Consider the following 72,089-nt stretch of genomic DNA (forward strand, 5'->3'; position numbering starts at 1 on the left):
CCTTTTATCAAGGACAACTCTAAGCCAATTCCATTGGTAAAGGAGATTCTGAAACGACCTGCGTCGTATGCTGATGACACTCATATTATGTTCTCTAATGTGAATCCTTGAAAGGTTATTCATGTTAATGAGACACATGGTCAGGTTAAACCAAAGTTTGTCCCGCATGAGCCAATTTGTAGGAACACGAGTTCAAACATTGTTCAAGCAGCTTACTTAAGACTAAAGTCTAGGAAGCCGGTAACTTATTCACAAGTGGCTGAACAACATTTGAACTCTGTTAAAGTTAATGATCAAAGAGAAAACCAAAAGGTGCCCAAGACTGAGGCCCGGGCTGCCTTTTTGAACTAATCATCTTTATTTTGTGTGTAGGGTACATCCAGGACTGTGTCTGGTGAAAACTCGATAATGGATAGTGGATGTTCTCGTCATATCACTGGGAATCTCGACCTATTAACCAACGTGAGAAATATTCAAGGGGGTTATGTGGTATTTGCTGGGAATTTTGGGGGCATGATCACACAAGAGGGTGAAGTTTCAAATGGTCACATCACGTTTGAGAAAGTAAATTATTGTGATAAAGTGGATCATAACTTATTAAGTGTATCACAGATTTGTGATAAAAAGTACACAACAATATTTACTGACAAAGAATGACTTATCTTGAAACCGGGTTATGTTATTCCCGAGGACATGGTTATCATGCGATCACCACGATCGAATAATATTTATGTCTTAAACATGAGCTCTAAGATATCCACATCGATCGAAACATGTTTTGTCTCGAAAGCAACCGAGAAAGACTCGATTCTATGGCATCATAGAATGGGTCACATACATCTTAGAAAGATGAATTATTTGATGGCTAATGATTTAGTGGAAGGTGTCTCGTTAAAGAATTTTAAATTATCCGATCACTGTATTGCATGCAAAAAGGGCAAGCAGAAGAAGAAGACACATCCTTCTAAATTATTGAATTCCATTAATACTCCTCTTGAACGACTTCATATGGATTTATTTGGTCCTGTGAATCGTGCGAGTATTTCCGGGGATTGGTATTGTCTTGTGGTGACTGATGATTATTCAAGATACTCATGGGTGTTATTTATGAGTTCAAAATATCAAACACCGGTTTTGGTACAAAACCTTATCACCAAGATCGAATCACTGTACAAACAAAAGGTGAGGAGAATCCGAAGTGATAATGGTACAGAATTCAAAAACACTGTATTAGATTTCTTTTGTGTTCAAAAAGGAATTCATCGAGAATACAGTGCACCTTATGTACCTCAACAAAATGGTGTTGTTGAACGAAAGAATCGAACCTTGATTGAAGCTGCACGTACAATGTTCGCTGATTCTAAGCTTCCTGTCCAATTCTGGAATGAGGCTGTGAGTGCAGCTTGTTATACTCTTAATCGGGTTCTAACAGTTAAAAGACTCAAAAAGACAAGCTATGAGTTGTTGAATAATCGAAAACCTAACTTAAAGTACCTGGAACCTTTTGGGTGTCCGTGTAAAATGTTGAAGAAGGATGCAGGTAAATTTGAAGAAAAAGCTATCGAAGGGTATTTCTTGGGATATGCATCTCCAAAGAAAAGGGTATTTAACTTTACATCCGGTTGTGTTGAAGAATGATACCATGTGGACTGTCAAAAGTACACAACTCCTCCTCAAGGGAAAGGTCCCGGTTGGATGTATGACTACGATAGTTTATTTAATTCATTTACTCCATCAACCGAACACATTGACGAAGACCTGGTTCGTGCATACTTTGAAGATCATTTGGCAATTCCAAGATTTTCAAGTTCTAATGATGTTGCAGCTCAATTTGATGCTCCAACTAAGGAACCTCAAGTTGCTTCTCAAGTGGCTATCGATAATGTGTCCACTTGTTCTAATGATGATCAAGCTGAAGATCAAGTTATTAACCTTGACAGTGATAATGTTTCATCTCCTGAATTTGGTGAACATTACACTAACTTATTTGAAAATGTTGTTGTTCCTGAGAATCCCAATCTTCGGATTCATGGATATCATCCACAGGAAAACATCATTGGAGAACTTGATGTGGGCGTTCGTACACGTCATCAAGTTGCTTCGTCAAGTGATAATAACATATTGTGTGCTTATACTGATTTACATTCATCGGGAATTATAAATCTTGCTAAATTCACTTGCTTTCTATCTCAAGTTGAGCCAACGACAGCTTGTAAGGCACTTGAAGATCCTTCTTGGGTAGAAGCTATGCAAGAAGAATTACAACAATTTGCACGATTGGGTGTTTGGAATTTAATAGACAAGCCTGCTAGAGTCAAGAAAGCGATTCCAACTAAGTGGGTATTTAAGTGTAAAAAAGACGATCGAGGTGTGATTGTCAGAAACAAGGCACGTCTAGTGGTGCAAGGGTTTCATCAGCAAGAGGGTATTGATTACACAGAGGTATATGCTCCAGTTGCAAGATTAGAGTCGATTCGGATCTTCCTGGCATATGCAGCTTACAAGAATATCAAGGTCTATCAAATGGATATTAAAAGTGCTTTTCACAATGGTGAACTACACGAGGAAGTGTTTGTTTTACAGCCTCCTGGTTTTGAAGATCCTGATTATCCGGACCGAGTTTACCGATTAAATAAGGCCCTGCATGGTCTACATCAAGCCCCGAGAGCTTGGTATGACACGCTTGCCGACCATCTGACTGATAACGGCTTCAAACGAGGGACTGTCAACTGCACTTTGTTTCATAAAACTGTTGGTGACGATCTTCTCCTAGTTCAGATTTACGTCGACGACATTATTTTCGGATCAACAAACGATACATTGTGTAAGGAGTTCGAGAAGTCCATGCAAACAAAGTTCGAGATGAGTTCGATGGGAGAGATGAATTTATTTTTAGGGTTGCAGGTTCACCAGTCTACTAAAGGAATCTTTATTCACCAGACTAAATATGTGAACGACGTCTTGAGCCGATTCAAGATCTCTGCCGGAAAAATCCCTTCCATTCCTCTCCCAGTGGGTCACAATTTATCACCGGATGAATTGGAGGATACCGTTGATCCTACCCTCTATCGTGTCATGATCGGCTCTTTAATGTATCTAACGGCTTCTCGCCCTGATATTATGTTTGATGTTTGTCTTTGTGCTAGGTATCAAGCAAGTCCACGAGTGACTCACCTAGCTGCGGTCAAGAGAATTCTTCAGTATTTGAGGGGAAATCCAGACATCTGGTTGTGGTACTCTAAGGATGATACTTTTGATCTTACTGCTTATTCCGACTCAGACTATGGAGGTTGCAAGATCAACTTCAAATCAACGACTGTAGGATGTCAATTTTTAGGAAACCGGCTTGTTTCCTGGCAGTGTAAGAAGCAGACAACGGTCTCTACTTCAACCGCTGAAGCTGAGTATGTTGCAGCCTCGAGTTGTTGTTCCCAGGTTTTGTGGATACAACAACATCTTCGCGACTTCGGTTTGAAGTTTCTTACTACTCCTATTCTGACTGATAATTCTGCTGCAATTTCTATCACAAAGAATCCCGTACAACATTCGAAAACAAAACATATCGAAATTCGATATCACTTTATACGGGATTGCTTTGAGAAGAAATTGATTGACCTTGAGAAAGTACATACTGACTTTCAGAAAGCTGATCTGTTTACCAAAGCTTTTGACAAAACGCGTTTTAAATTTTTTGCTTGGTTTAAACGGATTGAAGACCCTAGCTGATATCCTTAAACAAGGATGACTTTCTTTATTTTATGTCATTTTTTTCTTTTAAAATTTATTTTGGTTTTAGGGGGTGATAAACTAGAAAATACAAAAAGATTGTGTCTTTCGTCTGTATAGATAAAACCCAAAAACATTAGAAAATTACGAAAAATCAAAAATATTGTGATTTCTTTTCTTTAATAAAAAAAAACCAAAAACATTTTAAAATTTGAAAAACCAAAAAGAATGTATCTTTTCAGTTTTGTACAAAAAAAATTGAAAAAGATAAAAATATTGTGTTTAAATATATGTATAGAAAAAACCAAAAAGATTTGTGCATGCGTTTGCTGAAAATTATGTCAATTATCTACATTTGAAGGGCATGTACGTGTATATGTTTGGTCCTGACATTTACTTGTAAATGTTCAGGTTAGCCATTTACCTGATAATGGAAAATATTTGGGGCATTCATTATGCGTTTTTAGATTATTTTCTCGCTAAAAATTATGTCGATTATTTAAATTTGTGAAGCATGCTTGCATGTCTTGGTTCTATTATTCACTTGTTGAATTGATAGAACAACCATTTATTAATACTTAAGTTAACTAGGGTGATTAAATTTATCTTTATTTTGTTTTATGCTCCTCAAAATTTTGAGTTTTTGAAGCAAAAAAGAGAAAATGATAGTACATTGATTATCTTGACTCCAAGTCCAACAAGAAGTAAGCTTAAAAGACTGTGTGCTTAATTGCATTGGTGCATTGGTAGGTCTTAAAACAACCAAGTAGAGTAAAGTATGTGATATAAACATAAAGGAACGCCAAATTGAAAGGGGTGTTAGTCTCTAGCAAAAGTCTCGGTGAGGATGGCATAAATGTAATAACCAGTCATACTCAAGCCTTATAGATGTTGATCTCCAAAAATATAATAAAGCAAATAACAAGCGTTAGGATTCTGGACACCGTGAGTCTTTATGCGGCTTAATCATCTGGGTATTTATAAGCATGAATATTTCACTCGCTTTCTAGAGCAAACCCAAAGTCATTAAACTTGATCATTGCTGTACTTAGTACAAACTTTTAAATTAATGACTTAATCAAAATCCGCTGTTAGTCATACATTTGTTCCTCCCTTGCGCGCATCTTAATACCATTAAGAAACGGACCCCAGGGGATACAATGTATGTAAGCCGACAGATGGACTCATGCATACTCACTCACAGTAAAGGAAACTTGATGCATTGCTCAACATTTCTACAATTGGTATCAAAAATTTTGATCAACACTATAATGGTTTAAGCCAAGTTGGGGTGATTTGGCAAAAATCAAATTAAGCTTGAACCGAGATTAGAGGCTGATAGTTTCTAATATTCTGTGCTATAATTGAACCAATTAATCATATCACAAAAACACTTGAAAATTTGTTATTAGATTTAAGTGGACAACAATAACAATGATCGACTTAACGCCAGTCATAATACCGCTGAAATATAAAACTGTGATGGAAGGGCAATTTGGTCAATATGATTCTCTGCTCAAACTTAACAAAAACACAAAAATATGTATTGCTTTTGTTAAAACATAGAAAAATACAAAAAGATTGTTCAATTTTTAAAAGGTTCGGATATTTCTTTGTACATACATTCTTTATAATTTTTTACAAAATACCAAAAATATTTTATCTTTCTTTCTTTACATATTATTTATATAATTAATTTATGTTTCGTAAAAGTGAAACGTTTTTAAAGTATTCAATTATCAGGATAAAAGGTTCTGGGTAATTCCTTTAAGTTAAAATTTTTTAATTTTAATTTTATTTATTGGTTTTTATTTAATTTATTTATGAAGATGAGGATGTTGAGATGGAAGACGTCACTGCTGAGGAGTATCCTGACTTGTATCAACACATGAACGTTGATCAAGGTGCTCCAGTTTTTAATGAATAGACTTTTAAAGCAGCTGAGGATGATTTGGAGAAGATGACTAAAGGAAAGAAGGTTGTGGATACTCGGTTTGACTCAATTGTGGACCCAAATGATGAGGATATTGCTAAATGGTTCAGATTTAAAGCTGCGGGTAAGATTATCAAGGCGTATCGATTTGTTGATCAAGAACGGAAAGACACAACAGCCGCATGGGTCAAAGAGAATCAAGTAACTACCTTCAAGACTGTACCCAAGGTCCATGGTGATATTTTCTCATGGCTATACGATTCCGAGCTTAAGGTATGTATAGTTAAATGGGAGAAGGGATTTCAGTACTACGAGAGGATAATGGATGTTCTTACACTACCGCGTTGGGATGTTCGTACCCTCGCGAGGCGTCAATTTATCAATCGTGGTGGCATCCGGAAGCTGAGTGGTTTCACCAACACTTGTTGTTTGAGGTAAATCACGGGTTCAAGTTCTTCAAGCCACAGGTTCCTAGACGTAAACGTATTGACGAAATCGATCCTAAGATTGGGTGGAAGAAACTTGTTCTTAATGTTAAACCACCGAAGAAGATGAAGAAAGTGCCGGTGAAGACGATGCCACAACAAATGCATCTCTTGTTCAACCGCTGGTACTATGACAATCGTACCGGCGAGGCCATCATTGTTCTTGGTAGAGGACTGGAGACTGAACTTATCAAGATAATCGACCCGGTTTGGTTGGTTAATTTATCTGAAACAGACAATGACGTGCTACACAGGAACCGGTTTTTTTCGAGCGCAATGAAGACTACGACCTGGCTATGCAATTCCAGTGTGTTGTGCGCGTTTGTCATGAAAATGGAATTCATAGTTGCAGAGACTGGCGGTCCATGCGCTTCAAGTAACTTAAAGACAAAGAGCTCAAGACAAGGGGGTGTCTGTTAGTGCACGGTTTTGCGTCTTGAGTCTTTGTATTTAACGTTAATGTATTTGTCATTTGTTTAATGTAATAAACAATTATTATAACATGTAATTCGTTAAGGTATTAGGCCAGTTCGCCAAGAATTTGTAGCGAAACTGGTCCTTAAGTTAAGTTTCCCCTGATTCGTTAGGGAATTTTAACGAATCAGGGGGTGTTTCGCCTTTTTAATGTATGTAACGAAGTAGGATCTGGTTCTCTAGGGGATGTTAGCAAACCAGGCCTATCTTCTATATATAGTGAACACTGTTCACTTGTTATTTAAGTTTTGAGAGTTTAATTAACAATACTTTGTCCAAATACTCTCTCAATCTTCAACCTTAATATTATTACATATACTGATAATATATAAACATACACAACACCTAATCATACGTAATTATAAGTTAGGTCTATTGTTAAAGTATTAATCGATTACGTTTAGATCTGAGATCTGTTATTGTTATTGTTACTGAGATTGATACACGTACGGGATTCAACAGTTTCTAATACAAATCGCATTTGCACAATGATCTTAGTAGTATATATACTAAAATAAATCATGTTACTGTAAGATTAAATATATAATTATATATGGCCATTATAATCATTTATATTATAATAGATCAAAATATTAACTATACCTTATTATATATTAGTTTGGTAATTGTTGATGGACCACATTACCTATAACTAACTAATAAAGGGTTTCCCCTTGGGTGTATATAAACAGAGATAAATATTAACATCATAACCTAATCACACACACATTATAATTTTGTGTGCCTTCTCTCTCCTAAACCGGGTTCCTCTCAAGAACCCTAACACCATCCTTAACTATACATCCTAAAGGGAAACTCGATCAAGATGAAAAACATGTCGACTACATCATACTCAGCTTCGGTTACTACTCTAAATGCTATAACAGGTTCATAGGTTTAATATTTATTATATTTTCTATTACTTACATGAAGAACTGATCAACATGTGGTATCAGAGTGATGTTGATTAATCAGTTCTTCATGTTTTCCCTAAATCTGGAATTGAATCAGAAGACATGGACTAAAACTAGATAAGCCCTAATTTTTTCGGGTTCTTTTTCATGTTCTATTACGAAACTGTTTAAATCACTAAAATTCATATTTAATAAACCCTAATATTTTCGAAATCTGTTAATATCATGTTTAAAGATTTCGATTCCAGTTTTTGTATATGTTTAATAATTAAAATTTTCAACGATGTTCTTCGTGTTCATCATAATTTTTTGAAAATTATAACATATTTTGGTTCAAATCTGGATTAAAATTTGTTAAAGTTAATTTAGGGATATAATTTTTCAAATCTTGAATTAATTAAAAGTTTTGGTATTTTCTTAAAAGATTTGAATCCCATTAAAATAGGAAATAGATATAATTGTTAATCATTAAAAGATTTGAACCAAATCTTATTATTATCCTTCTAGTTTTCGAAATCTGTTTAGGGATCAACTAGTTTACAGAATTATTTGTATGGGTTTTATTATTTTTTTGTGTTTTCAGTTTAATTAGGATAATATTAATTTTTGGATTTTAGAGTTCTCGGATTTTAAATTATATCGCCTTACATGGGATTTTTTGGGAATGGTTTTCCAATCTTCTTCCCGCAAACATGCTAATTTTCCAAAAACTCATTACTTTACCCAAAAACCCATAATACTTGAAAACATATTAACCATGAACCCATGTCATCCGAAAACTATAATTTAGCCAAAACGTTATTTCTCGAAATCCTTAATTTTACCCAGAAAGTTTTTACTATTAACTCATTAAGATGTTTTGTAGATACTTAAATATTATAAAATTTTACAAAACATCCAGGCTTAACTTGAATGAACTTTTGATGTATCACTTCTGCCCAAAGGTGATGAGTTACATTTACCATATCATTCAAGTCTAACTGAAATCTTTTGTTAGTTTTTGCCTAACATAATATAAATGTCTCACTTCTGCCCAAAGGTGATGTGTTACATTTTTATTCAGCAAAATTAGCATGTGCATAATTAAATAATTGTCTCATTTCTGCCAAAAGGTGATGTGTTACAATTATTTTGCACACATACTTAAATAAAATTTAATTCTGCCCAAAGGTGATTTATTTTTTGTTTAAGTAGAACTTTTAATTATAGTCTATTAGTTTGATGTTAATAATAAACATATCACATCTTCAATAAAATATAATGATTCTCACATTAATGATCCTTCATTAATCTAATGATCATAAATTTTAATATGTATTATCTTAATATCCCACAACATTAATAACTATAATTTTCTTCTATAAATAGTTATCTCATCCAAATCATCCACTCTAATCTCAAAACACAATTGAATTTTGTCTCATAAAGAGTTTTAATAACATTTAGCTCTTCACAATTTTAATTATCCATTAAGACATGATATGACTATCATACTGCTCTTTCTAATAACAATTATTCCATTAAAAACTAGAGCCTAACAAATGTAATGAGTCAATCATAATGTCTATTACGATAACGATAATCAAGAACTTATATAAATAAATGATATCACTAGAGTTATTCTAGATTTAGTTTTTCCTACGACTAATCAAAATAACTCCCAAGATTCATGCACTCCTTAAAAATTCTAACTATAAGGTTAGATGGTATTATTAAATATATCATAATGTACAATCATGACCCATAAAATTAAGAGCTCACACATGATATTAAGTACAATATTCTAGTACATTGCATACTCAAATTTTCAATAATACAATTTAGTGCCTTAAAAATCAACTATAATACTAAGAAGTACCAAAGGAAAATGAGTGCGTTGATCAGCAACATATGTATAAGAAAAGAAACGTCCGGTACTGGAAAATAAGATGTTATTCAACTAACTGCCACTAAAACCTAAATGAGGATAATTCTAAGGTTCATAGAAAAAATACAAGTATTACTTCCAGCTTTAAGTTCTCTAAAGAGAAGTCTCATTGCAAAAATATGTCATTAGATTAGGCATAAGCAACAAGACTATCCATAATTCAAAATAACAGTTGGCTAAAATTGATATTTGTCTGCTAATCCTAATATTCTTATTAACACATGAATGGTTGAGTCTACTTCTGTATATTTACCCGAAATCAACAAATAACTAACATGAGTGTTAGTGACAAATTTAAATGTTAAGGTTATTTGAACCATGATAAACTGTCTTTTGGTTATGCTTTATGATACCTTAAATATTCTAGAGATTAATCAAAATTTAGTATCAATACTTAAGCTACATTATGACAGTTGTGAGGTTTGCATAGCCGACATAAAGTCACTCTTACCTTAAAATCTCATATTATTTGTTATCAATATCTGGATTGAAACATTTATAAAATAGAATTAGATGATACTACATACTTTCACAACTTTTGTTACCATGCAAATAAGAATTTAACAAAAGACAAATGAGACTTAGAAAATTCATTCATTAAAACCAAATTTCGTGAGAAATCATGACATGGTTGATGGGGGTGAATTTCATCTAATATCATTCTTAGTGATTTTAATCATGTGTTAGATGCCCTAAACATTACTTGGCTTAAGGAATAAGTATGGGTCCACCTTAAGTTATATTCTACTGGCATTCGTGGAACTTACTCAAAATGGAATATTCAGACGTAATTCTTTTATCATTTAAAAAGCTATTTACTTGTATCTAATCTGACTTCTATGGTCCATGGTTTTAAAGATGCCCATTCATATATACATAATACGATTTCTTCTAAATATGTCCCTAAGTTTATTATGACATCTGAACGTGAATGAAATCAAATCAAGTCTAACATATAAATTCCCACATCACGTACATCATTGAAACTCCTTATGTAGTTTTTCTAGAGATATTAAAGATTAGTGGGAGCCTTAGGTGTCTCAATCATAACTTACAAGATTTGCAAGAGGTGGAGGAGTGAAAACTTGATATTATCTCAATTGCACCTCTTGTACATGACACTGCTCCATCACAACACTATTTTATCAAAACTTATCTCTTTAGAATTTACTACTACTACTACTCTTACGAAAGTTTCATTGTTGCTTAAATGTGGGCATATTCAGATTTCTTAATAAACTAATCCTCAACAAGAGAAACTACAACTTATATTATTAACTTGTTTCTCGATTAGAATCTATTGATCTTTAAATACAGACCATAAGCATGCTAATTTCCTAAAGGTTTAATGTCAGTTGGAGCATTAAAAGTCCTTATAATGACTTATCAGAAGTACAAGAGGCGGGGGGAAGAGAGTCGTTAAAATTTACTTCGAATTTCACTCTGATTACACCTCCTGTACATCATATTGCACCGACTCTTACACACTTAGAATCCTGAAAATGATAGCAACCTAACTAAGAGCTAATCCATAAAACCGAGACTTTTACAATTACCCAATAATCAACTTAGGATGCAACATACTAACATTGATGCTTATGTAACCTCCCTAAATAAAGTTGAAATGGATGTTGGAAAGTTTAATGATCCTACCACTTCTAATTAAACCATTAATATCAATCAATCTTCTGAATGGAATAAAGTTATTATTAGCAAATTAAACTAAACTCCATAAGTCAGGATAACGTTTGAGAATTCATTGAAACACCTAAGGGTGTTCATGACTAAACTAAATCCAAACACAAACGTTTAGACACTAAGAAGCATGATTGATTATTAAAGGTTATATTCAAGAGGGAATACATAATCAAAGAATATTCTTACCTATATTACAAAAGATTTCTTTAAGGATCATTATTGTTCTAGTAGCTTATAATAGTTAAGAGTTACATTAGATGAACATTAAAACAGCCTTCCCTAACAATCGGCTTACATATTTATATGTTTATAAAACAACCAAAAAGTTATAAACTGAAGGTCAAAGAACATTTAGTGTATAAGTCAATAAAATCCATATATGGGTTAATGCAAACATCAAAATATGATGAAATCTTTATACAATTATTTTCATCAAAAACGAAGTGGATTAATGTACCTACCTCAAGATGAGTGGGAGCAGCTTAAATACAAACTTGTCCTTATATAGATGGCATTCTCTTGACAAGTATATGTTACATAAGTCAAAGCATTGTTCACACACTTTGATATTATGGATCTCAGAGATATTTACTTACACATGTAACAAATAATACTGCTTTACTTTAGAGGATAATAGGAACACATAGATTATTTCCTTATGCTTCATTAAGTAGAAGCCTTATATAAATTCAAGTCTATACTCGTTTAGATATTACTCAAATTGCAACACACTAGATATGTCTAGATTAATGTGAAGCATCTAAAAGAGTACTAAGATATCTTTAAAAGAAACGAAAGACTTAATTTAAAAGAATAAGTGAGAATTCAAACCGGTAATTTACTCTAAATTTTGTCATATTCAGATATAAGAAAATGTAATTTTCGGGATATATTCTGTCATTAGACAAATCTATCTCATGGAGGAGTCATAATGAACTGATAACAACGACCTAAGTCATAACGACATAATATGTTGATTAATTACAACGCTTTGTCAACAAATGTTGTTGAACATTTATTAGTGGACTCATAAGTTTTATTAAACTCCATATAAATTATATATTGAAGACTTATTGTGATAAAGTTAGCTACCATATTTTCTCAAACAGTAACAGCTTGAGAGGTGTTGCATTAAATTTTGATATGAAATTAATTATTCGTTTATGAACGAATTGAGGAATCTAAATTTTCATATCGAATAAATTCATGATATGCTTAAGGATCCTATAACTAAAGGTCTATTACCCATAAGTATTATGAAAGTGCATATAATAATGAGGGGTTTATTGATGACCGCTTACAACTGCATATCGTAGTATGAATGATTAACTATTAAATTTCCTCATCAGTTTTGATTTTGTACGTCTCTTAATATGTTTAGCATGCATAATGACATATAGATGAATTAATATATAAATCAAACGTTCTGAAGGGCTTACTTGAAAATTTTGATGATAACTACTTAGGTTTTAAATAAGGACTGCAGTATGATTAATGGGGGTCTTGAGCTGATGTTCAATTCAATGACTGTATTTATCTACTCCAGTTTAAGTTTAAAGCTAAAATGAGTGTTAACTCCTGATCAGGCTTATCTAATACTCATAATAAATAATTACTCGACCAAGTGGGAGAATGTAAGATTAAATATATAATTATATATAGCCATTATAATCATTTATATTATAATAGATCAAAATATTAACTATACCTTATTATATATTAGTTTGGTAATTGTTGATGGGCCATATTACCTATAACTAACTAATAAAGGGTTTCCCCTTGGGTGTATATAAACAGAGATAAATATTAACATCATAACCTAATCACACACACATTATAATTTTGTGTGCCTTCTCTCTCCTAAACCGGGTTCCTCTCAAGAACCCTAACACCATCCTTAACTATACATCCTAAAGGGGAACTCGATCAAGATGACAAACATGTCGACTACATCATACTCAGCTTCGGTTACTACTCTACATGCTGTAACATGTTCATAGGTTTAATATTTATTATGTTTTCTATTACTTACATGAAGAACTGATCAACAGTTACACCATAATGAATGAAACAAAATATAATAAGACATAACAAGTTAAGTTAAATACCTCGAATATTAGCTACGTTTTTAAAAAGAGTTCAGCAGGTCATGCACAGTAACTCAACGACGCTGAAGAACGATAACTATGTTTTCAGTAGGATTGGTTTTGCCATTCAAAAGGGGGTGGTGGCGCAGCTTGTTTCCAGCTTACCTGCCTCTCTGTTGTAACTGAATTCGTTTGGTATTTGACAGCTTATAATGATTGTTTTTATATCGAGTATTGATAGCATTCCATCCAAAAAAAAACTTTTAATGACTTTTTCGATTCTTCACACTGATGTCTACAAACTCTCACACAAACAATATAATATGACACAATAACACAATAGCCTAACCGCACATTGGCACAATAACGTCAACAAACTCTTACACAAATAATCTAATATGACACAATAACACAACAGTCTAACCGCACAATGGCACAATAAAATCAACAAACTCTCACACAAATAATCTAATATGACACAATAACACAACAACCTAACTACACATTGACACAATAATGTCAACAAATTCTCACACAAATAATCTAATATGACAAAATAACTGTAACATCCTACTTTTGGTTATAATAATAAAATAAATTTCATCTAATTTATAGTGGGTCATTGTCGGTTTAGATAAATAGAATATGAGTTGGGCTAGTGTTGGGTAAATGGGTATGGGTTATGGACTTGGGTTATGAAAGAAAGAAGGAAAGACCATGAGCTTAAGCCCATGATCCATAATTATATAAACCATTAATCACCCATTTAATTCATTTCTACACATATCCCTTACACCACCAAAACACACACTTAAGCCTTCTCTCTAGTTCTCTCCCTATCTAAACCGAAACCAAGAAGGAAACCGAGCACCGACCTGAGGTAATGATAGTATGATGTTGTTTTAGCTTAAACCTGTTAGATATGGTCACGAAACGACGAGTCGACACCGTTAAACCGTTTAAGTCACGAGATCCGGGTGGAATCGGATATAAACCGAACCTATGATGAGCTTAGAGGTCACCCTAGCTCAGATCTGGATCGAACGGGACGAAAAACGGTGAAAAACGAGTTAAAACTCGTTTTCCAGCGTGTTCACGGAAAGACGGCGCCGGAAAGGCGGCTGAGTATTTTAAGGATGTCAGAGAATGTTTCTGACATTCTCTGACAAACCCTAACCCTGATTAGTTAACGAACCAGGGGTGATTCAGCAAGTGATTTGCTAAAGAAAGCATAGCGAACTAGCCTTAGTTCGCGTCCAGATTCGTTAAAGGAAAAGAACAACGAACTAGTCCATTTCGCTAAGGTCTAGTTCGTATAAGGATCAATTCGCTATATGGACCAGTTCATGAAAGGGTCCAATTCGTCATAAGGACCAGTTCGTTATAATGCTTTATTCGTTACAAAGCCAGATTCGTTATAATGGTTAATTCGCTATGAACTCCCATTCGTTAAGGACTGAATAGCGAATTAGAACTTTTAAAGAATGACAGAACAGTCCCTTGACTTAGAAAAGAATGAATTAATTACAAATAAGCCCTTGAACTTTGAGTAGCAAAAAAAATAATGATCCAAAATTCTAATGGAAAATGTGTTAAGGCAGTTAATGCAAATAAAATTTTTCCAAGCTGATCTGGTAGATCGACCCCAGCCAGGGGCTCTGTTCCTTGGGCCCTGCTAGGGGCTGCCGCCCCTAGAACCCCGCTGCCAGGGGCGCTGCCCCGGACCCCGTTCGTTGAGGGTATTAATTAAAATAGAAAGACGATATGTGTAGTGATAGTTTATTGATACGTAGTGCACAGCTCAAGGGGAATAACTGTAAACGGTGAACGCAACCGCATTGAGGTGAGTTTCTAGCCCCACTTCCTTGTTATGTTTTCGGGGCTGTGTGCATACTCGATGTGATAGTTAATACAATTACCTTAAGTGGTGAGTGTATGCCTTGTATGATTTATGTATGATGATTGCTTGACAGCGCGTGAACGATCTTCGGATATTGCATGTACCGTTAGGTGGTAGTTAAAGATATGATTGATGTGTACGATGTAAGATATGATGTATGAATGAATATATATGATGTATGCATAATGTATGTATGATATGTTGATGGTACATGAACGCTCTTCGGAGATTGCATGTATTGTCAAGGAAAGTATGTAAGAACATGTATGGTACTGTTGCATGAAACAAAGGGACCAGACCCTAATAATATCCGTGACGGTAGGGGCCATACCCTAATAATATCTGTGATGTTGGGGACCAGACCCTTTATAACATCTGTGATGTTGGGGACCAGACCCTTTATAATATCTGTGATGTTAGGGATCAGACCCTTATAATATCTGTGAGGTTATAGGGCGGAAGGCTCTTTAAATATGATGAATAGTTATATATAAAGAGTAAGTATGATTAATTCACACCCCTTCGGGCACGTGTGCAAGTATGAGAACAGATTGTATGTTGTAATATTAACTAGAACTCACTCAGTGTAGCTGACTTTTAGTATGCACGCATGTGAGTAGATTGAGGCAGCTTGCATAAGAGGAAGCAAATGGCATGGACTTGAAGAAGCTTGCATCTCAAGGAAATGTTATGTTATTTTAAAGACAATGTTTAAGTTTAAATAATTTGAATGCTTGTTAAGACAAGAAAGGATGGTTATGTAGCACAATGGTTTGAATGTTTTAATATTCCGCGAATGTTTTTAGTTAACTCTGATATTATGAACTGTGTTTATGAGTAAATCCAACGTCCAAAGTAGGGCACCGGTAACGGGGCCTTACAAGTTGGTATCAGAGCAAAGTTCGAGAGATTTAAGCATCCTACATGCTTAGACTAAAACAGAGAATGGGATTAAAGTAAGAAAAGAAAGAAGATGCCAGTACGAGAATGCCATGTGTCACTCAAGCAAGCTAAGTAAAGGTAAAGTATGTGATTAAATTCACATGTAAAGTAGAATAATGAATAAATGTTTTGCGTAGTAGCTAAATAAAGAATGTATGAATGCTAGCCTAATTGCTAGGGATAGGGTATGTGATGATATGAACTGTTTGATTGTCTAACTGTTAGAAATAGAACTAGCACAAATAGACTCATAAGAGGAAGTGTATAGGACACGGAAAGTAACGTGATCAGATAATCACAGCTGGCCACTGTTATTACCTGTTAGCCTTACTATCCTTGTACTAAATGGTTCCTTAAGTGATGACGTTTGTGTTTCCTTATAGAATACGAATGGCTGGAGCTAAGAAAACTGCTGGAAAAGGAGGGCGTACAGGACGTCGTGGTAGGCCCCGCGGTTGTTCGAGAACCGTCAGTGGAAGCAGCTACTAACAATAAGGGAGAAGGAAGTGCAGCTGGTCGAAATCCGAGTAACAAAAAGGGTTATCAAATTGAACCCGCTGTTCAAGCTGCCATTGCTCAAGCGGTAGCAGCTTCTATGAAGGACATGAATCCTGAAGGGCCTGCTGGAGGCCGTGAAAGAACCGCTGAAAGGGTGGAAGGAGATGGTAAGAAAAATGATGAAGAGAAGGGGGAAGAATCAAGCGTGGTTAAGTCAGTGAAGGTGGATGACAAGAAAAGGGGCCGAGGTGGGTGCAACTATAAGTCCTTCAAGGGTTGTGGCTCGCCGGAGCTAACTGGCTTGGGAGACGCAATCGCTACTCTTCAATGGATAACCGCCATGGATAAAATTATCCGAATTAGCGAATGCCGTCCCGACCAAGCTGTGGGGTATGCTACCCAATCATTCGGTGAGGAGGCGATGTACTGGTGGGAGACAGTTGAGCAAAGGAAGAGTCGAGAAGAGATCAAGGCCTTGAGGTGGGACGATCTAAAGTATTTAGTGATGAAGCGATTTTGTGCTGATGAAGAGGTAGAGAAGGTTGAGATGAAGTTCTTGAGTTTGAAGGCGGGTAAGATGACACACCGCGAATACCTCACTGAATTCAACCGTCTGTCGAGGTTGGTGCCCGACATGGTGAACACCGAGGCCAAGCGGATCAAATGCTACCTCAGGGGACTGCCATAGAATGTTCGTGTCTTGGTCACGGCTGGTAGACCAGGTACTTTTGATTCTGCTCTGGGGCTCGCGGAAACGGTTTATGAGGACTTGACAGATGAGGTGGCTATGGAAGAGAAGATTGAGAAGAAGTGGGTCGCTCCTACCAAACGACCCGGTACTCAGTTATGGAACCCCAAGAACAAGCAGCCAAGAGTTTGGAAAAAGAGGTCATGTAAGACCTGCGGAAAGATGCACGGTGGTGAGTGCAAGTGGGGTAGAAGTTCTGATGTTTGTCCCAAATTTGGAAAGACTCATGGTGGTGAATGCAGGATGGGGTCTAACGCGTGTTACAAGTGTGGGAAGGTAGGGCATTATGCCAATGAGTGCAGTGCGAAGCCAGCATGTTACAAATGTGGCAAGACAGGCCATATGGCAAGGGAGTGCACTGATGGTGATGCTGGAGGTAGTGGAAAGAAAGATGCTGATCAAGCGAGGCCGAGAACTTGAGCCTACATGCTGACCCAGGAACAAGCTAGGCAGATCCCTGATGTTGTGACCGGTACGTTCTTAGTAAACGGTATTTCTGCTTCAGTATTATTTGATTCGGGGGCAAATAGAAGTTTTGTAGCTACGGCATTTAGTAAATTAGCTAAAATGAAATGTTGCTGTAGGTCCCCCCGGGGCGTCGGCGATCGATACGAGATCCGCACGAGGTCTAGGAGTGCGGAATCCTCCTAGACTCGTTAATGGTGTACAAGACGAATAACACAAACACGTACACGATCAAATACACAAACAAATACTAGAACGGGATAAACAAATCTGCAGATTCATATATAAAATAATCACGTTACATACCGTAACAAAAACAGAAAAACACGACTGACCCGAGGTGAGCTCTACCTCGGGTCGTCTCACACGACTCTAGTCTCTTACTCTCTCTCAATAAACAAGCTGCTCAAACACACACTGATTTCTAGATACCTAAAACTAAAGAAGACACAACTATATATAGACAAACATTCACGGGCCTGGGCTTCAGTAGGCGAAGTTGTGCTAACTTCGCCTATGGCGAAGTTGTGATAACTTCGCCTAAGGCAGAAGTTGTTACAACTTCGCCGTTGGCGAAGTTGCTCTAACTTCGCCTAAGGCGAAGTTGTGCTAACTTCGCCTGTGGCGTTCCGCTGGTCAGAATTGCATAGCGACGGTCACAAAATGCACCAACAGTCTCCCCTTTGACCGTTGCTCTCAATTCTAACAAACACGAAAGATCATCTGTTACAAAACATGCACCAACAGACTCCCTCTTAACTGATGATCTTCTGTTTGCAGTAAACCAGCCGTGTCAGAAACTGTCCTGTAGCTTCACAAATCTACCAATCACCCAGCGTCTTCCATATCAGATCTCCCCTTCAGTGTAAGCTTCTCCGACTATAACGATTGAGGTCTTTGTAATGCATGCATCCTCGTGCCAATAGATCATCTTAACCAATCACGTGAGTCCATCTGACTTCACCACCACATGAAGTTGGGCTTCCTCCACAACTTCACCAACTCGTCGGCATACGATAAGGTTTAATCTTCAACTACTCAACATCAAGTGATCAATTTCATCACAAAACCATCCTGACAGAATCTAACACACGACCATTAAAAAATCTGAAGCATCTTCAATCACCAGGGATAACGATCAGGAACATAAACACTTTAATTCCCGGTTAAATCCAACTTGTTCCAGAATCTTCACTCTAATAAATAAGCATCACGTTTCAGGATCCAATTCTCGAACGCCTTGAAAATAACATAAAAAATATGCTCTGACCGCAATCCAGTAATGACGAAAAACCTTCAGTTCAATTTGACTTTCTTCGGTTGGTCACCACGAACAACAACAATTTTCTTTCCCACAAACACCCGAATATGTGTCACTATCCAGTTTCAAACAATAACCCATTCACAACCTCAACTCCAAATCAGAGTTGACACGTATTTGTTCACACGTAAGATCAAGAGATAACAAGATCACTCGTTGACGGAACAACATCTTCGGTCTCACAATAATCGTGTACACCTGGCCATACAGACGAAAACTCCAAACAATTTTTTTTTTTTTTTTTTTTTTTTTTTTTTTTTTTTTTTAACTTCACCTGGCTGCTAACTTCACCTGGCCATAACTTCGCCTGGCTGCTAACTTCGCCTGGCCATAACTTCGCCTGGCCATAACTTCGCCTGGCCTGTTCATAACTTCGCCTGGCCTGTTCATAACTTCGCCTGTTCATAACTTCGCCTGGCCTGTTCATAACTTCGCCTGGCCTGTTCATAACTTCGCCTGTTCATAACTTCGCCTGGCTATAACTTCGCCGAGAAGTCAACTTCGCCTAAAGTCAACTTCGCCTGTTCATAACTTCGCCAGACCTTATATCTTCGCTGAAACCCTACGAACAGTGACGGCAACTTCGCCTGATGAACAATAACTTCGCCTGAAGAACTGTTCGGCCAGAAACGCACAGAAACGTGCCAGAAACACCAAAACGCAGATCTCGAACCATAGCGTAAGAGCCTAAGGCTCTGATACCACTTGTAGGTCCCCCCGGGGCGTCGGCGATCGATACGAGATCCGCACGAGGTCTAGGAGTGCGGAATCCTCCTAGACTCGTTAATGGTGTACAAGACGAATAACACAAACACGTACACGATCAAATACACAAACAAATACTAGAACGGGATAAACAAATCTGCAGATTCATATATAAAATAATCACGTTACATACCGTAACAAAAACAGAAAAACACGACTGACCCGAGGTGAGCTCTACCTCGGGTCGTCTCACACGACTCTAGTCTCTTACTCTCTCTCAATAAACAAGCTGCTCAAACACACACTGATTTCTAGATACCTAAAACTAAACAAGACACAACTATATATAGACAAACATTCACGGGCCTGGGCTTCAGTAGGCGAAGTTGTGCTAACTTCGCCTATGGCGAAGTTGTGATAACTTCGCCTAAGGCAGAAGTTGTTACAACTTCGCCGTTGGCGAAGTTGCTCTAACTTCGCCTAAGGCGAAGTTGTGCTAACTTCGCCTGTGGCGTTCCGCTGGTCAGAATTGCATAGCGACGGTCACAAAATGCACCAACAGTCTCCCCTTTGACCGTTGCTCTCAATTCTAACAAACACGAAAGATCATCTGTTACAAAACATGCACCAACAGTTGCCGAGTGTCTGAAACCTTCATAGTAGAAACCGCTAGTGACACCTCGGTGAAAGTAATGAAAATGGTTAAGAATTGTAAGATAGAATTAGATGGACATAAGTTCCCTATTACTTTGTATGTTATAACCTTAGGAGGGTTCGATGTAGTTTTGGGAATGGATTGGTTGTCTGAATATGAAGCTCAGATAGTGTGTAAGTGTAGGATAATAAAGCTAAAGTCATTGGATGGTAGTGCGGTGACGGTTTATGGCGATAAGGAAAGTTCAGGGCTTAACGTCATTTCGATGATAAAGGCCGAAGGGTTATTACGACGAGGGTGTGGTGCCTACCTGGCGTATGTTGTAAACGCTACGGCCGAGACGAAAGAAATGAAATATGTTCCTATCGTGTGTGACTACCCAGAAGTATTCCCTGAGGATCTTCCGGGGTTGCCACCGGAGCGTAAGATAGAATTCCAGATACACTTAGTACCAGGAGCCCAGCCCATTGCGAAAGCGCCTTACCGTCTAGCGCCGTCCGAGATGAGAGAATTGATGTCCCAACTGCAAGAACTCCTCGACAAAGGTTTCATAAGACCAAGTGTTTCTCCTTGGGGCGCGCCAGTGTTGTTCGTGAAGAAGAAAGATGGAAGTATGAGAATGTGCATAGACTATCGCGAGTTGAACAAGCTTACGATAAAGAATAGATATCCTTTGCTAAGGATTGACGATCTGTTTGACCAACTGCAAGGGTCAAGTTGGTTCTCACGAATAGATCTCAGATCAGGCTATCATCAGTTGAAAGTGAAAGAGGCAGACATCCCTAACACAGCGTTTCGGACGCGGTATGGACACTACGAGTTCCTGGTAATGTCATTCGGTCTAACGAATGCCCCCGCAGCATTTATGGATAAGATGAATAGGGTGTGTCGGCCAATGTTGGATAAGTCGGTTATCGTCTTCATCGACGATATATTGATTTATTCCAAAAGCGAGTCTGATCATGCTGAGCATCTGTGAGAAGTATTGGAGACCCTGAAGAAAGAGAAGTTGTATGCTAAATTTTCGAAATGCGCGTTCTGTTTGCGAGAAGTGCAATTTCTAGGTCACGTGATCTATCCTGAAGGGATTACCGTGAACCCAGCTAAGATTGAGGCGATAACCAATCGGAAGACTCTGCAGAACCCGACTAATATACGAAGCTTCTTAGGGTTAGCTGGCTACTATAGGAGATTCATCGATGGTTTCTCCAAGATAGTCGTGCCTTTGACCGGTATGACCCGAAAGTCGATAGTATTCAGTTGGGGTAAGTTTCAGGAAGAGGCTTTCCAGGAGTTAAAGAAGAGACTCACGCAAGCTCCAATCCTTGCTTTACACGATGGTGACGAGGATTTGGTTGTTTGTACTGATGCTTCGCATCGTGGGTTAGGTTGCGTGTTGATGCAACGAGGAAAGGTGATAGCTTACGCGTCTAGACAGTTGAAAGTCCATGAGAGTACTTATCCGACGCATGATTTAGAGCTAGCGGAAGTAGTGCACGCTCTTAAGATATGGAGGCATTACCTGTATGGTACTAAGTGTACCATTTACACAGATCATAAGAGTTTAAAGTACTTCTTCGAACAGAAAGAGCTGAACATGAGGCAGAGAAGATGGTTAGAATTGATAAAGGATTACGACTGCGATATTAAGTACTACCCGGGTAAAGCTAACGTGGTCGCTGATGCGCTAAGCCGTAAGAATGAGGAAGTTATTGCAACAGTAAAGTCATATCAGCTAATTATGAACTCAAGCTTATTTGAAGAAATCATCAAGGTGCAGTCTGAAGTGCTGGTAGATGAAGGGCTAGTAAAGAAAGAAAGGATTTTTGGTCAGCAAGACGATTTGATGGAAAACACGCATGGTGTTAAGACTAGGTTTGACCGCATGTGGATTCCACGCCATGGAGATCTCAGAGGTCGAATCTTAGATGAAGCTCATAAGAAAAGATATTCGATTCATCCAGGAGCTACGAAGATGTACCAAGATTTGAAAAGAGACTATTGGTGGCCAGGAATGATGAATGGTGTGGTAGGTTATGTCAGTAGGTGCTTAACTTGTTTACAATTCAAGGAAGAGCATCAGAAGCCTTATGGGAAGGTGCAACCTTTAGAGATACCAGAATGGAAATGGGAACACATCACCATGGATTTCATAACTAAGCTACCTCGTACAGCTAAGAATCGTGATACCATCTGGGTGGTTGTGGACCGTTTGACCAAGAGCGCTCTCTTTCTGCCTATACGAGAGGCTATCTCGTTAGAGACGTTAGCAAGCTTGTTCATTAAAGAGGTTGTATCTAAGCATGGAGTGCCATTATCGATCGTGTCTGATAGAGATACTCGTTTTACTTCGAGGTTTTGGAAGAAGTTCCATGAAGCTATGGGAACAAGATTAAACATCAGTATGGCGTATCATCCTCAAACAGATGGACAGTCTGAAAGGACGATCCAAACCCTTGAGGATATGCTACGTGCTTGTGTTTTGGACTTTGGAGGGAGTTGGGACGATCATCTGCATCTGGCAGAGTTCTCTTACAACAACTGCTACCATTCAAGTATTGGGATGCCACCGATCGAGATGTTGTATGGAAGACGCTGTAGAACTCCAGTATGCTGTGGAGAGATTGGTCAGAAGGAGATGGGAAGCCTAGAAGTTGTGTAAGATACTTCCTCAAGGTTCAACCAGATCAAAGCAAGAATGAAAGCTGCTCAAGACAGACAGAATTCGTATGCCGATAAGCGGCGACGACCGATTGAGTTTAAAGTTGGTGACAATGTGATGCTCAAGGTCTCGCCTTGGAAAGGAATTATTCGTTTTAGGAAGAGAGGCAAGTTGAGTCCGAGGTACATTGGACCGTTTAAGGTTTTAGATCATGTGGGTGAAGTAGCTTATAAGCTGGATTTACCTGGTGAGTTAGAGGGAATTCATTCAACCTTCCATGTTTCTCATCTGAGAAAATGTCTAGCTGATGACACGTCTCACGTGCCATTAATGGACATTGAGGTTGATGAACAGTTAAATTACATTGAGCAACCGATCGAGATAGTTGACCGCAAGGAGAAGCAACTTCGTCACAAGGTTATACCTTTAGTGAAAGTGATATGGAAGCATCGCAAGGGTTCAGATGTTACTTGGGAAGCTTAGGATGAGATGCGCAAGTTTTACCCGAATTTGTTTATGTAATAGTTAGGTTTCGGGGACGAAACTTCTTTAAGGGGGGAAGACTTGTAACATCCTACTTTTGGTTATAATAATAAAATAAATTTCATCTAATTTATAGTGGGTCATTTTCGGTTTAGATAAATAGAATATGAGTTGGGCTAGTGTTGGGTAAATGGGTATGGGTTATGTACTTGGGTTAGGAAAGAAAGAAGGAAAGACCATGGGCTTAAGCCCATGATCCATAATTATATAAACCATTAATCACCCATTTAATTCATTTCTACACATATCCCTTACACCACCAAAACACACACTTAAGCCTTCTCTCTAGTTCTCTCCCTATCTAAACCGAAACCAAGAAGGAAACCGAGCACCGACCTGAGGTAATGATAGTATGATGTTGTTTTAGCTTAAACCCGTTAGATATGGTCACGAAACGACGAGTCGACACCGTTAAACCGTTTAAGTCACGAGATCCGGGTGGAATCGGATATAAACCGAACCTATGATGAGCTTAGAGGCCACCCTAGCTCAGATCTGGATCGAACGGGACGAAAAACGGTGAAAAACGAGTTAAAACTCGTTTTTCCGGCGTGTTCGTGGTTTTCCGGCGGCGGCGCCGGAAAGGCGGCTGAGTATTTTAAGGATGTCAGAGAATGTTTCTGACATTCTCTGACAAACCCTAACCCTGATTAGTTAACGAACCAGGGGTGATTCGCCAAGTGATTTGCTAAAGAAAGCATAGCGAACTAGCCTTAGTTCCCGTCCAGATTCGTTAAAGGAAAAGAACAACGAACTAGTCCATTTCGCTAAGGTCTGGTTCGTATAAGGATCAATTCGCTATATGGACCAGTTCATGAAAGGGTCCAATTCGTCATAAGGACCAGTTCGTTATAATGCTTTATTCGTTACAAAGCCAGATTTGTTATAATGGTTAATTCGCTATGAACTCCCATTCGTTAAGGACTGAATAGCGAATTAGAACTTTGAAAGAATGACAGAACAGTCCCTTGACATAGAAAAGAATGAATTAATTACAAATAAGCCCTTGAACTTTGAGTAGCAAATAAAATAATGATCCAAAATTCTAATGGAAAATGTGTTAAGGTAGTTAATGCAAATAAAATTTTTCCAAGCTGACCTGGTAGATCGACCCCAGTCAGGGGCTCTGCTCCTTGGGCCCTGCTAGGGGCTGCCGCCCCTAGAACCCCGCTGCCAGGGGCGCTGCCCCGGACCCCGTTCGTTGAGGGTATTAATTAAACTAGAAAGACGATATGTGTAGTGATAGTTTATTGATACGTATAATTATACAGTTAGTCGTGCACAGCTCAAGAAGGGAATAACTGTAAACGGTGAACGCAACCGCATTGAGGTGAGTTTCTAGCCCCACTTCCTTGTTATGTTTTCGGGGCTGTGTGCATACTCGATGTGATAGTTAATACAATTACCTTAAGTGGTGAGTGTATGCCTTGTATGATTTATGTATGATGATTGCTTGACAGCGCGTGAACGATCTTCGGATATTGCATGTACCGTTAGGTGGTAGTTAAAGATATGATTGATGTGTACGATGTAAGATATGATGTATGTATGAATATATATGATGTATGCATAATGTATGTATGATATGTTGATGGTACATGAACGCTCTTCGGAGATTGCACGTATTGTCAAGGAAAGTATGTAACTGTTGCATGAAACAAAGGGACCAGACCCTAATAATATCCGTGACGGTAGGGGCCATACCTTAATAATATCTGTGATGTTGGGGACCAGACCCTTTATAACTTTTGTGATGTTGGGACCAGACCCTTTATAATATCTGTGATGTTAAGGACCAGACCCTTATAATATCTGTGAGGTTATAGGGCGGAAGGCTCTTTAAATAGGATGAATAGTTATATATAAAGATTAAGTATGATTAATTCACACCCCTTCGGGCACGTGTGCAAGTATGAGAACAGATTGTATGTTGTAACAGCGTAGCTGACTTTTAGTATGCACGCATGTGAGTAGATTGAGGCAGCTTGCATAAGAGGAAGCAAATGGCATGGACTTGAAGAAGCTTGCATCTCAAGGAAATGTTATGTTATTTTAAAGACAATGTTTTAAGTTTAAATAATTTGAATGCTTGTTAAGACAAGAAAGGATGGTTATGTAGCACAATGGTTTGAATGTTTTAATATTCCGCGAATGTTTTTAGTTAACTCTGATATTATGAACTGTGTTTATGAGTAAATCCAACGTCCAAAGTAGGGCACCGGTAACGGGGCCTTACAATTACACACATTAGACACAATGAAAATTAAAACCTAAATGTACCGTCGTTTGAGGGTGCTTTTCGCTTCTTCGGAACGTTTTTGCCTGTTGCCTTTCTCTTTTTAGCATCAATAGGTTGTTCTTCAAGTAACAAAATCTGAAGTGTCGCCTCCGACGACAGTGGTTCAGTCGGAGATACGATTGCCGTTGACGGATATGACGCCATTGATTCACGATGGAGGTTATTTGAGATTCCAATAGCAGAATGGAGATGGAAGGGTTTGTGTTCAGAGGAAAATATGAAGAATAATGGTAGAAGAGAAGTGAATAAGACGATTGAAGAACGGTTTGTATTCTGATTTTGAGATTTAAGAGTTTACCCTTGATTGTCTCTGATATTACAAATTTGCCACCCTTTTTAAACCATTGATTTTGTTTGAGATTTGATCCAATGGGTGATAATCATTCTCACCCTTCTCATTTTTTACCCCCTTTGTAAAATAACTTGACACTAATAGTTGAAGTTGAAACAAAACAAAAGGAATACAAAATCAATTTCGTGCCATACCAAATAATATGATTTTAATTATCTATTATTAAACATTACTAGCTTTTGAACCCGTGTATTACACGGGATTTGTCAAATGATAAAAATAAATAAGTTATGTTATTTTAAAAAATAAACAAAATGAAAGGTAAAAATAAATTTAAAAATCAGGTATGATATTTTAATTGTGATTTTTAAAATACTTTTCATGATTGAAATTGCGTGTAGCTTAACATACCATATAATAATCTAAAGATTCATTGATGATAATAAACCGAGTTGCTATAAATGCAAAGCCTACACAAGCCTTTGAGGCTATATTAGTTTTTATTGAAGTTGTTTTGAAATGAACCAAAGTCACCATTTTTTAAAATGATCCATACGTATTCGATGATTGCCTCATGTCAAAATAGAGCAAAACATGTGATACAATTGTAGTCCGAAATGCGACAAACACAATTTGGTAATAGGATTGCATGTCCAAAAGGTGTCTTCACACTAAGCGCAACATGTGATACAAAATTTGTATACAAAGAAGTATTTTCAATTTTGTAAACACCATTTTAAGGTCTCATTTACCTTGTAAATTAATGTATTAGACAAAGTAAACGATTTATGAATTATAAATTTTTCACGTTTCACGACTTATAAAATGTATCTTCTTCATGTTTCACTATGTGTACTACACATGGTGGATAATATGAACTTAATGTAATTTTTCGTGTAACAATGTTTAAAAGATGATGATCAATGTGCTTATAGACAATAATCTATAGTATAATGTCATCAGATTACAAATATGCACACCTAAATATATACTTTACGCAATGTTGAAAATCCACAACCAACCCAATAATTGATTATATTTAGCATCAATTCTTCTTGAATGGTGATTATAAACATGGCATTTATACACCTTTAAATAGTTAATAAAATCCATCTAACGATGCTATAACCCAATTAATAAAATGGTTTTGACTAATGGATAGTTAGGATGAATGAGATGAGATATTAGAAATTATGATGAAAAATTAGGCTATAAGTGAATGTAGGCTTGACACCTAAGCATCAACACTTTGTTTTATTAGTAGAGTAACATAATATTTGTTTTGTTGAAATTGATTATGTAATAAATGTTTATGAAATAAATAAACGAAATTTTACAGTTTACAAAAAACAAAGAATTCGGTTTTATAACTTTTTAAAAAATATCTAAGTTACAGGACTCCAAATTTCTTTAGGTATAACTAATCATTGTTTCAATGGTTAAAAGTTTTTTTTAGAATGACTATAATTTTAAATTAAAGATACAAAATTAATAATCACATTAATTGAAAATTTAAATTAAATAGCATAATTAAACATTTATATATACGAAGTGAGAAGTCTCGCATAATTCAAACTGAATTCATGAGTTTTTATTGTTCAAACATGTGTTGACATCTTTAATAAAAAGTAATGTATACATTGAGCAAAATTATGTTTTAGGTTTTATATTATTGTAAATAGTCATTAATTTATGCATTATATCTTAAGATGTAACTCATGGGTCAAACCATTTTCACCAATAACTCATGGATAGCATAGATTAAGGAGAAGAGAGATTAGAAGAGTAACATAGAATTTTAATCTAGGAATTAATATGGTTAGAACACCTAGGCATCATTATTTTTGTTTATTAGTATTGTAAGATTAGGCCTACTAAGATAAATCCTTAAGTATTACGAATATATAAACCGTGCATGCATATCGACAATTAACAACCACCAAACCCTAGTCATGTTTTCCCGACGGTAGAAGCTGACGTCTTATCTGAAAATATCATCATGGAGGTTATATCAAGACTTCCCGTCAAAACAATCATCAACTGCAAGTGCGTGTGCAAAACGTGATCCTTACTTTATTTTGGTGAAGCTCTCATTCGTTTCCCCATAATTCAAGTGGGTTCGGTCAATGGTGTTATCTGCGTGCGACGTCTATTCTTACGTATTTAATCCTGTTGTTGAAGAATGTTTGATGGTTCCCGATGAACCACCAAGGTTGAGGAATATTGAGTCGTTAAGTTATGGTTTCGGAGTTTCAATGGCAGGAGAATACCAAGTGATACAAATTTATAATAAATCTATATGTGGTTAATTTACGAAGTTGCAATCGAGGCTTACACCCTTGGCACCGGTCAATGGATAGTTTTGGCTTGGGACAAACCCCGTGATTAATAGTCATTTCTACTGGGTTGTTAATCATGGTCAAATCTATGATAGATATTGATTTGAATATGGAGAGTTGGAGACATTTGAGTTACTTCCATCCCCTAGCTCCGGGGCCGGGGGATAACTAAGACTCTATGCACATGTTGGGAGTCTTGAAAGGTAGTTTAAGTCAGATTTCTTCGTGTTCGTTAGGATTAGAGCTTTGGGTGATGTCGTGGTATAAAGAGTAACTATCCAAGGAAATATAACCCCTATGTTTAAATTATAAGAGTGGGAACCCTTGTGTCTCATTGATGGTTCGGAATGCACTAGTATTTTGATCATCCGTAATAAGCATAGTGTGGAAAAACCGATGGCGTGTTATTGTCTCAACACGAATAAGATTCTACTTCTAGATTTGCCACCCATCTACCCTATGAGTCCGATAATGGCTTATCGTCCTAGCCTTCTTAAACTCCAAAACTTTGGATCATTCATTCATTGTTCAAAGCGAGTGACAACCCCTTCCGGAATATGAGGTCATGCGGTGATATTATGGGATTAGTGGGTATTGGATAGTTTAGCAGAGCACCCTTATCCCCCTTTATATTGTTTTACAAAGTGAGAGTAGAATTAGGGAAGATCATTTAGATTGGAGGTTGAAGATAAATACCATGAATGAATATATTATTATTATTATTATTGTTGTTGTCTTTCTTTGGAAGGAATTTTGATATAGATCTTAACCTGATCGTTTTTTTAATGTAATTATTAGTTTGAAGTTGGACGAGAGGATACTTAATGTGGCCGAGAAGCCCTTGGTAGCGAAAAAAATTGCAGATATATTATCAAACAATAAGTCAAAGAGAGGAAGATTCAAAATCGTCGGCGATGGTTAAGGAGGGAGGGAGGGAGGGAGGGAGAGAGAGAGAGAGAGAGAGAGAGAGAGAGGGTCTTTGGTGTAATCTTATGTTTACAAAAGTACCGAATTTGCAAAGAGATGCGGTGGTTAAGGAGAGAGCGTGAGGGGGTCTTTGGTGTAATCTTATGTTTACAAAAGTACAAAAGTTGCAAAGAGAGGCACATGTAAAGTATTATGGAAACGTGGAGCAAGTTGAACTCGTCATAAAATGTACAACAGCAGGTACTACAAACTCAAGCATAGAAATAAAGAAACAGTAGAATTGTGTGTAATCTGAAACTTGTAAAATAATATATATAATAATTGTAGGAGGGTTGCGGTTATCCAGTGGAGACTCAAGTTTTAATCTCACTTGTGTCACATTTTGGAGGATATTGGCAATGAAGGTTTTGAGCTAGACATTGTGTAAAGTTTGTCAGTTCAAACCCTGTCTGAGCCCACCCGAGTTTTCATCTCACCTATGTGTTACGCCGGATAGTTCTGCTCTTGTGGTGGCACAACGATTGTCAAGTGGCAGTCGGTGGTATGGTTTCCCCGGGAAACGCCCAAGCCAACTCTGAAACCAGTACGGGCCCGGTAAAGATAACATAATATGTCAATAGTGGGGCACCGGGTCATTATATCAAGCTCAACTCTTTTATAAACCAAGTTAGTTTGACTCAACTATTTTATAAAAGAACTGATTTTAAACCATTTTTTTTGTTTTATATGTAAAAGAATAAAAGTATATAAAAGTTGGTCAATTATGATTTGGGAAAATTAAAAGAACGTACGGAATGCCGGAAATAAGAACAAAAGCAGCGGCCGTACAATACGAAACCGATACGTGACGCCAAAGGAAACATTCTGTCTAAAACACGATCTGCAGTTACCGTCTACTCGTATTCAGCCTGATCGCCGCTGGTTTAATTTTATCATTTTATGTTAGGCTGTATTGTACGGCCTAACATAAAATGATAAGACTGATTCATGAGTTATTCAAAGAAAACCGATAACCAATTTTCGGCTAATTTTGGATATTTATTTGGTTTCGATTAACAGTTCGGTTATTGCTCACTCTTAATATTTTCTGCTAATTATGTTAGACCATGCGTATTTTTTTTGTTACTGTAGAGGTGTTAATCATGTATATTTTCTGTTGTATGAGTTGTTGAAACATTATGTGAAGCAAATTCAACTTACTTTATTAATATTGTTCTGGTTAACACTGTAGGTAACACTAGGATTGTAAATCAGAAAGAGCTTGAATTCTTTCGTGAAGAATTGCAAAATCGGCTATCGAGCAATTATAAGGAGAGAAAGCTGCCTATTCCCCTTTTGAATGATCATCAGAAAGTAAGATAGATATTTGCTGTTTAGGATGTGATCGTGTAATTTTGATGTTTTTTTTATGTAACTTGAAGCAAGCAAGAGTTCATCTTCTTGATACTGAGCCATTTTCTGACGCATTTAGGCCAAAAGGGAAGAGGAAACGTCCAAAACTAATGGTGTCTGATTACGAATCATTAGTCAAGAGGGCTGATGGCTCTCAAGGTAATTTAGTTTTATCTAGTTTTGAGAATTCAATTGTAGTTTTTTTTGTAACTTTCTCTAGTGAATTGCTAATTGATTAAATCATGCTAACTTTGTAGATGCATTTGAAGAGAAATGTGGTGGTGTTGATCCAACGGATGCAAATGTCGATGGATTTAGGGATCTTGTTCGCCACACAATGTTTGAAAAGGGTCAAAGTAAACGTATATGAGGTGAGCTTTACAAACAAAGTCATCGACTCTTCAGATGTTGTTATCCAGGTTAGTGGTGTGCTAACTCATAATATATATGTTATAGTCAAATGTTTATGAAATTATCTTTGATTCTCTTCTCTTTATGCATAATGTTTTTGAGGGAATGAATTGATTAAATGGTACACATGTTTCTGATTACAGGTGTTGGATGCTATGTTATCATCTCGAGAAGCATTTAAAAGAGCATTGCAAACACAAACACATTATTTTACTGTTAAACAAGTTAACAAGGTAACTGTGATCTATTTCTGTAACTAAGGTCTGTTAAACAAGGTAACCATGATCATTCGCATTTGTGCAGTGTTATTTGACCCCACAAAAGGATGGCTTAGGGTACTGTCTAAAGAATACCCTACTCTCACGTTTCATGCCAGCATTGCTAAGCCTTATGGCAAGGTATGCTAATTGTTATTAGTTATATATGTATATGCATGATTTCTGCAATTTTAATTTCTGTTTGATGATCCTTTGTTAAATTGCTTATTCTATAGGTGGTGAGACAATTTTCATGCTTAAATAGTGACAAGCAAGCCCTATCGGTTGGATTTGTTGGGTATCCAAATGTTGGAAAGTCGTCAGTAATTAACACGCTGCGTACGAAAAATGTAAGTTCGTTATTTCTTTTTCTTTCTTTTTTTAACCATGTGGAGGCCTTAAGCGAACTTGATTATATTTTAACCATGTGGAGGCCTTAACCGAACTTGATTATATTTTTTGTTTTCGTTTATGAAGTTCTGTAAGGTTGCTCCAATTCCTGGAGAGACGAAAGTTTGGCAATATATAGCACTTACGAAAAATATATTTTTGATCGGTTGTCCTGGTGTTGTTTATGGAAGCAATGATACTGAAATTGATATTGTTTTAAAGGGCGTTGTACGTGAATTTTAACTTTTAACATAATAACAGTTTACTTTCATTTCAAAGATTTTGTCTACGGTTAGTATATTATTTTTGCAGGTTCGAGTCACGAATTTGCATGATGCCACATAACACATAGGTGAAGTGTGGAACCGTGTCAAGAAAGAACACCTTGAAAGAGCATACAAGATAAAAGAGTGGTATGCCTTATTTTTCTGATATATTTGTCTCATAAAGAAGTATTAGTATTTTTAGAACACTGCAAATTGAATTTAAATTGTAATTGATTTTATGGACCTGAAGATACTGACGTGGCGGAAAAAAATGCAGTTGTTGATGAGAACGAAGATTTGGCAGCAATAAGAAGCATTGAAAACATTGTTTCATCACAGTAGCTAAAAGATGTTTACTGAGAATGAGCTAAAGGGGGATGCTTCAAATGAAGAGTGATCATAGGTTATTGTTTTCTTGCATAGGTTTTTTGTGGAATTAAGAGGCAGTGCTATAAGTACATCACTGAAAGGGGTATTCATTTAATGTACATGTTTTTCCTGCCACATAAGTCGTTTCACTTGTATACGGGCGTTTAAAGTCGAGTATTTCTATGCAAATGGGCGTGATGATTCATCTGTAAACGAGTGTTCGTCCTTGCATGCCCTGGTAATAATAAAGTTAGTGCCTTCTAGCCTCACCATATAGAATAAATGTATGAAAACGTAGTCTCACTACATTACCCGGTCCACTATTGTCCATATAAATTTGAAACGGCTACCTAACTTAACAGAATCAAGATACCTCAAGATTCCATGTGGAGGGGCTGCTATTCCTTTCTAGAAAAACAATCGCTCATTCGCTCTTCATTCATAGTTTATTTGAAAGTCAAGTCATGGGTATTATGAGCTTTTGTCTGCTGAATTGGTTCTGGAGTTGGTTATCTATTAAGCCATCACATGTGCTTGTTATGCTGATAGATCGACGAATGTTCTTGAATCTTAGAGAGCACATAACTTGTTAGATTAAATGTCTTCAGAGGATGCCAAAGACGAATCAGAATTTCCTTTATTCGGTCCGACTTCGCACATGTTTTCCATTAAAAATATTTTCTTTATTAATTTTAGACTTTCGGGTCTTACATCTCACATAACCCAGTCTAATCATGTCATAATCATGGCTATAGAGCATTATAATACATTTTATTTTTATTTTACCAGTTATCAGAAAAAAAAGAGTAGATCTAGGTTATGCATGTTTAAACTCCAACGCTTCAAATGGGTCAAAGTTAAAAGCTTTGCTAAAGTTTTAAAAATGAAATGTGTGAAACACAAATTTGCAAATCTAATCATCTTTTGTGGTAGAGTTTTGTTGTAGGAAGATTACCCGGGTGATAATGTTACTATGAAGTCAACTATTGGGAGTGCGTATATGCAATTTTTAAGGCACGTACATTTCATGTTAATCGAATTGTTTTAGGAGTTTCCCTTCTCTGTATGCTTCAAAGATTGAATGTTAATTTGGGTAATAATTTTTTTGTTGTATATACTGTAAACTAATGTCAAAAGACACCTTAACCGCGCAGCCCGACTTTTGACAGCCTAGCACGATTTTTGACCCACTTTTGACCGAGTTTTAACAGACTTTTTGAGAATCCTAGCCCGAGTTGCCGAGCCTGAGTTTTGACTGACTTTGACCGCCGCCGACTAATCCGGGATGACTTGAAGAAAGTCTCCAAGGTAGGGGTCGGCCTTGAAATACAACACTGCATATCGGCAATCACCGCTTGAAGCTGCAACGAAACAAAGAAAAAGTAAATGAATGAAGAATCCGTTACTGAGCGGAGTAATGAAGAGATGCTAACTCTAACTATTTGACTGCGCAAAAAGTAATCACCCTATAAACTTAAAAGACAGATTGAAGTCTGTCCAAGTCCAACAACCATTACAGGAGAGATGCCAAGACGTGTAACTCGTCAAAACGAGTTGTAACACGCCATATTAATATCAAAGTTTTGGGGAAAAAGTACAATCAGAAGATTGTATGTAATTATAATAAATCGAGGTTATTTAACCCATTTTCTTTGGAAATAAAACCCAAATCAACCAAACATAGAACAGATTCACTCCTGACCAACATATAAAAAAACTCACAAAACCAACACTAATGCCAATTCATTACTACATTTGAGCAAAAGATTCGTACCGGGTCGTGATTTACAAGTGACTCAGAGACAAAGGGTCCGAAAGATGCGGCATATGGAGTTGGAAGCTCATAACAAACAAGTCCATCCTGAACAATATGTAAAAAAAATATCAAAAAACCTTGAGTATTGCCATTTTATTTGAACAAAAGAATCGTACCTTGTCGAACTTTTGATGCGGGTCACAAAAATTTGGTGCAAAGGGTGTGCTAAATGGGGGCCATGTATATGACAGAAGCTCCCGATAAAGGGCAGCATCATTATGTGTTTGCATTCTCCACAACTTTTCACCATATTTTTCCATCAGATGAGAGTAGACATTTTCGTCAACAAGTTCGTGTTGAGGATAAAGTGAGAGGCAGATTGCCAGAAGAGTATACATCTGTTCAATTTTGGTTAGTATTTGTAGTGATTCCTGTTGAGGCTGCTTAAAAATGTAGGCAAGAATTTTGTTGAATCCGCGTATGGCGTCTACATACCTGCCAATGCGACTGATAACTGATGATGCACTCTGTTTGAATATAATAAAGAATAAAAATAAAAAAAAGTACCTCCCCAACATAAGATTAGCAAAGCCATAATGATAGATGGTTGTGATCTGAGTGGCAATAAGAGTGGGGTGAAATTCTTGCTGAATTATGTCAATATAACGCACGCAGTCGAGTCCATCTTGATAACTTCCCAATAAACAATGGACTCTTAATAAACCAACCAAGCTGAAGTAGCCCAAGGCAGTCAGCACATTATGCTGATCTTCTGTTGCTGTCAACAATTGAAGCAACCCATCTTTGTCCAGCTCTAATTTCTGAATAATCTTAGACTCTCTCACCAATCTGTGCAAAGTGTATAAAACAGCATGCACACTAAAAGCCTGCCAAAAAACCATTATCACAAACTATTATTATTTACTTGGAATGCAACGTACACTCCTGAGTATTAATGGCTGACTGACTGACCATGGTACGTCGTGTTAGCAGATAAACATCCATCTGGGTTTTGTTTTCCGAGGGCCGATACTGACAGAAGTGTTGGATTTAATGGTCGGTTCGGGTCAAGTCAACGCGAACGACCCGAATGTGACCCGGTATGAGTTACACCGGGGGTAACGAAATATAAACCCACTTAAATGTTAATTGGGCCCGACACAATTGATTAGCAAGATTGGTTAATGGACTAGGCTTTGGTTTAGTGATTGGGCTTAAGCCCATCGGGTTTAAATTGGTTTAAACCCTAAATGTTTACTATATGTATATATATATATAATATGATTATATTATAATATGGTGAATGAACTCAACAACAAAAAACCCTAGCCTCCATATAACCACCAACAGCCGCCGGCCGTTTTTCCGGCCACCGGAAAAACGCCGCCACCTCTCGTCGGCCACAACAACTCACCGGAACACCACCACAGCCTTCTGTTACTGTTGTTTCTGTTATTGTTGCAGTTTGCCACTGCCGAGAGCCGCTAACCCCACACCAGCCGTCGCCACCATTGTCCGGCGCCGCCCTCCGGCCACCGCCGCCTCCGGTGCCGCAATCCACCAACTGCTGGTCTTTCTCCGGCGGTTTGTTGCTGTTTTCAGCTGCTGTTCGTGGCTGTCCTCCGCTGTCCGACATCTCCTTCCGCCGCTGCCGCCGTCGCAAGCTGCTGCGCCGCCGCCAGCCGCCACCACCGTGTCACCGGAGTTCTTGTATTTTGATTGTGTCACTTCTAGCACGTTTCGTTAAGCCCTCGGTGTCTTCTCGGTTTCTATAACTGAGGTATATCGATAAACTAGATCTATGGTTGTTTGTTATTTATGTTTATCGTGCTCGTATTGTTGTAATCGGATCCAGGTTCGGGTTTCGGTTTTTGGTTCGTTTAAATCGTTCATATTCCGCTGCGTTTTTATAGTTCGTTTAAGTTTGTTTATTAATATTGATTAATAACTATTGAAACGAAATAATTACTAAAACGGGTTAAAATAGTTTATCCGTTTTCGTTCCGAACCACCGTTGAAACCCAACAGTGGTATCAGAGCCGCGGTTACAACGTACGAGTCGATACCGGTTCGTTTAAAACCGGATCTACATCTTAAACTTTAAATCGTTTAAAGTTTTGATCTAGAATTTTTTTCCGGTGATTTTAGATTTGGTCAAAGTTTTGTTTATTTTATTTGACCAAGTCAAAACGACCCGAAATTTTATTTATTTTGAATATGTAAATCCGGCCCCGACCTATGTTTGTTTGGTTGTGTTTGGTGTTTGAGCTTGTTTTGGCCATATGGTTGGTTCAAAAGTTGTAAAAAGGTTATTATTTAATTTTCGGTTTTCTTTTGGCCATAAAGATGGTTCAAATTTGTAATAGGACATATTATTGTTAGTTTATATTTTGTAATTAAGAAGACGCGAAGATAACAGAGGACGAGCTCGAGGACTTCTTGGAGTTAGTGGGAGTTCGGACAAGATGACCAGATGCACGAAGAAGTCCATCCTTGTGGTTGTGTGTGTTGTGATCCCCTTGACCCGATCGGTCTCCCTAATTGGCTCTAGCGAGACCGATCACATTTTGGCCATAAGGATTTACATATTATTTGCTATTGTGGTTGCTTGGATTGTTTATAATAGGATTATAATATCACCGACCTAATACCAAATAAATTTGAAAATAAACATTTTATTAACCAAGTAAGTTTTGCAAATTCAAAGCGTTTTGATTTCCAAAACTAATAACTTAATAGATTTCTATTAACTTAAAATTGGTTAGTCGTATCGCGACAAACTTAGTTTTTAATAGGTTATTTAAAACTAAGTGTCCTGAGAGATGAAAGGGTTCATCAATTCGTCCCGATAATAAATACAGTAAAATTTGACTTTTACTCTATTTGGTAATTTTAAAATTAATCCCAATTTAAAAACCAATAGTTTATGCCAATCCTACTACACGTCACACTTGAGGCATAATGCCAAAATTTTGAGTGTTTGGAGCTACAACATCGCACTTGTTTTCTAGCCTATCCCATCAAGGTGAAAGCGTTTCGTTGACACATCCGGCGCTTTCACAAGTCACGGTACTAGGACAACTATTACTTTACTCTCCTGTTACGTGCTAAAGCTGTCTGGAGACTTAAAGTGGGCAAAGATGAGGCTAAACGTATCTATACAGACAATCGTTTTCTCTATAGGCCTCATAACCGAGAGTTGTACTCTATTCACAATTGGCAATCGTTGTCAGTCTGCCTAACCACTTATTAATGTTGTGTGCTACTGCTTCCTTTAATAACTGGAAGCCAGATTCTCATACTTCTAATTAATTAATGTTATTGGGTCATTAATAATAGGACTACAACATCGAATATACTAAATAAATTTACTTTTGCTTAATTAATCAGATGTCGTCAAACGAAATCTCACCCTACGCCCTTAAGACTACCCTTGAGAAGGATAAACTGAACGGTACCAACTTCATCGAATGGCACCGCAACTTGAGACTTTTTCTCACCATGGCAAAGTGCCTGTATGTTCTCGATGGACCTGTTCCAACTGAGCCTGAAAACAACACAACACTGAACGAAAAGTTCTTGACAAGCATAAGGATGACTCGGCTGAGGTCTCCTGTATTATGCTAGCCACCATGACTTATGAGCTTGCTAAAGGCTTGGAAGACTTTGGTGCCTATGAGATGCTTGAACAACTCAAGGGCATGTTCCAGAAACAAGCCCGTCAAGAACGTTTCGACACCATGAAACAACTTATCAGTTGCAAGATGGCAGAAGGGTCTCCCGTCAGTGCGCATGTTCTTAAGATGAAGGGGCACATCGATCAGCTTAAGAAACTTGATTATCCCATGCCTGATGAGATGACATCTGATTTCATCCTCAACTCTCTCCCCAACTCATACGACCAGTTCGTAATGAATTTCAACATGAATGGCTGGGTGAAGACAGGGCCGGAGCTTCATAACATGTTCAAGACGGCTGAGATGAACATTCCTTCAAGGACCAATCAAGTTATGATGATTCGATCTGCTGGTGTCAAGAAGCCTAATCCCAAGAACCGGGGTTATAAGGGTAAAGGCAAGAAGAATGTTACCATTGCTGCCCCTCGTGCCACCAATGCTAACAAAGGGGTTCCAAAGATACCACCGCCGCCCCCTGAGGAGCGCCAGTGCCACAGATGCAACCAAATGGGACACTGGATGCGAAACTGTCCCAAGTACCTTGCTGAGATCAAAATGAAGAGAGCCAATGGTGAAGGCTCTTCTCGAGGTATTTCAATATACGTTATTGAACTTTTCACTATTTCTAGCAACACATTGGTATTTGATACTTGATGTGGTTTCCACATCATTAATGTCTTGCAGGAGCCTTAGAAGTGGAGGAAACTGAATAAAGGCAGCATGGAACTCATCGTTGGAGATGAGAAGAGAGTACCAGTTCTGGCAACTGGAGTATTTCATTTTACTTGTCCATCTAGCCTAGTTTTTCTTTTGAATAATTATTTGTATGCTCCTGGTTGGACCAGCAACATCGTTTCAGTTTCTTTACTGTTTGAACAAGGTTTTAAGTACGTGTTTTAATGGCATAGCTATTTCTGCTTACTTAAACGACATCTTTTATTTCGAGGCTAAGCCTTGAAATGATATGTATAAGATTAATGTTCAAACTATTAATAACGTATATATAATCTTTCAAAACGTATCAGATCTGGCATCAACGATACATTTCTGGCATTGCCGACTTGGCCACATAAGCATAGTAAGAGTTAAAGACTCCAATCCGAGGGGATTCTTGAATCCACAGGACCGGACTCTTTTGACGATTGTGAATCTTGATTAGCTGGCAAACTCGCCAAAGACTCCTTCACTCATAAAAGTGAACGAGCAAGAGATCTGTTGTGACTCATACACACTGATGTATGTGTACCTTTCAGAACCGTGTCTAGAAACCATGAAAGATACTTTGTTTTTTTATCGACGACTATAGTCGATATGCTTATGTGTATCTTATGAAACACAAGCATGAAACTTTTGAAATGTTCAAAGAGTTTCAAAACGAAGTGGAAAACCAACTTGGTAAAACCATTAAGATACTTCGATCAGATCGAGGTGGAAACTATCTCAGCTAAGAGTTTATCAATCATCTAAAAGAGTGTGGAATTGTTTCACAGCTCACTCCACCTGGCACACCCCAACATAATGGCGTGAGCGAGAGGAGGAATCAAACTTTGCTAAAAATGGTTTGATCGATGATGTGTAGAACTAACTTGCCTCACTCCCTTTGGAGTTTCACCATTATGACCGCCTCCCGCATTCGTCAAATACTACAACCAAAGCGATTATTACTTCTTTCATCCTGATACATATATGATTTCTATCAAAAGGAAAGACCATTTCCTCGAGAAAGAATTTCTCGATCGAGGAACTGGAGATTACATTGTCGATCTTGAAGATATTCAAGAACCACAAACAACCGCTGAGGAAGTTGGAGTGTCTGATCAACAAGTTGTTGTTGCTGATACATCAGACATGAACACGAGCGTTCGCAGAAGTAGTAGGACTCTCGCACCCATTCCTAGATACCTATGGCATCTGGATGGTCCAGAAGTCTTATTAGTAGCCGAGTCTGGCGACGAAGCTACTAAATACATATCTGCAATCTTGGATCCAGAATCTGAGAAACGGCGAGATGCCATGAACGCCGAGATGCAATCTATTCATGACAATCAAGTCTAGAACTTGATTGAGCTACCCCCCGAAGGTCGGGCAATAGGGAGCAAGTGAATTTTAAGCAAGTATCTCGAAGCTGGAATCTTCACTTGATGAGAAAATCAAAGAGTTTGATTTTATCAACAATGAAGATGAGCCTTGTGTTTACAGAAAGGCCAGTGGGAGCACTATATCAATCCTCATCTTGTATGTGTATGATATACTGATAATTGGAAACAACATTCCTATGCTTAAGGGAGTTAAGCACTGGTTGGAATCTTGTTTTACAATGAAAGATCTTGGAGAAGCTGCTTATATTCTGGGAATCAAGATCTACCGAGATAGATCTAAGCGGCTTCTAGGGCTAAGTCAAAGTACGTACATAAGCAAGGTCATGACACGTTTCTTAATGGACAACTCCAAGATAGGAGCTGTTCCATTTCTAAAGGAATCGTTTTAGCAAATCGCAATCTCTGGCAATGGACATTGAGACAAAGCACATGCAAGCAATTCCATATGCTTCAACGATTGGCTTTGTCATGTATGCTATATTATGCACTAGACTTGACGTCTCGTAAGCGTGTTTGGAGGAGTGGAAGAGGAGCTCATTGTAAGATGTTACACTGACGCTAACTTCCAAAATGACCGAGATGCTTCTCGCTCATAATCTGCTTGGATGAAGAAATTCATAGCCAACCTTGATCTAATTCCAAGTTTAGGAAAATGATCGACGTGATATGTGATAACACAGGTGCTATTGCTCAAGCCAAAGAGCCCAATTATCATCACATGGCCAAGCACATTTTTAGTTCCACTATGTACGAGTAATACTGGAACGAGGTGACATCATGATAAGCAAAGTAGACACAGATCAAAATCTAGCTGACCCGTTCAGTAAGCCGATGACTCAGGACAAGCATAGAGATGCTATCGGGCTTAGACTTGCTAGTGATTCATTTTGATTTAGTATTTGGATGTATGAACATTCAAACAGTTGTACTTTTTAGTTCACCTTTGATTTAATGGTTAAATGCAAACGTTGAATGATACAACCGTGTTCTTTTTAATACGTTTAATCCATGAATATTATATTCTAAACTATCCGTAGTCAGTCAGACTCGTGGGAACGATTCTGAATTAAGACTATTCTGAATTTGGACTCAAGCAGTTGACTTCCAAACTCACAGACCTCATTATGAATGACGTTGGATGTAACTCGCATCAAATCATCTTCATGGATCTTGATCATAAGATGTTTTGATAATAGTATGCTCATTTAGTATCCTTAGACCTGAGATGTATATTAGAACTTTCGTCTACCGAGGAATATTCTTTGATCATGTCAACCGCTGTAGCGTAACTGCCAGCCATAAAGGCATTGGTTGGGAATGTTCTGGAGTTCAGTGGGAGTTGTATGTAGTCAAGATGGGATTCTGTACTCTTACATTAAAATGTAACAGTTAGACATGTTGGCGCCCTCGTTGATTCAAACTGGTAAAGTGTGAGGCCTCACCCAAACTTACTGTGTGTTTGAATGGACCACTTTGAGTCTATATCGAGAACTACAATAATTGAACACTATATGAGATTGATTTGATCCATGTCTCATTGTTCAATTAATGTCTTATACAGAAAGGATAGATGACAACGATTACTATAAATTCATCATCTTGCAATAAGGTATTCCAAGATACTTTGGTTATGGATTTAAAATGTCATATTTGGTTGGGGACAGCTACGTGTAGCTAGAACGCCTCTGGCTGTTAGCGTTGTGATACTTGACCCAAATCCGTCCAAGTGGGAGACTGTTGGATTTAATGGTCGGTCCGGATCAAGTCAACGCGACCGACCCGAATGTGACCCGGTATGAGTTACACCGGGGGTAACGAAATATAAACCCACTTAAATGTTAATTGGGCCCGACACAATTGATTAGCAAGATGGTTAATGGACTAGGCTTTGGTTTAGTGATTGGGCTTAAGCCCATCGGGTTTAAATTGGTTTAAACCCTAAATGTTTACTATATGTATATATATAATATGATTATATTATAATATGGTGAATGAACTCAACAACAAAAAACCCTAGCCTCCATATAACCACCAAAAGCCGCCGGCCGTTTTTCCGGCCACCGGAAAAACGCCGCCACCTCTCGTCGGCCACAACAACTCACCGGAACACCACCACAGCCTTCTGTTACTGTTGTTTCTGTTATTGTTGCAGTTTGCCACTGCCGAGAGCCGCTAACCCCACACCAGCCGTCGCCACCATTGTCCGGCGCCGCCCTCAAGCCGCCGCCGCCTCCGGTGCCGCAATCCACCAACTGCCGGTCTTTCTCCAGCCGTTTGTTGTTGTTTTCAGCTGCTGTCCGCAGCTCCTGCTGCTGTTCGTGGCTGTCCTCCGCTGTCCAACATCTCCTGCCGTCGCTGCCACCGTCGTAAGCTGCTGCGCCGCCGCCAGCCACCACCACCACCGTGTCACCGGAGTTCTTGTATTTTGATTGTGTCACTTCTAGCACGTTTCGTTAAGCCCTCGGTGTCTTCCCGGTTTCTATAACCGAGGTATATCGATAAACTAGATCTATGGTTGTTTGTTATTTATGTTTATCGTGCTCGTATTGTTGTAATCGGATCCAGGTTCAGGTTTTGGTTTTTGGTTCGTTTAAATCGTTCATATTCCGCTGCGTTTTTATAGTTCGTTTAAGTTTGTTTATTAATATTGATTAATAACTATTGAAACGAAATAATTACTAAAACGGGTTAAAATTGTTTATCCGTTTTCGTTCCGAACCACCGTTGAAACCCAACAAGAAGGACTGAAACTGGTTCACATACCCATCCATCATGTCCCACAACCACTGGTAAGGAAAATTCAATGTTTCCGTGGCACCAAGTAACATAAACTGTAAAAAACAAAATCCCTCCTTCCATATTAACAACATATATAATTTGCAGATAGAGTCCATACAGATGCAACAACAACAACAACAATATATATAATTAGCAGATAGAATCTATACAGATGCTGCAACAACAACAACAACAGCAACAACAACAACAACAACTAAGCAGCTCAATTTTTGTTTGACATAAAAAGTAAGTAATTACCAACAAACAAACAAACATCTAATAATAATAATTAGGAAGAGATCGAAAAGAGATTCCCTGAAAGAAAGATACGGGTGTAGTTAAAGCAAGAATATATTCTCTGCTGAGCAGTTGGGGATGATGATCCTCCAGCGAAGAGTTGGCGAAACCAAATCTCTTCGTACAGCGAGAATAAGACATAATCGTTCACGTACTCCGAAACCTCATCAACACGAGGCAACATCATTCTGTTCGCCTCCTTATACCACTTACAGATCTCATACGCCTTCTTTCCTTCAATGATACTGCGGTAAAGGTTCACCACCACCGCGTTCGGGTCGGTAGATGTCATCGATTGGCAGGCAGACACACAGATTAGGGTTTCTTCAACGTAAGAGAAATTATAAAGTGGATGAGTAAAGTTTTTCTTTTCTTTTTTTTTCTATTAAGTTGAAAGGGTTCCTTTGAAAATAAATTGCTTCATTTGGCGGCTGTTACTTGATTGCATCTCGACTAAACGGGCGTTGTCAGCTGAATTGGTTCTGGATTACAGTGGGTGTACTGGACTGGAGTCAGTTCATCTATTAAGCCATCGTATGTGCTTGCAGGGGCGTAGGTAGCTTTAGGGGAACGGGTTCGGCCGAACCCGTATAAAGTTTTGTTTTAGTGTTATATATTAGTGTATTTTAACATCGAACCCGTAGAAATTTCAACATCGAACCCGTAGAAAAACCCAAATCTAAGTGATAAACAATCTGTCGTCTATCCCTCGAAATTTTCTGAACCCGTAAGAAAAATTTCTAGCTACACCATTGTGTGCTTGTTATGCAGATAGATCGATGAATGTACTGGATTATACAATGGGTGAATTGGATCGGAGACAGTTTTAGTTGTTGTCTATTTTATAGTGGAGCGATCAATTCATCGACTAATCAATGTAAGTCCGCTTATCAATCATCATGTTTTCTTTCTCCTCAAATGAAATCATCTTCATCTTCGTGACCTTATATATTCTTCTGCATACCAGTGGTTTAAGAAAGTGAACCGCAAACCATTGTTCACTACTGTTGAGAAAATGAAAGAAGGTATCTCGTATATAAAACATGTTAACAATAATTAGTAGGATGATCATTGATGGTTGATTGTTTGCAGAGTTGATGCTTCTTGGCTTCATATCACTCCTTCTTACCGCCACTTCTAATGGTATATCCAACATTTGCATCCTTTCAAAGTTCTATAATGGCGGTTTTTCATCCATGCAGCAAGCCTGATAAGAATCAACATATTAATGATAGTAATCGTAGACTTATAAACGAATTTGATAAAAAAAAATCTGCAAAAAAGCGCGCCAGTTATTTGTATAATCACTACGGTTTTTCAAGCTTCCACCTTATAATTTTATGTTCTGAACTTTAAATATGCATAACTATGAGCCATTTATATAGTACGAAGGACTCGAGCAACTGCATTGTTTTTTTTTTTTTATCGCAGTCACACATATAAGGTATAGTTTGTAGGTCACGTGACCGGACAAACAACACAACAAACTAAGTACTAGTCGTCTTGGATCAATCTCTCAACTAGTTGGCCGAAACAACTAGCTAGGACCGAGATCTCGGATCTTGTGGTGTGGTATATAGGGCCAAAACTTAGATGGGGTGAGAGAGAGTTTTTGTGTTTGAACAGTAATATGGAAAAAGGTTCATTGGTGTATGCTATACACACACTTTATATAGTGTGTGTATTATCATACATTCTTCCATTAATAAAGGCCCAATGGGCTCCAATTACACAAGGCCTCGGGCCCAATACATATAAATGTAAACAAACTAGAATTGTAAACTAACACGATACAAATACGAAAAACTAATAACAAAAAGGGTCTTACAATCTCCTCTAGTCTTTGGTATTTGCTTTATTTTCTTCTCACCACTCGCATTCGGACTCATAGTCGAAAACACCGTCTGGATCATCTTCAAAAGGTTGCTTTACATATATCTCCTCTTTGACTTTCCCATACAAGAAGTCCGTCTTCACGTCCATTTGATAGACCTTGAAATTCATGTACAAGGCATAGGCTAGAAAAAGACGAATTGCCTCCAACCTAGCCACCGGTGCATAAGTTTCATCGTAATCAAGGCCTTCACGCTGAGAGAAACCTTGTACCACCAATCTTGCCTTATTTCTTGTAATAACCCCTTTATCATCCTTCTTGTTTCTAAACACCCACTTGGTTCCAATCGGTTTCTTGCTCGGCAACATCTTAACCAATCTCCAAACTTGAAGTTTCTTGAATTGTAACAGTTCTTCCTACATCGCTTCAACCCACGAGTTTTCCTTTAGGGCCATCTTGTAGTCCTTTGGTTCTACCTGTGAAATAAAACAAGAAAATAGACATATGTTAATTGTACTGGTTTTACTTCTCATTTGGATGTTGGCAGATGGCGAACCGATGATGTTCTCTGATGGATGACGTCGATGAATGAGCGACTGAGGAATGCCTTCAACAATGGTTACTGGTTCGGCTTGAAGATTTACAGTGAGACAATCAATGGGATGGAAGATACGAGGAGAACCTTTAAGAACATCAGCAGTTGATAGAATAGAGTCATGTTCATCAACTCTATTCTCTTGATTGATCGGTTCTTCCCAAAGATCCTCACCATAAGGAACAAAAATGGTATTGATTGGAGTCGAAGCAGTATTATCAGAATCACTAGTAGCAGGTTCTTCAACATGAGTAGCTATTTGAACGGTTTCATTTGCAGAGGGAGGTGTGGCAACAGATTCCACCACACTAGGAGCTACTTGAAGATCAGCAATTGGTTCAGTCTGATACGGTTCTACGTTGTCAGCAGACTGGAAGGAATCATCTTAATCTGAATCAGATCCATATTCAACTTCCACCATCTCAGTTGAAACAACATCTTGAGGTGCAGCTTGAGGAGCGGCTGGAGGAGCGGCTGGAGGAGCAGGATTGATTACAACTTAATTATTGACTTGAGGAGGTGGTGGAATAACGGGTGGAGCAGGCATTGTAGGCATAACAGACAGATCCACTTCAGACAAACTTTTAATCAGTGTGTGCATTAACAAAGGTTCTTGTGATGAAAATAGAACTTGAGTACTAGCAGGTTGTGGAATAGACATGCCTCGAAACTGATTGATCAAACTATCATAGTCAAACAGCCTAGTCCCGTGCGAGCGTCAGTAGGATTTAGCTCTTGCCAGTCAACGTTGTAGGATTCCAAATCAACTTGGTTTTCTTGTTGTAGACTCGATGAGCAGTTTTATTGGATGCATACCCAACGAAATAACACTCATCAGCCTTTTCAGCAGATTTAGGATCATGCTGAGCACCAATATGGAGTAAGGTGCAAGGACATCCAAAGGTTTTGAAATAGTTGACTAGCGGCTTCGTTTTGTAGTAGACTTCATATGGATTCTTCTTCAGGCGCTTGTTGATCAGCACACGGTTTTGAATGAAGCAGGCCGCATTGATGGCTTCACCCCAAAAGAACAGAGGTAGTTTGGAATCTGATAACATTGTTCTCGCAGCTTCAATCAGTGTTCTGTTTCATTTTTCAGCAACTCCATTATGTTGAGGAGTATAAGGGGAACTGAAATGACGTTCTATTCCATTTGAACTGCAAAATTCATCTACAGATCGATTGCAGAACCTCAGTTCCGTTGTCGCTTCGAATACACTTGACCTTTTTGTCTGTCTGTCTCTCCACAAGAGTGATAAACTTGATCAAAACTGTGCGGTTTCATCCTTATGCCCTAAAAGGAATGTCCACCTGAAACGGGAAAAGTCATCAGTAATCACAAGACAATGGGCTTTTCGGCCGATTGCCATAGGAGTAATAGGACCAAAAAAATCCATGTGTCACAGCAGAAGAATGGAATCTATGGAATTGACCGTATCTGGTTTGTGAGGGAGCTTATGTTGCTTGCATTTAGAGCATGAAAGAAATTTTTCAATGCAAGAGCAAGATTTAACAGGCAATCCCCTCACATGTTCCCCTTTAACCAATTTATTTAGATTCTTAAAATTAACATGACCGAGACGTCGATGCCATAGAGATAGTCGTTCCTCGAGGCCTTAGATAAAAAACATGTAGCGATCTTACGTGAATAAGAACTATTCATGTCTATTATGTAAGCATCATTATGCCTCGAAGTACGCATCCAAATCCATTCTTCTGGGACTTTAAAACCTGGTTTGAGAATCAAGCATTCATTCTCAGTGAACAGTGTGGAGTACTGTTTGTTGCAGATTTGAGAGATGTTGAGCAGATTGTGGTTCAGTTGTTCCACCAAGTTGACGTCATCAAAAGTCAGGATTCCATTCGACACTCTACATTGTTTAGTAATATTCCCACCCATATATATCTCCAGCAAAAGAAACGTATCCGCCATCAAACGGTTTAATGTCAAACAACAAGGATTCATCTCTTGTCATGTGTCGGGTACAACCACTATCCAAATACCATATACTATTACAGAACGCCTTGGCTGACCCTACACGCATTCATAGTTTAGTTAGATAAGGGTTCCCGAGACTTAGTTGTCTCGGGAGTGTGACATTTGTCAATTTTTATTTGTATTCGTATTTGTATTTGTATTCGTTAAACCGACCCGTTGTGTCGTTTCAATAAATTCGTGTTTGTCGTTTATCATTTAATATTATTTCGGACGATTTATAAGTATTACCCGTTCATTGTCTATTCGTTTAAGTCAATTAACGATCTCCGAGCTATTAAAAGTTTATAAAATAATCAAGGTTTAAAACTATTCGAGCATAAAACGTAAACAATCCCAAGATAATAAGATATACCATGTTTCGTTTAAGTTACATATGGTTATAAAGTTGAAGGGTTAAAGATTAATAAAGTAAAAACAGTTTATATATATAGGAAGTTCAAGGGCTTAATATGTAAATTATTTAAAACATAATAAAATATTCATAAACAACCCCACCCAGCCTGTCTTCCCCCCCTGACCCACGTTTTTCCGGCAACACAGGTCCGGCCGGCGACGACGGACTTCCGGCGATCTTTAAACACTCCAAAACGCCATTTTAATCAACTTTTAATGTTATAAACTCGTTTCTCCATCATATTAATACTTAATCAAGACCCAATAACGCGTATTAACACCCCAACGTTCGGATCTTAAACCTTAAACCGTCGGATTATAATTACAATATCAATAATGCGAGTTAATCATCCAACCGGCAAATTACAACTAAAAATAGCACCCTAGTCTCTTCCTAAACGTGCTAAAGACATAAAATCCCACAAACAAACTCGTTAGTATCTCTGAATTGTTCGTCCAAGTTTATTCCGGCTAACTCATCGTTCTTTCACTTTCCGGCACCATCGAAGGTATTTAATACATGGTTTTGATTCGTTTAAACCCGACAAAAAAAACCCCTAACTCAAATTAATCAAACCTGGAACGATTATGGTGAATTGAATCTAGGGTTTTTAAGGTGAAGAAGATGAAGTTGAGTTGTTTATAATTTTTAGTTTCCATCTTTTAACAATAATAATGGTTTGCTCCAGTGGTTATGTATGTGTTGTGTGGTCATGGAGACCCGAGTTCGAACCCGGGTCACAGTAAAGCCATTTTATATTTTTTTGAAAACCATATTTACTAGTTATAATGAATTGTATATATATTTATAAATTATACAAAATAAACAAAATTAGTTTTATAATTAAGTAAAAGTTGTTTTAACTTCCGTTAGCAGTTTCGCTCAAGTATCAACTTTTACAAACCCAAACCGCTCGTTTAAAACTCGTTGAATAATTATATAAATAATATATATAATAAATCCTAAACCGAAAAATGCTTATACTAATAAAACAATACCGGCAACGCTAAATTTCCGTAAATATTATTATAATCAATATTCACCTTTTAGGTAATATTATAACTTATTAGCATCCGTTAGACTGAAGTATCAAAAATACTTTAAAATGAGTAAAAGTATATATAAATAATAACGCATGTACCTTCAAACCAACCCTTTATTTTTCATAAAATTTGTTAGTAATTATTGTGTTTTCTTATTATTTCTAGCTCATGAGATTCGATCGTTTGGTTTCATATGACGCGCTTTCGTTTCATTTTCAAGTTTGTCAACCCAATTCAAAGGTGAGTTTCTCACACCCCATTTTTACCCTTTTTGCTCTTTTGGGGGTAGCATATATATATCCTATCAACAATTAAATTTCGTTTAATTATTATTACAAACTACAATTCGTTACATGGACTTGTGTGCTTATTTGCTTACTTGCTCAAAGACTATTTGCTCATGGTTTTCTCAATAAGTATGATCATACGCCCCCCCCCCCCCCTATGCACTCAGGACCTCGATGTTATGAGTGGAATGGGGACCCCCGATCCGAGTACATTTGGTTGTTACCGAATGGAAAAGACATTGCTTGCGCTGTTATTACACCAAGTTTCATGGAATTGTATGGTTTTATGTACTTGTATCAAACTTGTGTGAACTCACCAACTATTCAATTAGTTGACTTTATTTTATATATATGCTACATGTACTTACATTAGAGGATGAAATGGCGAAAGACACTAGAAGTTAGGTTATTTAAAGAATAAACAAGAAGATGTGTTTTATTGTTTTTCCTTTATATTTGTCTTATTGAACAACTTGTGTACTTGGGATTTGAATGAATTAATGATACTATTGTCACTTAATAGTGTCACATGTGCTTTGGGTAATCTGTACGTCACACCCGGGCGTATTCCGCTAAAGTCGGGGTGTTACATATTGGTATCAGAGCCGTGACTATAAGATAGGACATTAGACGTAGTGTTCTAGTTAGTTATAGTTTATTTGCTTAATTATTTAGGTTGCATGATTAGAAAATTATGTGGGCCTTATGTGATTGTTCAATGCACTTACTTAATATTTTATTGTCAATTCATTTACGCCTCATGTACACAAAGCACACACAAGTTCATGGCTTATGCCTAAAAGATAAGATTTTTCAAACATTTTCAATGATCGATTTTTATTGTAGTGTTCCGATATTTCTTCTTCTTAAAGATGGTTCGTTATGGCGGGTATGTAGTAACTGGAAGGGGGACATGCTTGTTTTCCGAAACTCTTGACACCAAGGTTATTGAAACCTAAGAATAAGCAATGCGCATAAATCCCAATCAGACGCGGGACCCGGTTGCTTACCTGGAGAGTTAGGAAAGGGCATGAATCCTGTTAGGCCAAAGCATACCACTTTCAACGCCATATTAATCACAACTTTAAGTTTTCACCGCAATCGTGTTATCTTTGTGAAAAGAATATGGTTGCACTCCTCTATGTTTTACAATGTGTTTTAACTGGAAGTCTGTACACGTATACCCAGCTTTCGGTTCGATTTGATTTCGAGTTTCTTTGAATTTTGGAAAATAAGAGTCCATTGTGGTTCATGAAAACTCTAAAGTTCCACACAAGATTTATCACCATTGTTATGATTTTCATTTATTTATTTATTTATGTTTATTTATTTATTCTTTTTTTTAAAGCAAACTTTAACAAGGATTTTTATACCACACCCTATTCCGAGTCTCACGAATTTCGTTACTATTGTTCGCATAATGTCTATCCGTTTCAACAAGCGCTGTTCTTCCAAAATCTCTAGCCGCAAGTTAACTGCTCAAATCACCAAACAACTAGCCGCGGTCATTCCCGATATGATGACCCAAATTCACCAGAACATTTCTGCTAGTATCGCCTCTGCTTCAAGCGAGCCTTAACCATCTCACTGTTCGTATAAGACTTTCACCAACACAAAACCCCCAGAGTTTTACGAGACTGAAGGTGCCACTGCCCTACTTCAGTGGTACGAACAAATGGAAAGCAAGTTCCTCCACATTGAGTGTCCCGATGATAAGCGAACCCGTATTGCTACAAGTGTCTTTGAAAAATGGGCACTTATCTGGTGGGTGAAGGAAAAGAAAACCCGTGGTGCCGAAGCTGCCATGGCTATGCCATGGGACGAATTGAAAGAACTGATGACCAAGCAGTTCTTGCCTCCAAGTGAGCTTATGAATTTGGAAGCTGAGTTTTGGAACCTCAAACAAGAGAGTGGTGAGCACGCAACTTACACTTCTCGTTTCAATGAACTCAGTGTGCTGGTACCTCACCTTGTTACCCCAACCTCGTGTGTTATCGATAAGTCCATTCGGGGACTATTGAGACAAATTCAAGATAGTGTTTTGAGTAGTTCTCCCAAAGAACTTGGTGTCGCAATCAACCTTGCTTCAACTTTAACTGATAATCATGTTAAAGTCAGGACTTTGACATTGAAAGGATCGAAGAAACCTGCTGATAAACCCACTATTGAGTCCAAAGAATCGAAACCCGAGTCGTCCAAGCCTACTTTCTCCTCACACCACCATAGCAAGAAGCGCAATAACTATTCGCTAACTCAACAAACCGCACCTCAACCTCAAACTAACCTTGCATCACCACCCAAGAAACTCTACAACGGACCCCATCTGTATTGCAACTTTTGTCGGAGTCATCACCCTGCCAATGCCGCTTTCCGCCAATGCACTCGTTGCAACCGTTTTGGGCATCTTAGCATCGCTTTTCGTGAGAATGCTATTGTACCTACTGCTCCTCAACGGTTTGCTCAACCTAACCCTCGCCCTGCACCGTATGCTCAACCTATTAACCAATTGCGAGCTTGCTATAATTGTGGTGACCCTAACCACTTTCGCAATGCGTGTCCACGACTCGCACATGTGAATGCACTTCAGCTTGCTCCAGCTCCGCTGTACCAGGTTCAGACATATCAAAACCAGCAATCATATCAGCCACAGGTTCCACCATTGTTGGCTAACCAAACTCAAGTTCAGCCGCATCCCGCAGTTTTAGCTCCTGCACCACAAGGTGGTCAAATCGTTCAAGCTCCTCAAGAAAATCGTGGGCGTGCTTTTATGATTAACTCCAATCAAGCTCAACAAAATGGCGATCTGGTGAACGGTACGTTTCTCGTGAATGACCACTTTGCAACCATTTTATTTGATACCGGTGCCGATATGAGCTTTGTGTCTTTTGAATTTGAGCCTTTACTTGCTAAACCCTGATCTAAGCTTAAAAACTCGTATTCTGTGGATGTAGCTAATGGTAAATCTGTAAAAATTGACTCGGTTATTCGAGATTGCAAATTAACTCTAAATGGCCACAAGCTCTCAATCGATCTCATTCCTATGCAATTGGGAAGTTTTGACATCATAGTAGGCATGGACTGGTTATCTGTTCAGCGTGCTGAAATTGTTTGCTTCGAGAAGTTCATTTGTATCCCGCTTGCTGATGGTCAAATCCTTCGTGTCTCTGGTGAAAAGCCTTCTTCCTCGAGCCTAAATTTTATCACTTGTTTTCAAGCCCAAACGTACTTACGCAAGAAGTATGTTGCATTCATAGCCCATGTGGTGGAAAGAAGGAACGAAAAATTGAGGACATTCCTGTTGTTCGCGAGTATCCTGAGGTGTTTCCCGATGATATTTCTGGTCTTCCTCCTATTCGTGATATGGAATTTCGAATCGATCTCGTGCCTGGTGCAACCCCGATTGCTAGGGCTCCTTATCGTCTTGCACCCTCAGAGATGCAAGAATTGTCTAACCAGCTCCAAGAACTTTTGGATAAAGGGTTCATTCGCCCTAGTTCATCTCCTTGGGGCGCACCCGTGCTTTTCGTCAAGAAGAAAGATGGATCCTTCCGTATGTGCATTGATTACCATGAGCTCAACAAACTCACAATCAAGAATCATTATTCTTTGCCTCATATTAACGATCTTTTTTATCAACTCCAAGGAGCTTCATGCTTCTCAAAGATTGATCTTCATTCGGGTTATCATCAACTACGCGTGCATGAAGATGACATACCCAAAACTGCTTTTCGAACTCGTGATGGGCATTACGAATTTATGGTTATGCCTTTTGGGCTAACCAATGCACCCGCGGTGTTTATGGATCTCATGAACCGCGTATGCAAACCATACTTAGATAAATTCGTAATTGTTTTTGTTGACGACATTCTTATCTATTCAAAGTCCAAAGCCGAGCACGAGAAACATCTTCATTCCGTCCTTGATCTCTTAAGGAAGGAACAACTTTATGCTACGTTTTCAAAGTGTGATTTCTGGTTGAAAGAAATTCCGTTCTTAGGGCATATAGTAAACGAAAAGGGTATCCACGTTGACCCAGCCAAAATCAAAGCCGTTAAGAATTAGAAAACTCCAACCACCCCTACCGAAGTTCGTTCGTTTCTTGGCCTTGCGGGTTATTATCTTCGCTTCATTATTAATTTTTCCAAGATCGCTTTTCCCCTAACCTCTCTAAATCACAAGGATAAACCTTATGTTTGGGGGCCAAAGCAAGATGAAGCCTTTCATACTCTTAAGCGCATGCTTTGCGATGCACCGATCCTTGCACTCCCCGAGGGCAATGAGGATTTTGTTGTCTATTGCGATGCTTCCAATCAAGGTATCGGTTGTGTCCTTATGTAACGAGGTAAAGTTATCGCTTACGCTTCACGACAACTTAAGGTTAATGAAAGGAATTATACAACGCACGATATCGAACTCGGTGCTGTTGTATTCGCGTTGAAAATTTGGAGACATTATCTCTATAGAACCAAGTGTGTGGTATTCACCGACCACAAGAGTCTTCAACATATTTTCGACCAAAAAGATGTAAACATGCGGTAACGACGATGGGCCGAACTACTTAGCGACTACGACTGCGAAATTCGTTATCATCCTAGTAAAGCGAATGTCGTAGCCGACGCCCTTAGTCGAAAGACCCCATGTGAAATCAATTCTTCTTCATTGTGTGACCGTTCAAACCGATCTCCAACTTCGTATCTTCGAAGCCCCACATGTCTCTGTCACTGAGGGTAACATGTACGATGAAATGTCCTGTGGTGTAGAGAATCAACTTGAAACTAAGCGCAATGGTTTGTTGTATTACCTCAATCGTTTGTGGGTTCCTAATCATGACGATCTTTGCATATTTATCATGGACGAAGCTCATAAGTCTCGATATTCCGTTCATCCCGGTGCGGATAAGATGTATTTCGATCTACGGACCACATTTTGGTAGCCCGGTATGAAGAAATATATCGCGTTATATGTTGGAAAATGCCTTACTTGCGCTAAAGTTAAGGCCAGGCACCAACGACTTTCCGGTCTGCTCATTCAACCACACAACCCTGTTTGGAAATGGGAGGATATATCTATGGATTTTGTGTTCAAACTCCCGACTACTCGAAACCGTCACGACGGTATTTGGGTTATAGTTGACCGTTTGACTAAGTTCGCTCATTTCATCTCGATCAACGAAAAGTTTTTGGTTGATCAACTCGCTCATATCTATGTTCAGCGTATCGTTTGTCGTCATGGTATACCTTTGCTTATCATTTCCGATCGTGATAGTCGTTTTACTTCTCACTTCTGGTCATCACTTCAAAAAGCGTTGGGAACTCGATTGGATCTTAGCACCGCCTATCATCCTCAGACTGATGGGCAATCCGAGCGCACGATTCAAACGCTCGAAGACATGCTTAGGTCATGCGTCATGGATTTCGGTGGAAACTCGGATTCTCATCTTCACTTGATTGAGTTCTCGTATAATAATAGTTATCATTCGAGTATCCGTATGGCTCCGTTCCAAGCACTCTATGGTCGTAAATGTCGATCACCTATTTGTTGGAATGAAATTGGTGAAACCCAAATCACCGGTCCGGAACTTGTTCAAGAGACTACTGATCTTATTGCTCAAATCCAACAAAACCTCTTAACTGCTCGTAGTCTTCAAAAGAGTTACGCCGATAACCGACGACGACCTCTCGAGTTTAATGTTGGTGACTATGTCCTTCTCAAGGTATCTCATTGGAAAGGTGTTGTTCGTTTTGGCAAGAAAGGCAAACTATCTCCTCGTTTCGTTGGACCTTTCAAGATTCTTGCTCGTGTTGGTAGTGTTGCTTACACACTTGAACTTTCTCAAGAGCTTTCTAATGTTCATCCGACGTTCCATGTTTCAAATCTAAAGAACTGTCTTGCTGAGGGAAATCTCCACATACCACTTGACAAGGTGCGCATCGATGAAACGATGTACCTTGTCGAGAAACCGGTGGAAATCATGGACCGCAAAGACAAGGAAACTAAACGTAGCCGTATACCTTTGGTAAAGGTTCATTGGGAATCCAAGCGTAGCGCTGAATTCACTTGGGAACGGGAAGATCAAATGCGAAAAAAGTATCCTCATCTTTTTGTTACGGATTCTTCTAATTAATTTCGGGACGAAATTCTCAAAAGTAGGAATGCTGTGACATTCGTCAATTTTTATTTGTATTCGTATTTGTATTTGTATTTGTATTCGTTAAACCGACCCGTTGTGTCGTTTCAATAAATTCGTGTTTGTCGTTTATCATTTAATATTATTTCGGACGATTTATAAGTATTACCCGTTCATTGTCTATTCGTTTAAGTCAATTAACGATCTCCGAGCTATTAAAAGTTTATAAAATAATCAAGGTTTAAAACTATTCGAGCATTAAACGTAAACAATCACAAGATAATAAGATATACCATGTTTCGTTTAAGTTACATATGGTTATAAAGTTGAAGGGTTAAAGATTAATAAAGTAAAAACAGTTTATATATATAGGAAGTTCAAGGGCTCAATATGTAAATTATTTAAAACATAATAAAATATTCATAAACAACCCTACCCAGCCCGTCTTCCCCCATGACCCACGTTTTTCCGGCAACATAGGTCCGGCCGGCGACGACGGACTTCCGACGACCTTTAAAACACTCCAAAACGCCTTTTTAATCAACTTTTAATGTTATAAACTCGTTTCTCCATCATATTAATACTTAATAAAGACCCATTTACGCGTATTAACACCCCAACGTTCGGATCTTAAACCTTAAAACGTCGGATTATAATTACAATATCAATAATGCGAGTTAATCATCCAACGGGCAAATTACAACTATAAATAGCACCCTAGTCTCTTCCTAAACGTGCTAAAGACATAAAATCCCATAAACAAACTCGTTAATATCTCTGAATTGTTCGTCCAAGTTTATTCCGGCTAACTCATCGTTCTTTCACTTTCCGGCACCATCGAAGGTATTTAATACATGGTTTTGATTCGTTTAAACCCGACAAACAAAACCCCTAACTCAAATTAATCAAACCTGGAACGATTATGGTGAATTGAATCTAGGGTTTTTAAGGTGAAGAAGATGAAGTTGAGTTGTTGTTTATAAACTTTAGTTTCCATCTTTTAACAATAATAATGGTTTGCTCCCGTGGTTATATATGTGTTGTGTGGTCATGGAGACCCGAGTTCGAACCCGGGTCACATCAAAGCCATTTTATATTTTTTTTGAAAACAATATTTACTAGTTATAATGAATTGTATATATATTTATAAGTTATACAAAATAAACAAAATTAGTTTTATAATTAAATAAAAGTTGTTTTAACTTCCGTAAGCAGTTTCGCTCAAGTATCAACTTTTACAAACCCAAACCGCTCGTTTAAAACTCGTTGAATAATTATATAAATAATATATATAATAAATCCTAAATCGACAGACGCTTATACTAATAAAACAATACCGGCAACGCTAAATTTCCGTAAATATTATTATAATCAATATTCACCTTTTAGGCAATATTATAACTTATTAGAATCCGTTAGACTTAAGTATCAAAAATACTTTAACATGGGTAAAAGTATATATAAATAATAACGCATGTACCTTAAAACCAACCCTTCATTTTCCATAAAATTTGTTAGTAATTCTTGTGTTTTCTTATTATTTCTAGAAGGTGAGATTCGATCGTTTGGTTTCATATAACGCGCTTTCGTTTCGTTTTCAAGTTTGTCAACCCAATTCAAAGGTGAGTTTCTCACACCCCCTTTTTACCATTTTTACTATTTTGGGGGTAGCATATATATCCTATCAACAATGAAATTTCGTTTAATTATTATTACAAACTACAATTCGTTACTTGGACTTGTGTGCTTATTTACTTACTTTCTCAAAGACTATTTGCTCATGGTTTTCTCAATAAGTATAATCATAAGCCCCCCTATGCACTCAGGACCTCGATTTTTTGTGTGGAATAGGGACCCCCGATCCGAGTACATCTGGTTGTTACCGAATGGAAAAGACATTGCTTGCGCTATTACTACACCAAGTTTCATGGAATTGTATGGTTTTATGTACTTGTATCAAACTTGTGTGAACTCACCAACTATTCAATTAGTTAACTTTATTTTATATATATGCTACAGGTACTTACATTAGAGGATGAAATGGCGAAAGACACTAGAAGTTAGGTTATTTAAAGAATAAACAAGAAGATGTGTTTTATTGTTTTTCCTTTATATTTGTCTTACTGAACAACTTGTGTACTTAGGATTTGAATGAATTAATGATATTATTGTCACTTAATAGTGTCACATATGTTTTAGGCAATCTGTACGTCACACCCGGGCGTATTCCGCTAAAGCCGGGGTGTTACAGGGAGGGTCAACCACATGGTTGTCAAATGTCATTTTATCATTATTATTTATAAAGTTGTGGGACGTGTCAGAATCAAATGAGCAGTCTCCAGGACTCTATGCATGTGCAGGTTTCCTGTTTTTTTAAAGTTTTTCGTGACTGTCTTTTTCTTGGTTTCAAAACTAAATCCTCAGATTTTTTAATCTTTGGATTTCTTTTCTTGCTTTCTTTTTGATGAATTCTCAGACTTTTCAGTCCTTGAATTTCTTTTTGCTCTCTCCATCTTGGTTGTCCAAAAAGGAGGTTTATCATTCTTTATATTTCTGGATCTCACATCCATTTCACTGGCAAAACTGTCAGGTTGGTCATTTCTAGTCCTTCAGCTTGGTTTAGCTCTGGAACGGAATTGATTAAACCAAGTGTTTGTTTTCCTTTTCATATTATGTCAGTTCTTGCAGTGTCTTGCAAGGTAAGACTGGTTACCACACACAAAACAAATTTTTCTTCTATCTTCCCTACAGAAATATATAAGTTGTGGTGAATAAGGAGATGGTTGTACGGGAACAAACAAGCTGTTAGATCTATGACCCTGATCATCAAAACATTTGTATAGAAAGAATTAACATAATCTTGTGGATAATAACCATAGTAGCTATTATAAAATTGATTGTACAGTTGAGGTTGGTAATGTTGATTAGTGGATTGATAAAAATTGTTTCTATGAGGTGGCACATATTTGCCGGATGTACTTGCCTTTTCCTATTCAAAACAATTTTCATTCCCTTTGCCTTCGACACATTTGGATCCCTAGCTCCCGAGGCGGTTCGCTTCTTGGAGCAAGTGCAGAAGGCGGTCCACAGTGACTCGCAGAGCCCGAGGAACCAATGATTTATATTTAGTAGGATAGGCTTTGCGATTCAAAAGGGGATAGCGGCGCAGCTTGTTGCTCGCTTACCCATTATCCAGATGTAGCTCGCTTTGTGTTATATAAAATATTTGAATAAAAATAATAATAATAATAATTTTAGTTTCCTCAACTTTACAATCATTTGAAGAACAGCTAGGTAAGTCAGTATTCACAGAAACCTTTTCATGCACGTTTCTATCAACAATGGTTTCATCAAAAATAGTTTCACAGTCACTATCAGAAATGGAAACATCATTTTCATTTTCAAGAGAAGTGCCGACACGAACAGTCTCATCAAATATATCATTGTTCAAAATGTTTTTGGAATTATTATTATTACAGATAGGGTTGACAATAGATTAATCAAAAAGTAAGTTTTTATCTCCACAACCCTTGTTTGTTTCCATACACTCATTTTATTCTACACAACCTGTTACAGAAGATGAACTACTATTATGATTAGCTGAAGAATTAGTTGAATTAACAATCTTGGGAGAAGCAGGAACAAATGTCTTTGATATGGACACATGACCAATATCATAGACCATTTCTTTCTCGGGAGGAGAGTTAAAATCAAAGTGAGGAAGGCTAGTATAGTTATTATTAAAAGGCGGTGATATGGCAGAACTATCATAGCCTATTCCAGCCTTTATTCCTTACTCCATTTGTGACCAAATTAGTTTATTCAGCTTTTGGGTAGCTAACTCAAAGTTTTCTATGGCAACTTTTCTTTAGGTTAATTCAATCTCTAATTTGGAAATCTTAGCGTTTAATTCAACTACATGATTTTCATGACGTTGGGATAAATTGGTAGCAATAATAACATTTTCCCTAATTTTTGCCATATCATTACCATGAGTGTTAATCCTAGTAGCACAAATCTTTGAAGCCTTTTTAAAATCACTATTCTGAACTATAATGATACGTATTTGTTCAAGAATTTTAGCATTGTGGTTTCTACAATGAATAACTTTATCAATACAATCTTGAGTGCAAACTTTGTGTACCTCGGGAATGAGTGAGGAAGGTGTAGGAATCCCATCGGTTCTTGAAGAGGTGCTAGCCTGATGGGTGAATGCCATCCCAGCAAAGTTCAGAGGATTCCTTAACTCTTCAAATTGATCCTCTTCCCAATCAGGTATAGTTGAATCGTAATTCCTAGCAATCATCGCCATAGAGCTCGACTCAAAATTCCCTTTTGATGAGCTTCCTTGATTGATTCTTGGGACCCTTGACTTCGAGGAGTAGTTTGGGATGATTCTCTTGTCAAGCTTCTTAGCACTTTCATTGTCAGACATCTCTGTGATCTTGATGTCACCCCACAGCCATTGGAGGATTGGTGCATTCACGTGCAAAGTGACCTGGCTCCCCACAGTTGTAGCAACGAAGTTTATCCTTCTCAAACCCCAGATTCTTCCCATCATCTTTGAAACTATTCTTCCCGTACTTCTTCATAAAGTTGGTAGCACGATGAATGGCCATGGCCATCTGGTACTTGATGTCCATTTTCTTGAGATCATACTTGTTGATCTTGGTAAGACCTCCTTGTTCAAAAGACGGAGGAAGCAGCTTTCCTTGTAACAACTCCTCATGACTTGTCATAAACGAATGAAACAAAGCCACATTGGAGTTATCAGCAAAGAGGGGCTTTGAGGCCGAGTAAGCTGGAGTACTTGGGATAGACTTGATTCCATGAGCTTTAACTGCTTGTGCTACGGCTTTATCAACAGCAGATTGAAAGGAGCTTGAGTTGGAACTTGATGAGGCTTGAGATACACCAGCAGTGTTGAAGGTTGAAATTGGATTCTAAGTGGTGGTATTGGCTTGACATAAAAATGTTGAGCTCACACCTGTTCCAGTTGCCATACCAGCCTTTGAGAGAGAACTAATGTGATTATTCATCCTCAACTTCTCGTCCATCACAAACGACTTGATAAATGAGGTCAGATCAGATAAACTGATATGATGAAGATTTGAGGTTCTCCTGATGGTGATAACACTGCTACTCCAGGAATAAGGAAGAGAGTTGAGAAGCTTGTCATTTATCTCAATTTGATCATATTCAATTCCAGCACCATTGATTTTGGTAATCAACATTTCAAATCTTGAGATCAGACTATCAATTGTTTCTCCTTGAATGTACTTGAACATGTTGAACTCTCCCTTCAACATTCCCTTTCGACTGTTTCTCATTTCCAGGTTGCCTTCAAATTTGTTCACCAAGGCATCCCATAAAGTCTTAGCGGTGGTGTAGTCTCTCTGTGTCAAAGAAATTTCCCGTGAAAGGCATATGGTCAGGACACCAAAAGCCTTTTGATCTTCAGCAAGCATTCTTTTGTCATCTTTATCATAATCTGCAACTGCTTTAGGAACCTTGCCATCAGTACCGGTTGTCATAGGACGCTCGAAGGGTCTAAGAAGATTGTAATCGGTAATCTTGAGGTAATTCTGATATCTCCATTTAAACTCATCAAAATCACAGTCCCACTTCATCAGCTTCGGAGGCTTAGACGTGGTTCCAGCCTCGTTCTTAAACATCACATACTTTATTGCTTTGTTACTTGCACCAGTAGGAATAGGATTTGCCATACTTTAGGAACCTCGCCATTAGTACCGGTTGTCATAGGACGATGTGGACCATGCTCGAAGGGTCTAAGAAGACTGTAATCGATAATCTTGAGGTAATTCTGAAATCTCCATTTAAACTCATCAAAATCACAGTTCCACTTCATCAGCTTCGGAGGCTTAGACGTGGTTCCAGCCCCATTCTTAAACATCACATACTTTATTGCTTGGTTACTTGCACCAGTAGGAATAGGATTTTCCATAGCTCAATAACTCAAAGAACAACACTTGAATCGAAAACTGCTCAAAAACTAAGTCCCTTGTATTCTAATGAAAAGTTGTATTCGATTGTGAGAATGTATTCAAACAAGGGAAAGTATGCGAATGAGAGAATGTATGAGATTTGGAAAATGTATGCAGATGAGGGAATGTATGCGAGTTGGGGAATTGTATTCGAACAAGGGAATGTATGCGAATGGGAATTGTATGCGAGTTGGCAATGTATTCGAATGAAGCTTGAATAGAATACAATTTCCTTAGAAAAATATGGTTATCACTCAGACTGTATTCGAACATAGAGAGAATGTATTCGAATACCAAATAGTATGCGAAGGACAACTTGTATTCGAAAAACCAGTGTATTAGAATTCCACTTGAACCACAATTGTATTCGAATTACTATGTATGCGAACTACTGAGGTGAAGTACTATGTATTCGAATCAGGACATTGTATTCGAATCGATGAAAGTAGGCGAATTACAAAATATTTGAACCACTAATTGTATGCTAATCCCACTTTGGAAAGTCACCAACTCACTTTCCTATCACCTTTTACAATACATTCCATTTGCATGAATAACATTTATAGTAAATCTCACAAACACCAACACAAACACCAACTTTTGTGATTCAAACACCACAAACACAAACTTTTCACTTAACACATTCTTGAATTTAAATAAACTAATTTTCTTGAATCTTTGAAGAACAAATGAACCCGAACCCACTTATTTTCTTGAAAATCCGTCTTTTCACACGCACAAGACCAAAATCCAAGGTTGTAACCCAAGATCTACAACTAGTAGAGCCCGAAAGCCCTAATATTAATTGTAGGTCCCGTAACAAGATCAAACAACACAACAAACTAAGTACTAGTCGTCTTGGATCAACCTCTCAACTAGTTGGCGGAAACAACTAGCTAGGACCGAGATCTCGGATCTTGTGGTGTGGTATATAGGGCCGAAACTTAGAAGGGGTGAGAGAGAGTTTTTGTGTTTGAATAAGTAATATGGCAAAAGGTTCATTGGTGTATGCTATACACACACTTTATATAGTGTGTGTATTATCATACACTCTTCCATTAATAAAGGCCTAATGGGCTCCAATTACACAAGGCCTCGGGCCCATTACATATAAACGTAAACAAACTAGAATTGTAAACTAACACGATACAAATATGAAAGACTAATAACAAAACGGGCCTTACATAGTTGCTTAACCATGGTGTTAGCTGTAATGAAGGTTTTATTGTTTTTTCTATTTATATTCTTCTAATGTGGATAATATTTTTAATTTTATTAATACCGGTAATTTAAGCAGATTCACAGTTGGAGGAAGTGGGAGGATGATGCTCATATGGACCGACATGGTGTCCTAAGTGGTATGATATGGTCAATTTACTTACTAAAGTTAACAGTTTTTATAAATATTCTGAACTCATTTTACTTATTAGTCGTTTTGATTTGAACAAAACTTTTAAACTTTTTTTATAATGACCTAAACCTGTTTGGCTTACATCTCGTTATAACTTGAACGCGGTTTGACATATCAAAGTCATCGATTGTTGACCGAAACAATAAAAGTTAAAAAAATTATCAAAATTCAATTTCTACTATGGTAGTCACGGTTATTTGGGAAAACTTTTGAAGCTTTCAGAAATGACAAAAGATTTAATGTCCACTCAAATCCAAAACAGATACGTTTTGGAAATTGAGAACTTTGATAATCATTAATTACCACTCAAAAAATCCCTTTAAACTAAAATAAAAATAAAAAAAAATTGTAAAACAAAAAAGAACGTAAAAAAATTAAAATAATCAAAAACGTTTATCTAGCATCCCGGTTTTCAAAAAAAAATATCGGTTTAGCCTTTAGTTTTTTTTATTATGTACACATTTGTATATTAGCATTTAATCTCCACTTATATATATAATGTACACATATGTACATTATCATTTCTCTTAATTGTACATGTATGTACGTTATCATTTTCCTCTCCATTTATATAGTTCCTTAATTTACATACATACATACATACATTATCAATTTTTGTACCCAATAACATAATTTGTTGCTTTTGTTAATTTATACATATATGTATAATACTTATTTTTCAATTTTAAACACCTATGTACATGTATGTACATACATGTTATTCTTTATACACATATGTGTATTATCATTATCTTCTCAATTTACATAACTTAATAATTTGTATACATACATACATGCATACATACATTATCACCTCTCTATCCAATCACATAATTTGTCATTATTTTTAGTTTGTAGATTATGTATAATACTTGTTTTTCAATTTTAAATATGTATGTATAACAAATTATGTAAATCGAGAGGAAACTAATAATGTATATCTATATACAGTTAAGGTAAATGATAATGTATATAGGTGTACATTATGTACTAGGAGATTAAATAATAATATACATATATGTACCAGACTAAACCCAACGACTACATTGTTTTTTATAAATTGGGATGCTATTTAAACGTTTTGGTTCTTTTACTTTGTATATTTTTTTCATTTATTTTGGTTTTATAGATTCTTTTATATTTTTTGAATGGATATATATAGGGGAGATATATTTTGAGAACCATGTGAGTTTGTATGAACTTTGAGAATTCATTTGTGATCACACATTTTGTTTTAATAACCAAAAAACATAGAATGCTTTAGGTACTTCTTACGGAGTGACCCAATGGCAAAAGGCCACCGTCAGCTGGGCCAACTCAGTCGTACGGAGCCCTTAAACGTCTCCAAGTTATCTCTAGTTCGGGAAAAACCCGCCCGCTCGAAGGCCCACCGGTGGTAAAACCCGGATGCCCTCAGGATCAAATTGGTGATCACAAAATATCACAAAGATCTCAGTTTTCCTTCATCGAGCCACTCATGTCCCCCCCCCCCCCCCCCCCCAAGTGTTGTATGTGGGGATTGAACTTTGGTCTCCATTGAGAAACCCAAACTTTCTACCACTACACCACATTGAAAAGGACTTTATGACCACACATTTAATTAAATTTTTGGTTTTATGTGGTTGTGATTAAATCATAATTTACTATTTAAAATGAGAGAAAACAAATAGTAATATACATGAAATGAGTATAAAGATAAACATACTTAAAATAAAAGACAAAAGACTTGACATCATTATATTTTTCATCAATTTATATATTCTCTCTTTTTTCTAGATTGACTAGATTTAAAAAAAATAATAAAAAAATATTTGTAAATAAAACATTCAAAATATCTTAAACAAATGGATATAAGATTTGTTACTTTTTTCTTAAAACAAATCAAACTTGACATCCGTTTTTTAGTTATACAATTAATAATAATCTTATAACACATACATCTTTAAACAAAAAATATCAAATTTTGAAAATCACATAATTTACTCAAATTACATATATTAGTTAAATCACACAAATTACGAAAACTACATAAATTACAAAAAGTGTCCCAAATACACAAATGACCCAGATTACATTAATTACCCAACCACAAAGTACACAAAATTATATAAATTACATGAAATACACAAATTACACAACACTAAATACATATATTACATAAAATACACAAATTAAAACTTGTTTTTTTAAGTTCGGTCATCCAAATAAATATAACTTGATGTTTCATTGTCAAAAAACACTAAACTTGCTATGCAATCACCAATTTCAAACTTTATGCAAACAAGCGTTTTATTCTAAATTTGTTTTGTTGGATATTCACTTTTAGAAAATTAAATGTCTACTATTTGACTTGACTGAAACCAAGAAATTCAATATGGTGTACCCTTTAAATATGAAATATATATAGTTTATAAAAAAGACTTTCATGTTTGGAATATAATCAACAAACTAACACAGTTTAATATCTTTACACAAAACCGTTTAATATCTTTACACAAAACCATGTCATGAGAAAAATAGAAAAAAAGATATGGATTTTTATATAATACAATATTCCTATGTGAATATGTTCAAAAGTAAATATTAATGTTTTCATATCTGAATTTCTTGTAATTGATCTTTATATTTTAAAAATCTCATATTTTTATAATTTTTAAAAACAAAAAATGTGTTTCTATTTTATAATTATGCGTGTGTATATATATATATATATGTGTGTGTGTTTAAGTTAATGAGAGAATTCGATTTATTGGAGAAATGCGAGAAGTGGATTCAGCCAATAAGAAATTTCCTATTCTCTTTTCTTTTTATTTAAATGGAGGGGTAGAATGGTAAAATATAATAAGTTTTTTATATGGAAAGTTAAATTTACATTTGTTTATTTAAATAATTTATATTCTATTATTATATAAAATTTAAATAACATATCCCGTTATCCCTACATTAAGGTGAAATCTTAGTATCATAATATCGTTGTCTTGCAATTCAATCCACATCACTGAATATTCTATTATTATATGAAATCATAGTATCAAAATATTGTAGCTGTATATGAAGAAATAGAAGTTGTGTGGGAATAAATTACAGTATGTAGGAAAAATATACAGATGTGTAAGAAGAATTTTGTAACATCCCGTTTTCTCGTTTCGGTTAATAAAATGAAAACATGAGTTATTATGAGTCAGGCTAGTGTTGGGTTAAATGGATATGAGTTATGGACTTGGGCTATGAGGGAAAGAAGGAAAGACCATGGGCTTAAGCCCATGATCCATAATTATATAAACCTTAATTACCCATTTATCATTCATTTACATATATTCCATACACCACCAAAACACACACTTAAGCTCTCTCTAATTTCTCTCCTTTCTTTAGCCGAACCAAGATAGGAAACAGATCCTGATCCAAGGTAATGATAATATGATGTTGTATTAACTCAAACCCATTAGATTTAGTCACGAAACGACAAGCCGGCATCGTTAAACCGTTAAACTCACGGGATCCAGGTGGAATAGGGTATAAACCGAACCTAAGATGAGCTTAGGGGTCACCCTAGCTCAGATATGGATCGAACGGGACGAAAAATGATGAAAAACGAGTGAGATCTCATTTTTCCGACGAAGACGCGGTTTTCCCGGCGACGGCGGAGCGGGGAGTTAACGAACTAGGGGTGATTCGTTAATGGAAGATTAACGAACTAGCCTTAGTTCGTGTCCCAGTTTGCTATGGAAAAAATAACAAATTACCCCCGATTCGCTATGACCATTCGTTAACAGAGATAACGAATTAGAAGGTCCAATTTGTTACATGAACGGATTCGTTAGAGGACCAGTTCGTTATAAGGTCCAATTCGTTTAAAGGACTAGTTCGTTAGAGAGTTCAATTCGTTACAAGGACCAGTTCGTTATGACAAACCAATTCGTTAAAGAACCAAGTAACGAACTAGAAGTTTAACAAAATGACTGAACAGTCCCTGGACTTAGAAAAGAATGATTTAATTACAAAGAAGCCCTCGAACTTTTAAGTAAGCAAATTAAATAATAACTTAAAATCCTAATGGAAAATGTGTTAAGACAATTAATGAAAATAAAATTTTTATACAGCTTAACCCCAGCCAGGGGCTCTTCCCCTTGGACCCCGCTAGGGGCTGCCGCCTCTAGAACCCTGCTGCCAGGGGCGCTGCCCCCGGACCCCCATTCGTTGAGGGTTATAATTAGACTAGAAACGCGATATGGGTAGTGATAGTTAATTGATAAGTGTAATTGTTATATAGTTAGTCGTGCACAGCTCAAGAAAGGAATACCCATAAACGGTGAACGTAATCACGTTCAGGTGAGTTTCTAGCCCCACTTGCTTGTTATGTTTTCGGGGCTATGTTCATACTCTATGTGATAGTTAATACACTTACCTTAAGTGGTAAGTGTATGCCTCGTATGATTTATGTATGATGATTGCTTAACGGTGCGTGAACGATCTTCGAATATTGCATGTACCGCCAGGTAGTAGTTGAAGATATGATTGATATATATGATGTATGAATGACGTATGTATGAAGTATGTATGATATATGAATGACGTATGTATGATATATATATATATATATATATATGATGTATGAATGATGTATGTAAGATATGTTGACAGTACGTGAACGATCTTCGGATATTGCACGTATCGTCAAGGATAGTATGTAAAGACAGGTATGGTATAGTGGCACGAAACAAAGGGACCAGACCCTAATAATATCTGTGAGGATAGGGACTAGACCCTAATAATATTTGTGAGGATAGGGACCATACCCTAATAATATCTGTGAGGGTAGGGACCAGACCCTAATAATATATGTGATGTTGGGGACCAGAACCTTATAATATCTGTGAGATTATAGGGCGGAAGGCTCTTTACGTAGTATGGATAGTTATGCATGTAAAATATAGTATGAATAATGTACACACCTTCGGGTATGTGTGCGAGTATGTGAACAGATTGTTTGTTGTATGATTAACTAGAACTCACTCAGTATAGCTGACTTTTAGTATGCACGCAGGTGAGTAGAATGAGGCAGCTCACTTGAGGGGAAGCACATGACATGGAATTGAAGACACTGGCATCTCAATGAAATGTTATGTTATTTAAAAGACATGTTTTTATGATTAAATGATTCGAATGCTTGTTAAGACAAGAAATGATTGTTATGTAATATATGGTTGAATGTTTTTTTGATGTTCCGCGAATGTTTTAGTTAACTCTGATATTATGAACGGTGTTTATGAGTAAATCCAACGTCCAGTGTAGGGCACCGGTAACGGGGCCTTACAAATTTGAAGAATTGTAGGAAAAACTTGAAGTCGTGTAGGAACAATTTATAAATGAGTAGGAAGTAATTTCAGAGATGCAGGAAGAACTTGATGTCGTGTAGGAAGAATTTATAGATCTGTATTAAAAATTAAAAAGTTGTTAGAAGAACATACAGACTTTAGAGTGATATAATTTGAGTTAATTTAGGCATGAATCATCAATCATGGAAAACGAATGTATGTATACATAAAGCTTTTACTTTTTTTGAACAACCAGTTTTATTGAAAACCAAGGACTTGCAAGAAACTAGCCAACGAAACACCAAAACACCCGAGTACAAGATTATAAACAAAAAGAAAATAAACACCAAGTTTCCCAATCTACCCCACTAATTTCCCCCCTGTTCTTCACCTAAAGAAAACTAAGTCTTTTAATGTCTTCTATAAGTCTACCCATCGAAACCTTTTTTCTATTGAAGAGGGCCTCGTTTCGAGCCTTCCAAACACACAAACACGCCGTGAGGATCATCGAATGGATTGTTTTCTTTTATATTTCCCGTAGTCACCAAGGAGATTCCACACCAACTACTAATAAATTGCCATATTACGGAAGCCACATAACAAGATAGAAGAATGTGTTCAGCTGATTCCCCTTCTCCTTCACAAAGTAGACACCAATTAGTTTCATTAAGAACCTTCCTTTTACAAAGCGCGCCCGAAGTTGCAATTCTACCCATTTCCGCCTTCCATCCGAAAAGATTCACCTTTAAAGGAACCCACTTATTACCGCCTGTTCGTTATGGCTTTGGAGTTGTAAACAACATGACTTAGTTCTGATCCAATACCAAGTATCTTCTGTTTCAGCCAAAACAATACCTAGCAACAACATAATGCAATCCCAAAGCTCTTGCACTTCCACAAAGGAGGCTGGTTCTCGAATCCAAGTCCAAACCCAACCTTCAACTGATGACCCAACCTAAGGCTGAGCACGGTTCGGTTCGGTTCGGTTTGGTTTTTAGGTGAAACCGAAACCGAAAATTCGGTTTTTTCATATATAAAAACCGTTCGGTTTCGGTTTTTCGGTTTTAGGTTTTTCGTTTTCGGTTCGGTTCGGTTCGGTTATATTCGGGTTTTTTTTTATTTTTTCTTGTTTTGTTTTTTTGTTCTATTAATTGTTTTATGCAGCTAGTTCCTATGTACAAAAATAAATATTAACATTTACTATTCCTTTCATAAACTCTAATTTCTCTTACAAATATATTGAACCAACAAACTCCTAATTTGTTTCGGTTGTTGTCGCATATGGCTTAATATAAATATATTTAACAATCATTTAAATTATTTATTTTAATATACCAAGTTAATCGATTCGGTTTGGTTTTTTCTGTATTTTTGAAATGGGTAACAGAACCGAAACTGAAATTTTGGTTTTCCAAAAAAACAAAAAAAAAACCGTCAGTTAATGCTTCGGTTTGGTTTTTTCGGTTCGGTTTTTTTCGGTTAATTCGGTTTCGGTTCGGTATTTTCTGTTTTCTGCTCACCCCTAACCCAGCCTCTGTTTTATCTATGATAAAACACATTTTATTCCTTTCAAGATTAAATAATGAGGGAAACTGTTTGGCTAGAGATGTCTCTCCAACCCAAGTATCAAGCCAAAATAAAATTTGGTTTCCATTACCCAACTTGCCCTTGATCAGATTGTTGAAAGAAGAATTTTGGCCTGTTAACACCTCGTCTATTTTTTAAATATTATTCCAAACTCCCGTTATAATGGATTTCAAGGGTATCAGATTAAAGCGTCTCTCGTTAAAGTGGATACCATTAACCACTCTCCACCAAAGTTTATCCGGTTCCGTTTTATACCCCACCACCATTTAGCGAGAAGACTAAAATTAATCTCTCGTTAAAGCATTACTTTATTTGACTTATACAGTCATGTTTCTTAATTTAACATAACAACAAAATTACAAGATTAACCTTTTTAATTAAAGTTCATTAAAACTAGTTACCAATATTTACAAATCTACCATAACTAATGTAGGCCCTTAATCAATTTAATCAATGGTCATAATTCATTTCTCACGCTTCTCGCAATAACTTGACTTTTCTCCTGAACCATCTCCTATATATATACTAGCGGGTAAACAGAGCCCGCGCATTGCGGCGGGTAAGCTTGAATGCTAGATAAATGCGATTGAACGCTAATTCGGTGGCATTGGTTCGATTCATTACAATAACATTATTAATTGCATCTCTAAATCTTCATACAAATAATAAGAGTCGACTGATGTAATCACACAAGCATACATATAGATGATATATTGTTGTAGCTTTCCAATTCAGGGAATCTAAGAACATACAACTTTTCATAGATATCATTAACTTCATTCCTTCATTTCCATCACATGATGTGATCTCACTCTGATTGCACCAAGATATTAGTTAACAAAGATTAGAAATGAAGGTTTATTCAAGTTACAGACAATCAATATATTATAGGGGCAATTGTGGCTTTTTAGACAGTGACACGGGTTCAACTTGTGTTGATCTCGATAAAAAAACACTCATAGCGTTATGTGTTGTATAACCTAACCATGTAGTACTTTAATAGTGTAACACCCAAAACATGGTATAATAGTTTCCTTCATACTCTTAGACTCCTAGTTCATACTGTTGATGATCATTGATGCTGGCATAGCATCAAATAGTTAACCTATAATCCAAAGTAGAAAAACAACCATTATTCAGATAAATCAACGCCTCCGGCTGAGGGAAAATAGATGATTAAACAAAGTGATCGTGAATAGCAAAATATGTATAAAAATAAGAAATTAGAACAGAAAGCCAAAAAGGAACAAAAAAAATCAAACTTGAGTAATCAAACAAAATTATTAAAAAAACAAAAAGGAAAAGAACGTTGTTTATTTAAAGAGCCCGCACATTGAGTTTACATGTGAAACAAGGTAGGGTTAAGAAAAGCTCGCTTTTTTGACCAATAAACAAACGGAGTGTGTGTACATCGCTTCATTTTTGAAAGAAGTGCGTGTACATTGCTTCATTTCTCTCTCACCATTCAATGAATCATAAATGGCAGTTATTGGATGCAGAAAACCAGGGGATTGATGTGATATGGATGTAGCTTTAAAGAAATCAAAATCAGAAGATTTAAAAACAAAAGTAAAAATGATTTAATTAACAGATATTTTAAGCTTCGGTTGCCGTGATAACAAGTTCGGTAAGGTCATGCTCTTCATAGTATGGTATCGGTCAACTAACGCATGAATAACCAAATTTGAAACTGCACTTGTTAACCGAAGACCTTTGTTGCAGTTATGTTCTAGAACCGTCAACTAGGTTTAGTATTAATAGGGTTGTCTTTGTTTTATTAGTTATGGATGTTTATGTTTATCAGAATAGGGTTCTTTAACCTTGTAATTGGAGATCAAGCCTATCTCGAATGTGGCTATTAACTCAATTTCAGTACTTTAGTTTTCCGGTTTCTATCAAAAGATAAATTACTCATAGTCGTATTTTAACAACAGTGTTTCTTGCCACCCAAAACGCGTCCTTAAAAGTGTTGACTTGTTAACCCATTTGAATTGCCTATTTTCCCACATCTATTAGATAACCGTTTGGTTAGATTTTTAATAACAGCTGGTTGATTTTTAGTTTTGGTTGTGGAAATAGATTAGTTTTTGTTTTCGTTGGAAGTATCCTCTGTTTTATGTTCTAAATATATAAGCATGTAAACGAAGCAAACGTTCAGTGAACCATTCAGAAGGAAGTTCAATTATGTTCAGTTTTTTAATAAACGAAGGAACAACTTGTTGGAAATTATGGATCAGTTCGGTTAATTTAACGCGGC

General features: G+C 37.2%; 1 long non-coding RNA gene across 1 annotated transcript; it reads left to right on the forward strand.

Annotated features, from left to right (window-relative positions):
* Window positions 1-30,572: 30,572 nt before the first annotated feature.
* LOC143571219 (uncharacterized) lies at window positions 30,573-31,371 on the forward strand. Its single transcript, XR_013142059.1, has 3 exons — window positions 30,573-30,893; window positions 30,962-31,091; window positions 31,190-31,371. It is a non-coding gene; the product is annotated as an uncharacterized LOC143571219 (long non-coding RNA).
* Window positions 31,372-72,089: the final 40,718 nt, after the last annotated feature.

Source organism: Bidens hawaiensis, unplaced genomic scaffold (genome assembly GCF_021521415.1).
Source record: "Bidens hawaiensis isolate Kalapana, Puna unplaced genomic scaffold, B.hawaiensis_p1.1 tig00025231_1, whole genome shotgun sequence".
Taxonomy (NCBI): Eukaryota; Viridiplantae; Streptophyta; class Magnoliopsida; order Asterales; family Asteraceae; genus Bidens; species Bidens hawaiensis.